Source organism: Otolemur garnettii, unplaced genomic scaffold (assembly GCF_000181295.1).
Source record: "Otolemur garnettii isolate 467f Iridium unplaced genomic scaffold, OtoGar3 scaffold00008, whole genome shotgun sequence".
Taxonomy (NCBI): Eukaryota; Metazoa; Chordata; class Mammalia; order Primates; family Galagidae; genus Otolemur; species Otolemur garnettii.
Window position 1 is genome coordinate 35,896,448 of NW_003852403.1, and position 72,089 is coordinate 35,968,536.

Genomic DNA, 72,089 nt, shown 5'->3' on the forward strand with positions numbered 1-72,089 from the left:
GGAGTTGTCTGTGACAAGTCTCTGGCCTGCAACGCCAGACCTCAAATTGGAATGTTGTGTTCCCTCAAACACAGTGAGCTCCTCCTGCCTATTGGAGGAAGTTTGGCAGTACAGCTTCTTACAGAGAATAGTTTTGCTGTAGCCCAAAGGTTCATATAGGTGTGGTTGCAATTCATTCTTTATTAAAGTCTTCAAACACATTGTCTTAGTTAGGGAAAGAAAGATACTCTTCCAAGAGGACATGGAATTAAAGATGGTTTTCCTCCCAGAATTAGTCATTGTTGTACACAGCAAGTTACCAACATTGTCAGGATGCTTTTGTAGATTTCACCAGGCTATTGGGACGTGGCTATCTCTGGTATGTGAATGAAATGTAACCACAGTCAATTGCTAAGAGCACACAATGTTTTAGACATTATGCTAAGTGTCTTGCATGTATCATATCATTCAATCCTCTCAACACTCTTATTATGTGGTCTTGATGATCTTTTGTAGATGAGAAAACTGAGTCTTAGAACGGTTAAGCAACCTGGGAGCTCACACAGTTGCTAAATTGTAGCTTACATGGAACTTAAGGGGCAGACAGACAACTAATACACAGTAAAATATGTCAGGTAGTAATACTAAGGATCAAATGAGTCAGAGATAGAGGGGTGTTTCTTATTTGTTATAGGGTAGTCACTATTAAGATAACACCTGAGTAACCATAGCAACAAGCCTTGAAGCTATCTGGGGAAATTATAAACGTAGGCAAAATGATGATGAAAACAAAGGCTTCTGGGGTAGGGTGTGAGGGTCTCTGGCTGACGTGTTGACACAAAGCATAGAAGCCAATGTGGTTAGAATGGAGTAAGTAAGAAAGAAAGGTTAGGAGAGGAGTTTAGAGCTGAAATGGGATCAGGTGTGTAAGAACTTATAAATTACAGAAACATATTTTATTTCGCTCTAAATAATTAGGGAAACCATTGGATGATTTTTTTTGTTTTTTTCTTATTTCAGATTAATATGGGGGTGCAAACAATTAGGATTTGCATTTGTTAGGCAAAGTCCAAGTTGCAGTTGAGCCCTTCAGCTTGGGGGTGTGCTGTCCACCCTTACGTTCTGCCTGTTAGATGAGAGCTCACCAATCTCCCTCCCTCCTCCTCTCTGCCTTCTCCTCCTTCTTCTTTCCCTCTCACTTGAATTTAATTGTATTTCTCTTTTGTATGGGCCTGTGGTTGTTTTTCTATTGGTTTCATATTAGTATTGGGTACATTAGAAACTTACTTCTCCATTCTTGTGTTACTTTACTGAGAATGTTCTTCAACTCCATCCAGGTTAACATAAAAGATGTAACATCACCATCTTTTATGGCTAAATAGTATTCTATGGTATACATATACCATAATTTGTTAATACAGTTATGTGTTGATGGACACTTAGGTTGATTCCACATCTTGGCAATTGTGCATTGAGCTATGATAAACATTCTAGTGCAAATGTCCTCATGGTAAGATAATTTTTTTTTTCTTCTGTATAGATACCTAGTAATGGGATTGCAGGAGCAAATGGAAGGTCTACTTTTAGCTCTTTGAGGATTCTCCATACTTCTTTCCAAAGAGACTGTATTTGTTTGTGCTCCCACCAATAGTGTTAAAGTGTTCCCTTCTCTCCACATCCATGCCCTTATTGGTTTTCGAGCAAAGAAATATTATGATCTTACTGTGACTATTATGTTAGGCATAGGTTACAAAGAAGAAACAGGATGAACAGAGAGGAGGCCATTGTAATCCAGAGGAGAAATGATAGTGGCTGCTATAGCCCAAATGTTTGCATTCCTCTCATATTCATAGATTAAAAGCTAACCCCCAATATGATAATATCAGGAGGTTGGGCCTTTGGAAGATGACTGTGTCCTGAGAGTGGAGCCCCATGAATCGGACTAGAGCCCTGAGAGAAGAAGCCCTGGAGAAGAATAACTGGTCTCTTCCACTAGGTGAGGACTGAGAGAAGTAGGTGCCGTGTACCATGCAGGGAGCAGCCCTGGACTTCCCGGCTTCTAGAACTATGAGAAATAAACTTCTGTGTATAAGCCACACATGCTATGGCAATCTGTTATAACAACCAGAACATACTAAGATGGTGGTACAGACCAAGGTAGCAGCAGCAGAGATAGCAAAAGTGGGCCATATTCTGAATATATTAGGAAGGTAGAAATTGAAAGATCTGATGGTTGTTCAGAAGGCATTTGTGAAGACTGCCAGGATCAAGGCTGATTTTAAGATTTTTTTTTTTTTTTTTTTTTTTTGGCCGGGGCCGGGTTTGAACCCACCACCTCTGGCATATGGGGCTGGTGCCCTATTCCTTTGAGCCACAGGTGCCACCCTGACTTTAAGATTTTTGACAGAAAGCTAGAAATTTGTGGGGGAAAGGGAAGTTGCTGGGAGGAGTAAGGGAAGGCCTTGGGAAATCAGAAGTTTGATTTTGTACATCATTAGCTTGGCAAGTCTCTAAGTCAATTAGGCAGATGGAAATGGGATGTTGGGATTTGGGTAAATGTATGGAGAGATATAAATTGTAAGATCTTCTGTACATAGATAGATAATATATCAAATTATGTGGCTGGATGAGTACAGTAAGTACAAATTAAGAAAACAGATCTGAGAACTGAGTTCACTAGCTAAGATTGTATTAACAAGTTTATTATCAGGCCTATCTCTTCAGACATGTGAGTTCTACTTCCCAAATGTACAAGTAACTTCTTTGTCCAGCTGGAAAAACCAGAAAGAAAAGTTGCCAACTATACTTTGCCTATGAGATTCCTCACTTAACATTTTACAATGTCCACATGCAGACACGCACGCACACACCCACACACACACATCATCATCATCATCATCATCATCTAATAAGAACTATTAGAGCTTATTTCACTTACTCTTTATTCAGGCAAGGTCAGGGAGATAGGGAAGAATCAGTGGAGGAGACTTAAACAGAGTGAGTCTGGAGAACTAAGAGAGTGTGTTTCAGAAGCCCACAAGTGAAGGTGTTTAAAAAGGAGAGAATGTACCACTGTATCAAATATTGCTGAGGCACCGTTAAAAAGGGAGTAAGAAAATCTGCCTGGAATGTGTCCAAGAGAGAACAGGAAGAACAGAAGAGAGCCAAAATGATTTCACCAGCTTTATTCCCACCAAAAGTGACTTCTTGTCACTCATAGTGAAAGAAAAATCTTTTCCTGTAAGACAGCCCTGGATATGGTTCATCTGAAAAATGACCACCCACGCCTGGATTCTGACTCCTCAACACCACCTCTGCCTGGAACACAAGCTTCAGCTTTAAATATTGTCCTGCTTTCCTATTCTTCAGCCATTAATTACATGCACCCAATTATTCCATAGAAGTAATCAAATCTCTCTGAATCATTTATCTTATAAGCGTTAACCATTTTGTATATGCTGATCAATTTTATGTTCAACAAAACAAAACTCCTTCACTCTGAGATTCTCCAGGTTAAAATGTTACTTACTTCATCTTTCAGTGTTGCCTAGTTAGACACAGTTATATCAATCCTATCATACTCATTTGTTGACAGTGAGGGCATATTTCTTCTTATATTTTTATGGCAAGTCATAATTCTCAAACATATCCCTGGCAACACACAATCCTAAGGTGTGTTTGAATGCCTGATAGCATTTTAGTCTATTAGATGGTTGATTCTTTTAGTAGCAATGGAATCTTTTTGTAATGTCACCTGGTACATATTGATTTTAAAAACATAGTTTTAGCTCTCATTTTCCCTGAAAACTTTAGTGCCTGTTGAAAATATTCTTTCCTGCTCACACAGCAGAGAATTAATAACGAGTACTAGATTTCCATTATTTAGCACTGACTTTGGTTTATAAAAGAGGAAACAGAGGCCGGGTGTGGTGTCTCACACATGTAATCCCAGCACTCTGGGAGGGTGAGGCAGGTGGACTGCCTGAGCTCAGGAGTTCAAGATCAGCCTGAGCAAGAGTGAGTTCCTGTCTCTAAAAATAGCCAGGCATTGTTGTGGGTGCCTATAATCCCAGCTTACTCAGGAGGCTGAGGCAAGAGGATTACGTGAGCCCAAGAGTTTGAGGTTGTTGTGAGCTATGATGCCACAGCACTCTACCAAGGGCAACAAAGTGAGACTTTATCTCAAAAAAGAAAAAAAAAAAAGAGAGAGAGAGAGAAAACAAAGGCCCAAACTGTGTAGCAATGCATACAAGGTTAAACAGTTAAGTTCTAGAAAAAGGGCTTTGAAGGGTGGACGAGGCACTGGCATCAGTGCATAGCTTCCCAAGAGGAGTGCTTTGAAGGTGACCATAGTGATATTAAGCAATGAGGTATGTAGCACTTTTTCTGGGATGAATTTACAGACTTAATTGTAAGGCCTTGTACAATGGTAGGTAAGAGTATGACTTCGGAGGTAAATTGCCTGAATTAGAAAATTAGAACTCTGCCTCCACACTTCCTAGCTGTGTGACTTAGATCAATTTGCTTCTCATGAGATAAATGGGCAGAGAAATAACGCTTAGCTTGGAGAGTTGTTGTGCAATCAAATGAATAACAAATGCAAAGCCCTTCATGTGCTGCTTGGAACTAGTAGGTATTTAATAAATATCATCTATTCCTCAGTAGCCTCTGTAAAAGTAGAATCGCTTTACCATACTTTCCTTTGCTGCTCTTCCCCGGGGTCTGGACATCTCTTAAACCTTACATCATAGCAGAGTTTGTACCACACAGGTCAAATCATGTCAGAGGGTGAAAATACAAATGAGAATGTGTGTAAACTCTACGCTTAACACACCGATGGTTTCATTTCAATCAGTGGAATTTTGCCTTCACCCCTGGTCATTTACTCATCAAGCAGCCCTGGTGGGACCTTCACAGATCAAATGTCCCAGTGAGTTGAGAATCTTGAAAAGTGCAGCTACATGGAAGGAAGCAGCTGAGCCTGTCCCCGCTGACTGCAGCATTTCTCCTGGACAATGGAGACTTTGGGTACACATCAGCAAAGTGGCAAGTAAAGGGCAGAGTGAACTGGGAGAGCTTAAACGCTCAGATTGTCACTAATGGGGCCGGCCAGTGGCCGCCCCCTCTGGCCACCTGGCAAGGCGTCTTCCCGCTGGGCATCCTTCCTAGAGAGAGCCTCAGATTTGCTTCTGCAGAGTTTGTCCTGTCCTTAACTATTTTTAATTCACAAAAAAGCACTTCCGTTGGGGTGGTATGCCAGCCAGAGCTGCAAGACTTTACTGTAAATACTTGTTTTATCCTAGTTTTATTTCATTTATTTTTAGCTACTTCATCTTTCACTTTATATATGGAAAGGAGGAAGTACCAGAATAAGGGAAATGGCTTAGAGCAGAGTTCTTGACATAAATATAGAAGAGAAAAATGCTTTTTATGTCTGCAGTTATCACTGCATGGGTCATTCTTATTTGGGAACACAGATGTTCCAGACTTAACTTTGATGGCATCTTAAAGAGAGCCAGAAGAGCCGAAGGCCATACATTTCCAAAACACATTCCCCTGAAGAGCCACGGAGCAAGCACTGCCTTAGCACAGCTATCTCCGACAAATCTTGCAGTAATAAAACCCATTTTTACTTTATGTACAATTTTTCATAGACTACTTTTTAGAACAGTTTTAGAATTCAGAAAAATCAAGGCGCTAATACAGAGAATTCCACATATCCCATACCCCCAGATCACCTAGATTTACTCATATGTTATCTTCTAAGAGTTTTATAGTTTTTCAATTAATGTTTAGGCCTAAGGCCATTTTTAGTTAATGTTTTGAAAGGTGTTAAGGCCTGAGTTTAGGTCATATCTTAATGATATTGAGTCTTACAATCTCCGAAGGTATGACTTATTATTGCTTTAAAACGTTTTGCTTCTTTTTCTGCATATTTTGTTATATTTGTAGATAGGTATTTCTTTTGGTTTTGCTATTGTAAAGGCTACTTTAAAATTTTAAATTTAAATCTAGTTGTTCATTTGGTTTTGCTATTGTAAAGGATACTTTAAAAATTTAAATTTAAATCTAGTTGTTCATCACTAGTACCCAGGAAAGCAATTTACTTTTGCACATTAACCTCATAATCTATGACATTGCTATTCTTACTTAATTTTTCCAAGAGATATTTGACTTGTTGACTTGTTGGGTTTTCTACATAGGCAATTATGCCATCTGCAATCAAAGAGAGTTTTATTTTTACTCCCCAATACGTGTATTTTTATTTCTTTTTGTTGTCTTGTTGTACTAGCTAGCACTTCCAACACAAAAATCAGAATGGTGAGAGGGAACATCTTGTCTTGTTCCCATTTGTAGGAGGAACACATCCAGTTTCTTACCACGAAGTATGATGTTAGCTGTAGATGTTTTTAGATCATATTCACTTTTTAAATGCTATGTTTTCCAAATTTATTTGACCATGAGACGCTGTGTTTGAAGTACATCTATTGATATTTCATGGAATGATGGTACTCCATGAAGCACAGGAAAAAACATCATGGTAATAGTTGTTCATGAATACCAGGTCACATTTTCCCTCAAGAGAAAATGAGATTAATTCTAGAGAGACATGAAAGAAAACATTGAAATGATGCTATTACCTGGTTGCCAAAACAATTTGAGCTGGTACATGGATATCTGGGGGTTTATACTCATGGTTTCTGATTTTTATATTTGTTCACCTGATCCATGCATGAATAAAATATTTATTTCTGTTGTCAGGATTGGTAGTGAGTTACAGGGATACAAAGATAAATAGAGAACAATTCTTACAATGGAGGACTGCACAGTCTAGTGGAGAAATGGAAAATGATTAATCCTCAAGCAGTTCCATATCCTTGTGTGAAAAAGGAAGGACCTCAAAATTTCCCCCTCAAAGAGGAATCTTCAGGATAAGTAACTCTAATTCCAGAAAGAATTAGCTTTTGCTAGAGCTTTCTTGGTCATGAAACATTTTAGACATTCTAGAAGGATCTTTTAATAAAGCTCCCCTTAACTGCCATGACTGATACTGTTGAAACTCATGTGCATACCCCCACAATTGTATTCAAATTCATCTTCCTTACTGCAAGTAACTACTGTTTTGAGTTAGATATTTGTCTTTTCCATGAATGTCTGTGTACTAGCCTGTTATATGTGATGACATGTTCCTAAATAATATATACGATTTAGGAACATTTTAAACTTATATAAATGGTGTCATAAGGGATACAGCTTCTACTACTTGCTTTCTTCACTCTACATGTGTGAGCAATGTCTATATTGACATAGTTCTAACACCTCACTACTGAATGATGTTCCATTGTATGGAGTATTAATATAACACAATACATGTATTCATTTTTCCCTCAGTGCTATTTAGGTTGGTGCTAATTCCAAAAGTGCTGCCATGAACATCATTACCCATATGTCTCCTGGGCATATGGTCCAGAATTCCACTCAGGGATACGCCTGGAAGCAGCACTGCTGCCTGGAAGAGGACATATAGCTTCATCTGTACTAATTTCTGCTACATTGCTCCTCAGAGTGGTTGCTTGTTTTTTATTTCCATTAGCATTGGATGAGTTCCCTTTGTTCATGTTTTTGCCAACACATTGCAAGCTAATAGATCCAAAGTGGTACACATTGTGTTCCTATTAGCATCTTTAGCTATATGTGAAGCTAAATGAGCATCTTTTCCTATATGTGTAAACCACATGGTTTTACTCTTCTGTGAACTTCCAATTCACAATCTTTGACAATTTCTCTTTTAGAGTTATTTATCCCAAAATCCTAGATCCTATGGATAAATAGACTCTAACTATTTTTCTCAGTCCATACTTAACATTTTGCTTTATTTCTTTGTATGTTATGATACACAGAAGTTTTGAATTGCAGGTAATCAAATGCATTCCTCTTTTCCTAATGGTTTATTCTTTGTCTGGTTCAAGAAGTCCTTTCCTGCACTTAGTCATAAAAAATATAATCCCACATTTTCATTCAAAGCTTTTAAATGTTGCTGTTTACTCTACCTCAAACTGATTTTTTCAAATGAATTTTTTGAGATACAATTATATTTCTTTGTAGGGGCTAACTTCATTAAAATGCCCATCCTTTCCCAACCAATTTACCAAAAGAACTAGGTCATATATCAATTTTTATATACATGTGTATTTATTTTTGAGCTCTTTTCATAGTCAGTGGACCTCTTTTTTCTTTTAATTTTGTTTTTCTAAACCACATTATCCTATTAAAACTAAAGTCTTTTTTAGTTCTCTAAGTGTTCTCCAGATATCTTTCCAAAAGGAGCATATTAATTTGCAATCCCACCAGCAGTGTAGAAGGGTTCCTTTTTCTCCACAACCACGCCAGCATCTGTAATTTTGGGATTTTGTGATATGGGGTAATCTTACTGGTGTTAGATGATATCTCAAAGTAGTTTTGATTTGCATTTCTCTGATGATTTATCTAGAAGACCAAAATTCACACTACAACAAAGATACTTGTACCAGAATGTTTATTGCAGCTCAATTCATAATTGCTAGGTCATGGAAGAAGCCTAAGTGCCCAGTGACCCATGAATGGATTAATAAATTGTTGTATATGTACGCCATGGAATACTATGCAGCCCTAAAGAAAGATGGAGACTTTACCTCCTTCACGTTTACATGGATGGAGCTGGAAAATATTCTTCTTAGCAATGTATCTCAAGAATGGAAGAAAAAGTATCCAATGTACTCAGCCCTACTATGAAACTTTCATAGGAAAACTATAACCCAATTATAGCCCAAGAATATGGGGAAAGGGAAGAGGGAGGGGAGGGGGAGGATAGATGGAGGGAGGGTGATTGGTGGGATCACACCTATGGTTCATCTTATATGGGTACATGTGAATCGTTCTAAATGTAGAACATAAATGTCTTAACACAATAACTAAGAAAATGACATGAAGGCTATGTTAACCAGTTTGATGAAAATATTTTGAACTGTATATAAAAACAGCACACTGTACCCCATGACAGTATTAATGTACACAGCTATGATTTAATAAAAAATAAAAATAAAAATAAAGTCTTACTCTATGGAAGGATAAATTCCCCCCACTAATTTGCTCCTCTCCAAATTGTCTTAGCTACTCTTGGTCCTTTTCTTTCAAATATTTTTAAAATATTGACAAAGTTTTGTTAGGTGAGTTTTATTTTTAATTGCACAAAACTTATAGATTAATCTTGGAAAAAACTGACATTAATTATATTAACTCTTACTATCCGTGAACATGGAATAAATTCCTATGCAAATGGGCCTTTTTAAATATTGGTCAGTAAAATTTTTAATTCTCTCACTATTGTTCTCACACTTCACATTTGATGATACATACATATATTTGTGACTATAATATATATAATATTATGTTTAATTGAATTTTTGCTACTATATATAGGAAACCAATTTATTTTTATTTTTAATCTATATTCAGCAGCCTTGCTAGATGCTTATTAATGCTAATAATGTATAGATTCTCTTGTGTTTTCTATGGAGACAATCATCTCCAACTGCACATAATGCCAGTGTGTTTGTTCCTTTCCATCTCTCCTCTCATTATTTTGTTTTCTTTCTCTTACTATACTGGTAAGACCTCCATTATAATGTAGACTAGAAGTGAAATAATGAGCAATTTCACTTTGACTGATTTTAAAGAAAATGTCCCTAAAGTTTTGCCATTAAATATGGGGCTCTTGGTATATGTTATTGCTCAGGTTAAGAAAGCTATTACAATTTCTAATTTGTTAAGAGTTTAAAAGTTTCTTTTGCTAATTAATAGGGGGGTGTTTACTTTTATTAATATTTCCTATGTTTATCTAGATGAGGTAAATTATTTTCATAGAATTTTAAAAATTGAATCAAACTGGCAATCTTGTAAAAAAAAATCTACTTTTATCATGACGTACTATCAATTAGTATTATTGCATAATAATGCTGCTTTAACAAACCACCCTAAGCTTGAGTGCTTAGATCAGCAGTCATTGACACTCATGGTGTGGGTAGGATGGCAAAGGAAGCTCTGTCTAACAACAGCACTTAAATAGCTCTATTCTATTTAACTAAGTTTATGAATGTGTCTGCAGGTCTCTTGATCAAAGCTGGGCAGCTCCAACAAGTGCCAGTCTGATTATTGGCCAAAGGGCTCTGCTTTTCAGACTTACTCTCTTTAGACAGCAAATTGCCTCATGTATAATCTTCTTGTGATGATAGCAGAGGTACAAGAAACAGCTTCATCATACAAGTTCATTCTAAGCCCTTGTGCCTTATCTCTACCAAATTATCATTGGACAAAAAATAGCACATGACAGAACCCCAAGTCCAAAGGTAAGGAGTACACCCGACCTTTCATTAGAGGCATTGCAGTTATATAGCAAACAGTATAGATATAGGAAGGAGTAAGGAATTTAAGCTATTACTGCAATTTGCCATTCATCCAATACATAGCTTGCCTTTGTAAGATGCAAAAATCTTATTTATTAAGTTCATAATTTAAGAATTACCCTTTAATGGCTTAGTAATGAACAAAAGTTCAATAACATTATCATTCTCTTTTTTTTTCCCTCTTATCAAGACAAATTTGAACAAATGGGCTACTGCGTATATATGCAGAGATTTCCCCAAACTGGGAAATTAACTTTACTTCTTTATTAGTCTCTATATTTTTTAAAGAAATGTTCTACGTTTCAAGAATTTCTTCATAGAAATGAAGAAATTAGACATTCTGAGTTTCGTCAGAAAAATAGAGATACTGTATAAAGAATAAGGAAGTTGATATAGGAATTGAGAACTTGTGGAGATTTGAGCATTACTAAGGGAGCAAATGTCTTCAATGGAATGGTAGCTCTAGAACAGGTAAAAAGGCCCATCATTGAGCTGTTAAAGTGAAAATGCAGTATGAAAGTGTGTGGAGAGATCAGCAAAGCTGCCAGGTTTGTCAAAGCTACTGAGTCTGACTGCCATACCACACAACTGCTATGACTTGTTAAGAATAATGGGGTCTGCCTCCCTCATCTCATGTCAATCACCCTCATTCAGAGGAGATGTAGGGAAACATGGTCCCTAACAGTAATAAGGGTAGGTGGTGCTAGGTGATAATCCAGCAAAATGAACATGATGAATCTTTGCAGCACTGTCACACGAGTAAAGCATCTCCATCTACACATACAACCAATCCAGCATCTACAAGGTATGACAACTAAGTTTGTGAACTCATCCTAGATAAGTGGTACATGTCTCATTGCTGAATATCAGTATAGTCACCTTTGAAGTACTCCCCATGGCCATCTGGTAATTGTATGATATTCAACAATGAGATATTTAGCACTTTTTCTAAGATGAGTTTGTTAATTGCCAGAATTCATATTCTTGCCAGGACATTTCCCACATATGAGATCCTTTGACTTACCTAACTCATTTCACAAAATGTGCTTAGCCTCTGAGTATCATTAACCATGGCAATAAGTAATGTAAAGTGTACAGAAATAAGCCCGACAATGAATACATAAAACCTTTCAGAGAAAATGTCCTAACTATATTAAAGGACATGAAAGAAAATTTGAATAAATTGAGCAATATGCCATGTTTATGCATGGGATAGTTAATATGGAATAGAAGTCAGTTCTCTCCCAAATTAATCTGTAAATTCAACACAATAGCAATAGAAAGTACAGCTGGAGGAATTAGAAATCTAATTCTAATGTTTAAATAGAAAAAAGGCCAAATTATAGCTAAGTCAACTTTGAAAAAGAAAATGAGATGAAGGACTAGCCGCAGAAGACATTAGCTTATGTAACCAAGACACAGAGATTTTAAAAAATGATACACAGACACAGAAAACAAATGTAGACTAATGGAACACAATAGAAGAACTAGAAATAGGCCCCTACATGTATGAAAATTTGATAGTATGTGTATGATAAAGATAGTCCCAAAAAGCAATGATGAAGGATGGACCACAAGTTGATGATGTTATGAAATACCAGAGTTTTTCTTCTTGCCAAATGAAGAAAAAAAAACAGAGCTGGACCCTTACTTTTAAGCTGTACACCAACTGGGCACTAAATGAACTGAAAAACCCAAATGTAAAGATAAAATCACAATCATACAGAAGAAGTGTGAAAGAATATATTTTTGACCAAATTTGTAGGGAAATTCTATGAAACAAGTATTCAAAACATCTTAAGATTTAAAAATAAATGAATTTGACTACATTAAAATTGAGGATTTCCTAAAGGGTAGTATAAAATAATGAGAAGATGGGAAGAGTGGAAGAAGATATATTCAACTTTTAATACTGATAAGAAACCAATATTTAAAAAAAAAAAAACTCTTAGGCTGTGTGAGGTAGCTCACACCTATAATCCTAGCACTCTGGGAGGCCAAGGCAGGTTGATTGCTTGATCTCAGGAGTTCAAGACCAGCCTGAGCAAGAGTGAGACCCCATATGTACTTTAAAAAAAACAGAAAAAACTAGCTGTACGTCATGGTGGGAACCTGTAGTCTCAGCTACTCAAAAGGCTGAGGCAAGGATTGCTTGAGCCTAAGAGTTTGAGGTTGCTGTGAGCTATGATGCTACAGCACTCTACCCAGGGTGGCAACAGAGTGAGACTCCATCTCAATAATAATAATAATAATAAAATTAAATTAAAAATTAAAAGAGAACTCTTAAAAATAAGAAAAAAAGAGAGAAACCATCGTAAAAACCTAAAGAAAGCTCACTTGACTCACAAGGCCGGAAAAGATGCTCAAAAATCACGATTAGTAGAAAAATGCTGAATAGAATAATGAAAGGTCAATATATACCCTTCAGAAAGAGAAACATTAGGAAGATGTACTCCAATGTCAGGGAGCTACGGATCTGAACACTGGTGCACTGCAAATGTGAACAATAATTAACGGACATAGTCACATGGGAAAGGAGTATAGCAGTGCTCAGAAAAAATTGAGTATATGTCTGTTTCATGACTCAGTGATCCCAGTCCTGAATATCTGAGCACCAGCAAACCTCTCAAAGAGTCGTAAAGCTACACACTCAAGCATGTTCATTGTGACATATTTTATAATGATGGCAATAAGAGGTAGAATCAATGTAAATTCTTAGGATAAAGAATTCGTAAAATGGGGTAGTTGTATATAATGGAATATTCTTGTCACCCTAAGATGCAACAAAGTTGATGTATATACACTAATGTTGATGGACCTTAAAAACATTGTAAGAAGGGAGCAAATGATTAAAGTAGATTTTATAGTACAATACCATTTGTAAACCACTATCATGTATTTTATAAGAATATATATAAATAAAAATACATAAACGACATACATTTAATATGACAGAAAACCCATTAGACAGAAAAATAAAGCATGAGGCCTTGCATAAATAAATTATTATGATAATGTGGTATGTCCTGAAGACTGTAATGAACTCCACTCTCCTTGAGTTCCAATAGTCAAAAGAAAAAGAGAAAAAAAAATTAAATGTTCATACATATGACTTAATCTTGAGTGTTCTCTGAAACAATCAATGACAAACATCTCTGGTACAAGGTTAGAGACTAGAACACAAGAAATTGAATCTAATCTATTAACCTTTCTCTGGTATTGGTATGATTTATTATCCACAACAAACCAAGCTTTTAGAGAATTCATTGCCCCATGTTCAAGATTTTAGGTTCTTTTAATACATTCACAATCCTTTGTAGCATGGTAGGGCAAAGATAGGTTTGCTGACTTAACCTCAGTCAGTACTACTCACGAGAGTTCAGTGAAGACTGTCTGCGGTGAGGAATATAACAGTTATTTAACCTATAATGTTGTTAATAAGACAGCTGATTGGTGCCTTTCCTTATTCTGATGTTCGAGCATATCCTGACAATATTTTCAGTCTTTCCTGGTGTACTGTACCATGACTGACTGCTGAAGACCTGAGGAAATTAGTCAATAGTGCCATCCTAAAAAAATTCATCACTGACAGCTCCCTATCAGTCCCTCTTATTCACTTCTTAAAAAGAAAACAGGGGCAGAAAAATGGCAACGATTTGTTATAAGACTGCCTTAGAAATTTGCAATTGCTTTAAACGCTTTTGTGCTGAATGAAGAGCATCTCTTCCAAAAATAAATGCCACTAAAACTAATAGAATATTGGTCCACTCAAAAAAGAAAGAGTCAAGAAAGTCCTGTTCTATCATCTACCAGTCTAAAGTCACCTGAAACTGTGCTCAGCAATATAGGCCAATTTTTAGGAAGGAATTATGCAAAATGACTTCTATACATATGAAGATGAACATGATGGTATTGGGTCTGGAAACCAAATCAGATGCTAAGGGTGTTGGTATCAGAGAAGAAGAAGTCTAATACATATTTGGAGGGTGCACACTTTTAAAATGCAGATGTTTGTATTCTACCCCTATCAGGGTCTTCAAAGTTCTGCCCTGTTTACAAATCCAGTATGGGCTTGGCACCCATAGCACAGTGGTTACAGTGCCAGCCACACACACTGAGGCTGGTGGGTTTAAACCTGGCCTGGGCCTGCTAAACAACAACGACAACTGCAACAAAAAATAACTAGACATTGTGGCCGGTACCTGTAGTCCCAGCTACTTGGGAGGCTGAGGCATGAGAATCGCTTAAGCCCAAGAGTTTGAGGTTGCTATGAGCTGTGACATGATAGCACTCTACCGAGTGGTGACATGGTGAGACTCTGTCTCAAAAAAAGGAAAAAAATCTAGTATGTTCTCAAATAACAAGGATTATTTTTAGTCTGATGGCAACTTGCAAGGAAGACTTAAATATCAGATTAGATGTTGCACTAAGCAACACATTATGGACCCTTCCAGCCTTGACTTTCAATGTATCTGTGAAAATGTTTTTAATGCATGAAGGGAAATTAGGATGCTCTCCTCAGTAACTGGCATATGTACCGCATTTTCAAATCTGCACTTTTCCTTCCAGATGGGATGAAAGAAAGGGAGTTTTTACTATTATTCTGGATCACTTTATTGCTAGCTTGACTCTGTTGGACACATTTTACTAAGACCTTAATATCTGCAAAAAAACTCCAAGAACATAATCTCAGAATGAGTCACCATTTCTTATGACAGAGCCTGCTGATGAAGGCTCCAATCAGAAGGGGTATTTTCAAAGTGGGGGCTGTATTTGGAACGATGTATAGTGCAGTGTATTTCTGGAATTGTCTGCTTTCTCCTTTTTATTCTCAAAACCATCTGAGGGACTGTCCACGGTCACTGAAGTTGGAGCATGTTTTGCCTTCTCCAAAGCATGAAGGCAACTATGTGCCTAGTGAAAAGACCATGCTGTTTTTCAACCGGCATATCTGTTAGTCTAAATCCATTTTCTGTTTCCATGTCAGTATCATTTTTTTAAAATCACTATACCCTTGTAATATACTGAATAAACATGAGACAGAAAACATGAAGTTTATGTTAGTAAAAGCCACAAAGAGACAAAAGGAGCACTGTTTCTGGATCCTTCTCAAGAAGAGGTTGCTCTGGAAAGCAAAGCCTGTGTGGAGCCATGACCAAAGACAGATGCTCCGGGGCATCTTTCCAATCAAGGTGGAGAGCAGAAACTCCGGGCACTGTTAACTTGAAGCCTAGCAGGACTCATAGATCTAGCCTGAGGGGTCTTTTCATCTATGCCTGGTATTTTCAGGGTCCAGCTTTTAATCTGGCATCTCTCTAAAAACATTTCATTTACTGTCAAGGTTGAAAGTATTCAATTTGTCAGCTTTTGTGGGCAACCAGCCAAGGAAGCAGCTGCTGGCTTCTTTCTACGTGCCAGGCAGCAATTCAGCAAAGGTGGTTGCCATCGATTTACTAATAAAATAACCTTATGTCAAAAATGAATAAATATTTTAAAACATAGAAACTCCTGGACCTTTATTTTACCATTTGTCTACAGGAGGAAACAAGGCAATGGGAATAGACAAGAAGGTATTGCCCGAGACAGAAAAAGATGTTTTTTTCTTGGTCACAGAAAGGAACTGTAGTTCCCTTCATAGACAGAACTACCCCTTAGGAAAAACTTTAGAAATTTGTACGGGAAGTGTTTTGATTGTTACAATGATTAAGGAAACCTGAGAGTGTTTATTAGTCTGGGGCTCCAATGAGTTAATCTCACACATCTAATAATTGTAGCCTGCTCAACTTTGGAATGTGCCATAAGACTTTCTTGCTAGCGAAAAACTTGATACTGATTACACAAGCGAGAACCTAATTGTGTGTAACACATAAAAACAGTGTAGTTTGCATAATTTTAATATACATTGAAATTTCCAGGAATTCAACTACCATGAAAATAAAAAGAAGAGAGTACTATACTTGTATATTGTATGTAAAATTATTTATTGTATTTCTCTGTATGTTACAGTAAAGGCATTATATTAATTTCTTTTTGATAAAAAATCTTTTGTCAGATATATGTTGCAACTATTTTCTCCCCCCAGTTCATGCCTTGGCTTTTTGTTTTCTTAACAATTCCTTTTGAAGAGCAGGTGATTTTAATTTTAATAAGTGTAATTTTTAAAATATTTAGTGGTTTTTATATCCTGTCAAAAAGTTTGCCTATCCAACGTTCATAAGGATAGTTTCCTTTTTCTTTTTGAGAAGTTTTATGGTGGTATTTCTTATAGGTCTGTAATACAGTTCAAATTAATTTATATGTAAGGCACGAAGTAAAGATTGTGGTTCATTTTTTTATTTGGTTGTTTTAGTACCATTTATTAAAACTACAAAGCTTTTTGCCACTGCATAACCTTGAAGCTTGTTAAAAATCGATCAATCCCACATGTATCTTTATTTATGGGCTTTATATGTTATGTTGTTCTGTTCCTCTCCACGCAAATACCATGCTATCTACTTAACAGTAGGTGGTGAAATTCATCTAACTTTATTCCTTTTCAAAATTATTTTCTCTATTCTAGGACCTTTTCATTTCCATATAAAGTTAAGGATCTTAGCAATTTCAGCCGTTAAGCACATTAGGATTTTGATTAGGCTGAGAAAGACAGGAAACCTACATAGTGAGGAACATGGCTCTGGACTCAGGGTAACTGGATGCCTGTGGCTTCTCTACGATTACAATTTATTGTGTTCTTGAACACATGTAATCAGGATGATTACATTATACACATGTAATCAAAATAATAATAAAATCTAAGGTTGTTTTATTAAGTCTGCCCAGATTATCACCCATTTAAGGACACCTAGGGATGCAAACTTGATACCCTTCTGCTTATTCTCCAGTCTCGAATGAGAAGCCACTTTCAAATCCTATTGGCACCTCCAAAATCCTTCCTGACCTCCCTTAACTCTATGATCCCCACATACCCATGTTAATATGATGCTTTCTGTGAGCTGATTTTCTCAAGAATATCTGTTTTACAAATGGGTACAGACAGAACCCAAGCTATGCCTCTGAAACAAGTACTTTCTGAAGCAGTAGTTGCGCAACAGCCTTCCAAAGGCCTGTCAGTAACAGAAAGTCAACTGAGAAGCAGAAAGTGAACTGATGAAATAGATAGACTCTTCATCCAGCCAAAAATTGTGTGGAATGGAGTTAAACCAAATAGAGTCCCACGCCTTTCCACTACCAATCTCTTATTTACATTCATCCGTGAAAATTGTAAACAAGACTAATCGTATATATCTTCCTTAATATAAATCTATCTAAATCTAGATCTAAATACATAAATTATTTGTGGACAGTTATGCTACCTCCAGAACTCAAAGCTACAGAAATTCAGACTTAATGATTAACAAAATTCAAAATATAGTTCTCACAGATCATGTGAAAGGAACTAAGCTCCTACAGTGCAATTGCAGACCTATAAAATGTTAGATTCAGATCACCAATGCTGGATCCTCTCATTTTACATAAGAGGGAACTAAGTCTTCAAGCAGACTTCCCTATGTCACAGAAAGAGCCAGGGGACAAGGGAAGTGAGGAGTGGGGGCTTTCAGCTTTGTGTCTGCACTATTTCCTTACGACCCAGCACGCCCTCAGCTTCAGGTACTGGCCTCACTATGAGTCCTGAATATGGAGCACTGTAATAGTTGTACAAGGATATCTGAGTTCACACAGATTCAAAGACCTAAGCAATTTAATTCAATGTGATGAAAGAGTTGCAATGAATTTCCAGTCTGTCCAATGCCAGAGGGAGAGAAATATCAAAAATCATGCTTTGGATTTGGTTGAAAGTGCTTCACAAATCTGAAGATGTGCAACATTACTCAGATTAACATTACTAGCTATAGCAAAAGAAGTGTCTTCTTTTGATTATGTCAAGAGAGCAGGACCTAATTCACATTGCCTCTGTGATGATAAAGCACCTATTCAGATAAAGGGAGAATAGCACTTCACGGCACATTCATTTTACCAGGACAGAATGCGAAATAAATCCACAGAACTTGACACACAGTTCTCATTACGTTAACCTAAGGACTCGCAATATAAAAATATTTTAAACTATAAAATCGTTATTACATACTATATATTATATGCCTCCTTCATAATGGAGAGTTGTCTAGTACCTAATAACAATTTGAGAGGGCTTTGAGATTTCAGGCAGCAAGGTCATAATGCAGAGACCATACACAAACAATAAGAATTTCACATGCTCTCCCTCAAGAGCTCTTAAAAGCATCCTCTCCTCCACCTGAATTTTGAAAAGCAGGTCAAGAATGGCTATTCTAGCCCAGGCAAAAGTTAACACCAAGCAGCAATTCAAAGCTACAACACAACTGAGTTTCAATAGCACATATCATCAAGTTCCATTTTATTTCAAGAAATTTTAAATTTCTTTCCTAATATGTTCATGACCCATTGGCTGTTCAGGAGCATGCTGCTAAATTTCTGTATAATCACAGTTTCTACAGTTCCTCTTATTATTTCTAGTTTTATTCCAGTATGATCAAAAGATACTGCATATAATTTTGATTTTCAAAAATTTATTTAGTCTCATTTTATGTCCTAACATATGGTCTGTCCAAGAGAATGCTTCATGTGCTCATAAGAAGAATGTGTATTCAGTAGCTGTTGGATAAAATGCTCTTTGACCACACCTATGGAGCATATGACAAGGGTACAAGTCAAATCTGTGAAATGTAGAACATAGATGTTTTGGCACAATAATCAAGTAAATGAAGTGAAAACTATGATGATTGGTTTGATGTAACCATGTTAGATTGTACAAAAAAAGAATCAGCACATTGTACCCCACATATGCATGAATGTATTCATGATCTATGTGTATTTGACTTAATAAAATTTTTTAAAAATGCCAGTTAGATCCATTTGATCTTGAGTGTAGTTTTAACTTTGATTTTTCTTTGTTGATTTTTTGGTCTGGATGATCAGTCCATTGCTGAAAATCGGATGTGAAAGTCCCCTACTATTATTGTTTTGCAGTCTATCTCTCCCTTCGGAGATATTAATACTTGTTTTATATGTTCAGATCCTCCAGTATTATGTGCATGTAGGTTTACAAATGCTATATTCTTTTGCTGAATTGACATCTGTATCATTGTGTAATGACTCTATCTCTTTTACAGTTTTTGACTTAAACCTGTTTTACTGATATTAGTATAGCTAGCTACTCCTCCCTTTTGGTTTGTAGCTATATGGAATATCTTTTCCCATCTCTTTGCCTTTAGTCTATGTGTGTCCTAAATGGTAAGGTGGGTCTATTGTAAGTAGCATATGATTGAGTCTTGTTTTTATTTTTTAACCCATTCAGCCCCCACTCTATATATTTTAAGTACAGAATTTAATGCATTTACATTCAAGCTTATTATTAATGCGTATGAACTTACTCTTTTCACTTTGTTTACTGTTTTCCAGCTGTTTTGTAGATTCTTTTTTCCTTTTTCTTCTTTCATTTTCTTCCTTTGTGATTTAATGGTTTCTGTACTGGCATGCTTTAGTTTTCTTTTTATCTTTTGTGTATCTATTATTGGCTTTTTCTTGTGGTTATCCTCAGGCTAATATAAAATTTCTTAACTTAGAACAGGCTAATTTAAGCTGACAATATCTTAATTGTGACTGCATATATCAATTTCCCACTTTTATTTCACTTCTTTTCATGTTTTGCTTTTGATGTCACACTTTATATATTTTTATAATATTTATGTCTTTGCAAATTCTTTCAGTTATCCTTAATGGTTTTGCTTTTAACCTTTATCTACAGATTTAATTGATTTAAGAATTAGAGTGTTCTGAATTTGACAGTATACTTACTTTAACCAGTGAGTTGCCTGCTTTTAAATAATTTTATGTTACTAATTATCATCCTCTTATTTCAGCTAAGAACTTTCTTTAGCAATTTTTTGTAATAAAGTCTAGTGGCAATAAGCTCAGCTTTTGTTTTTCTGAGAAAGTCTTCACCCTTTCATTTTTAAAAGTCAGAGTTGCTTGGTTTAGTATTCTTGGTTGGTACTCTTTTTCTTTTGGAATTTTGAATGTATCATCCTGCTCCTTTTTGACTTTAGGTTTTTGCTGAAAACTCTGCAGTCATCTTATGGAAATTTCCCTTTACATGACAATTCACTTTTTCCTTGCTACTTTCAACACTCTCTGTCTTTTGTATGGATCTCTTTGGATTCATCTCATTTGGCATTTTATGGTCTTCCTGGATCTGGCTTTCAATCCTTCCCCATAGTTGGAAAGTTTTATGCCATTAATTCTTTGAATGTATTTTCCGTCTCTTTCTCTTTTTCTCCTCTTTCAGGCATGCCAATAATTTTTAAGCTGTTCCACATTTTTATCACATAGATATCTTAAGCTATCTTTACACTTTTTCATTTTTTTCTTTTTTCTCCTCATATTGAATGATTTCAAGTCTTCTGTCTTCAAACTCACTGATTCTTTCTTCTGCTGATCAAGTTTATTATTATACCTTCTATTAAGGTTTTCAGTTTGGTTATAGCATATTTCAGATCAATAATTTTTATTTGGTACTTTCAATACTATCTCTTTGTTCAAGTTCTCAAGTTGTTCTTGCATTGCTATCTTGACCTCTGAAAGCACTTTATAACTATTATTTTGAATTATTGTCAAGTAAATAAAAAACCCTGCTTGACTCAAGTTGAATTTGGAGATTTACCCTGTTTTTCTGTTTGCAATATATTCTCACGTGCTCATTTTTCTTGACTCTAGGGGAAACTGAAGAGAGGTCTCATGGAGTGCCAAACTCTGACTCTGGGTACCCAAAAGTTATTGTTTGTTTGCCCTAATGGCTTCTTGATGAAAGTTCATTAAAGACCGGCCCATCAATAGCCACTAAAAGTGTGTCACATAAGCTCTTTCTGGAGATAATTTGAGAGCTGCATGTTCTTCTTCTACACTGCTCCAAGGCAGTTTACCTCTCAGAAGTGTATGAGCATTTATAAAACCATCTCTTTGTTCTTGGATGAAGGGAGTTCCCTAGTCCCTTTTATTCCCAAAGCTACTAGATTTAGAATATAGTCCTTTCGGAGGCATTTTCTTTAAACTGGGGCTCTTGATTTGGGACCTAAACCCATTCTGATAAAGAACAGGTAGTTGCATTTTTGAGGTACCTTCTCTATATTACTCCAGGGGAGCAAATTGAGATGGTTTCCAGTGAAGTCCCTGGAAGGAGTTTGCATGCCTGTTGAAATATTCCTCTTTTTTCATGTGGTGTAGGCAGATATAGTATATCCTGGTCCCTACTGCTCCCATATCTAGGATATTTAGGACACAGTCCTCTAGAAGGGGCACATGGTGTGAGTGCAAATTCCTGGTGGTGTTAACAACTGTCTCTTTAACTCCCCAATTCAAGTTAGAAGCCAGGCTACCTGGCAGCCTCTGGAAGTGTAGGGTTCGGGGTAAACAGAGGGCTATAATTTAAACCCCTTCTATTATTGCTTGCACACTCCTCTCAACTTCCAACCATTTTTCCTATAGTCCAGAGGAACACAAAGGAAATCCCCTACATGTCTCATCCCTACCACTCTTATGGTTAGTGAGTTGAGAGTAAACCCATGTGTAAACTTAGGATTTGGCCTTTATATTTGAGGTTCAAGCCCTCTTGTTCACAGTGGCCAACTGGATGTTGGATATTCCTTTCTCAGTTTTGTAGCATAGTGCCTGGGATGAGGTTTATGCCTCAGATTTCCCTACCCATTTTTAGGGGGTATTTTCTCAGTTGCCTGGTGGGTGACAATCTTCCTACTATTCTTGAATTTTCTCAAAGGGAATTGATCTGTGGATAGATGTTTATTTGGTGCACATGTGGATGAAAGGAAACTTTGGAGCTGTCTATCCTGCCACATTGGTGATGTCACCTATTCTTAGGGTTAAAGGTTTGGGCCAACGTGAAGGTTTCTGTGTGTGGGAATGAGTTAAGTGGTTTGCATCTCCCACCAGTACCAAAAAAGGAGCATTCGAGCTTTCTTATTAGTTTGTCCAGATGTGAAGCAGAAAGGGATGATAGACAGGTAAGACTTAAAAGTCGCCAGCAGACAAACATCAACATATAGAGTCAGAGTTTTAATACAAAGGATCCTTTTGAAACTGTTAATGAACCAATGTTAATATACATATGAACTAAAGTCAGCACCTTATTTAGATTGTTTTAGTTATCACCTAATGTCCTTTTCCTATTGTAGGAGCCCAACAACAATACACCACATTATGTGTGGTTGTCATATTTCCTCTGGTTCCTCTTAGTTGCACCAATGTCTCACACTTCCTTTGTTATTGACAACTTTGACAATTTTGAGAAATGCTAGCTGGGTATTTTGTAAAATGTCTCTCAATTGAGATTTTTTTCTGATGTTTTCCTCATGATTAAAATAGGAGTATAGGTTGGGGGAAGAAACGCCTCAAAGGTATAGTGCCATATTCATTATATCCCACCCAAGGATGTTTTGGACTGTAATTCAATACTACTTAATTGTGCTGCTAAAAATCAAATTATTTCATCTTTGGCTATTGTGAGGTCATTCAGTTAGTTTCTGTGTCTCTTTGATATACTCCTATCATCATGGTATTTTATTTTGAAAACATCCTTACTTTCTGGCATTACAAGATACTCTAAGTTCATCTTATGTATTTTCTGCCCCAATACTAGAATCACTCATTTCACCAAGGGTCCCTCACTTTATTAGAGAATGAAATTATAGTAGTAACTAAGATCTGAGTAGTAAGATCATTACTGTTAGGGTGGTGTTGCTTCTACACTCTCTCAACTGGCAGAGCAAAAGATATATAGGATGTATACTAACCCATTAATATACATTTCAAAGACTTTTTAAAAGATAGAATCAGTACAAAAGACCAAAAACTTAGTAAAAATGTCCATGCCTCTAATGCAGAGTTTGTCCAACATCAGTACTATTAGCAATTTTGCCCAGATAAATCATTATTGTAGAAGATGGAATGTATTCTATAGATGTCTAACAGTGGCCTCTACATACTATATGCTACTAGCATTGTCATCTCTCCCAGTTGTGACAACTTCCAGATATTGCCAAGGTTCCCTAGTGGAAAAATTTGTGCCCAGTCCAAATTCTAGAGCAAGCTCTTTGCTTTCTAGATGTTTAATGGGAAATTAAAAACATCTTATCTTTAGAAGTTACTTTTCAAATAAGATATAAATTAAAATAGGATACCACTGACCACTGAAACAAACCATATCAAGAGATTCTCTTTTCTATTGTTATGTCTATTTTTTAATTTATCCTCAGTTATTTTGTAATTTCCCTTTTCTGTCTATCTTATATTTTTGTTTAATAAAAATGTATGACATTGGGTGACACATGTAGCTCAGTGAGTAGTGTACTGGCCACATACACTGAGGCTGGTAGGTTGCAACCTGGTCCAGGCCAGCTAAAACAACAATGACAACTGCAACAATAACAACAACAAAAAAAATAGCTGGGCATTATGGTGGGCACCTGTACTACCAGGTACTTGGGAAACTGAGGCAAGAGAATTGCTTACCCCCAAGAGTTTGAGGTTACTGTGAGCTGTGTTGCCATGGCACTCTACCCAGGGTGACAGCTTAAGACATTATTTGTCTGTTTTAGTTTAACTTTGCTAGTAACTTGCATTCGGATGTTTGATTTATCACTTTCCAAGCAATTGGGAGTTGGCTGTCTAAGGAAGACGTTTTTCCCATATATATATTTTACTGATATTACATATAAGTGTATCCACCAAAGCACTTAGCAGTATGTCTTGTAACTGCATTTTACACCAGCTAACTCAGATTTCTTGCCTTTTCCCGAACACAACACCACATAAATACACACTTCCTGTTTCCTCTGATTAGAATGTCCCCTTTTGTCACTTTTTGTACCTTATGAAATTTATTGCATCCTTTAACATTCAGCTGAAATTTTACCTCTTTGTTATGGTCTTCCACAACTGTCCTTCCTAAAAAGAATTAATCGTCCCTTCTGTTACAAACTGAATTATTTCCCCTCACCCCAAGTTTTTATGTAAAACTCTAGTCCAACCCCAACTGGGAGTGTATGCAGAGATAGGACATTTAAAGAAGTAATTAAGATTGACTAAGGCCATAAGGGTGGGATCTTAATCTAATAACTTGTCCCTTTATAAGAAGAGGAAGAGACACTAAGGATGTGCGCACACAAAGGAAAGGCCATGTAAAGACACAGCAAGAGGTGACCAAGGAGAGAAACCTCAGGAGAAATTAAACTTATTAACACCTTCATCGTGAACTTCTAGTCTCCAGACCTGTGAGAGGTTGATTCCTGTTGTCTAAGCCACACATTCTGTGTTATCTTCTCATGGCAACAGAGAATACAGATTAATACACCCTCCTTAATGCTTTTAAAGTTCTATAATAGCTCCACACAATATGTTCCAGGACAATGTGTAACGTATTGGTCTACCATCCTAGATGAACTGAGGAGATGTTTAAAGACAAAGACTTCATAGATAATGTATCCAGTGATCCTTTGATTTTCTCAATTGGATTATACACTAAGAACAATTAACATAGATCTTGTCTTTCACCTACAAATTCTAAAAGAACATAGTCAATTAGAAATGATTATTAGTTAAATCTGGGTCGCCTCATTTTACCAAAATCCTCACAATCCTCAGAATAAAAGTCATTACCCTACTTTCTAATTCAAAAAACAATATTAACAACAACTAGTATTGATCATTCCTATGTGTCAGACACAGGTCTCTATGCGTAGGTGTTGGCAAGGGCATCTGTAACAGTAGGCTTACATCCAAAAGCAACACCTTTAATCTTGCTGTTGAGTTGGTTCCCACTGTCTGGCAAAAAAATACTTAATGGGAAATTTGTAAGAAGGCTGAGATTTTATCTCTTATAATCTAAAGTAGAAGCAATTGGCCTCTCCAACCTGAGGGGCCCCCAAATACTGGGCTATCAGTCAATATTCATTGTAGGCGATAACCAGGAAAAGCCGTCCATAGCTGAGTTGTGTTCTTTTCAACTCTGCTTGCAAACAAGATAATTTTTTCTTCAGTTTATCTCTTTTTAATACTGCTTAAAAGCAGCAAGTAGCATTTATCACCTATCCACATTCTGACTGTTTCTAATTTATTATCTTAGAGCTTCAGATTCAGCCGTTCACACCTGTTTTCAAGGAACCGCAGTATTAGTTTTATCAAATGCTTGTGGTGGCATGATAAGAATCTCCAGCTTCCCTGCCTACAATATCTTCTTGACTACTAAACTAAACCAGCTCTATTTTAAGTTAACAAATCCTGCAGTGGTCATAGCTCAATGTAAGAAAAAGAAACCACACTAGGGATTTTAAAATAAAAAGGATTTTATATAAGATGCTTTAAATAAAACCATCAGTTGACCTGGAACAGCAGTGCCAGGATCAGGATTGGAAAGCAGAGCTACCCATTGTTGGAGTAGCTGATCGAAGTGACAGGCCAAGACGGAAGGCACAGTCAAGCCGTTAATCACTTACTGCTATAGTAGAAGCGGGAGGCTGCAACTAGAAAAAGCACCGACAACCCCCCTACCTCCCAACGCCACTCCAGTGTCCCCACGGAAGGTGCACTGCACTGGTGAAAGAGACGTGAGCCCACACTAGTGAGGAAACCCCAAATAAAAAAAAAAGTTTTATGGACCTTGGAGCAGGAAGCTATAGTCAGAGAGGAGAATTAGGAATAGGAAAGTATCAAATCAGTGGGGTGTGGGCAGTGTCTTCAAGTTTCCTTCTACTCCAGGAATAAGGAGGCCTCAGCAATGCAAGTCTTGCCCTTTGTGGACAGTTGTCCTGTTCCTTTAGCCCTTTCTTGGAAGAATCACAAGCAGAGCCCAAGCAATGGAGTGATCACAGACAAAAAGCAACTCCACATAAATAGCTTTTACTGCCAAAAAGAAGGAAGCTATGCAAAGCGAAGATGCATTCCAGAGAGAAGAACAGTCAGTCTCCAAGACGGAAACGCTGAGGACGCCCAGCCGGTTTCCGTTATTGGCCTGACCCGAGGGTGGGCTTATGGGGTTGAGGGATGTTACCAAATAATTGACAGGTGTACTGCCTTTTCCTTCCGTCCCTTCCCGCTGACTAGCGTCTCTGGTTTCTGTGTCCCAACCCTGGGAACCACTCTTCAGACCTGTACCTGCACCTGCAGATTTGGTCCCTGTTTAACAGCAGGGGCACCTGAGGAGGAAAGTCCCAGCAGGAAGGCCCCAGGGAAGAACCTTCTGAATGAACTGTGTTTAAGAGCACGAGGAAGGGGTTCTTGAGTTCTTCATTGCAATTCTCCTTAGACTACAAGGCACTGGCCTGCTATTCAGCAAGTCAGGGCTGGGGAGGAAGAGTTCCCCTATGAGGTCTTCCAGGTAAAGCTTTTGTCCTCATCTATAGCTGAGCTTGAAATATCACACATAGGTTTTTGGCCAGGACTCCTCAGCAGAATCTAGTCAGAGCCTTCAAAAGAACACACAAAACAATTCAGAACCGACCTACCAGGAAAGCCACTACTGCCAAGGCCCCTACTTAGTGTTCTGAATGAAGGAGCACCCCAATGTGTCTGCTGCCCAGGGAGTTGGGGTGCTGCTACCACCACTGCCACTATTGTCACCACCACAGCTGTCTCTAGACACTCAGGAGAAGGGAGAATGGGCCCAGGGGATTGGTAGACAAACCTCATTTCTCCACAGCCTTAGTCCTGAGAGAGCTAAGAAAATTTAACCCCCAAATATGACTACTTGGCATAAAGAATATTTTGAATTAAAGGCCATTCACAATTAGAAAGCATTGGAAGGGGATTTCCCTCTATCTACATTAAAAACCAGACTGACCCTACAAAAGATCGAATGGAGATAACTGACTTCCTTTCCTCACCTTAAAAGCTAGCAGACCTGGCCCAAATCACTTAAAACACAGTACTGATGACTCCATACTGAACCTCAGAGTCAAATCATTCTATGATAGACATACTCTTATTTGACAATGTGAATGTTACTTTTTTGCGTTATTATTATTATTGCTTAATACTTCGTCACAGCAATCGTCTGATTTCTTTTCTGAATGTGTTTATCTTCGTTCGTTCTTTACAAGGTTTTTGTTTCTGGTCCTTATCATAAACATTGTTATTGTTGTTAAATTTTAAAGCCTTTTTAATTTTGTGAAGGCAAAAAGTGGAAACCAAATAAACACATGTGTATGTAAAAAAAAATTAAACAACAACACAATACCTGTCTCTTAGGTTAAATTACAAGGCAATCTGTTTCCCCATCTATTCATCCTCCCCAGCAACCACTTGCTGCACCCATATTTCACATTCTCCCCCTCCCTCCTAAAAGGCATCTACAAAGACATCTGACTATCTCTGAGACGTTAGGTAATCATTCTGTGCTTACCCCCATGCACGTGGTATCTGGAAGTAAATGTTTCTTTTATTAATCTGCCTTAACTGTGAGTTGATCTCTCAGTGAACTTTCAGAGGGAAAAAGGATGAGTTTTGAAATGATCCCTACACTCTACATCAACAACCAGTTCAGGTTGGAGCACATATGAACAACAGGGCAAATTGAGCTTCTTCTGGTTCTTAAAAGTTACAGGTTTCAGTATTTAGTAAGCACTTGTCTTAGTCTTTGAAGGATTAAAAAAAAATACAGGAGGTAGCTTCTACTCATACAGAAACTGAAAATACTTGTAAAGAAACTGGAAAAACTGAAAAAACTATGATGTTAGTAGACTGTCCTCATAGTCACACTGCAGAGTGTGCAATCTGCTACCTCCTGATGACTCCTTTCCTCCTCTGCTCTTTCATTCAAGATTACTCATATAGTTTCAACTGCTTCTCCCACTTTTATGCAGAGTCATTTCAAAACTTGATACCCAACTGAACCATGGCACCCAGGAAAATAAAGACTCTTCCATGTAACAGAAGTCATGTTCCTTTTAATATAATCAGGGCCATAAATAGCATCTTCTTCTATAAGGTAGTATTATAAGCACAGACAGGATTTTAAGAATAATTAAGTGACTGGGGACCAGTTTCTGTTACAATAATTATAAGAAGCAAAGACCTCTAACTGAATCAACCCCTCTGAAATCTTTCAATGAAGTCTGAGAAGTGCTATTTGCCCAGCAAAGAAACACTGACTTAAGGCAAATAGCAGCTTACAATAAAAAGACCAGCAAAGGTCCCCACCTTCATTACCGCAGCCTCTCCCTCCCTAATCACTTAACCTTTTATGCCTTTGCTAAAAGCTCATTAATAAAGAAGAGACTTGCCTACTAAGCATACTGGCAAGGCTTTAACGGACTTTAGAGATCATTTACATTTATCACTCAAAGCACTAAAATGCAAATTTTTATTTGAATATTTGAGAGCATTAATTGAGCATTTTTAATGAATTTCCATTATCGGAATAAAATAAAGTTTTCCAGAGATTCTTAAAATTAACAAATATTAAAAAGGAGGAAAAAATTGAGAAAACGTATTTTGGTAACATGAATTTTGGTTAACTATGTTAATTTTGTAACATTGTTTTTTAAAATCCGCTTAGCTTTAAAACTAACTGGACATCTATTTATGCAGGGAAATTATTTCTTGAAATTATGTTTTCCACTGCCTTTGACAAACACTGCTTTTCTGGTTTTGTTTTTTCTTTGTTTGTTTGTCATTGTTTAGACTTTTTTTTTATTGTTTGCTTTAAGAAAGACCTGAAGAGAGTCTTGGAGGTAAATATTTTTGAGTGGACACATCTTAGTTTAGAATAAAATTGGATTTCACTTGGTGAAAAGAGAGAATGGGTACCAGATAGTTACTTAGCAGCATCAAGGTTCACCACGTGAAAAATCCACCTGTTCCCTCTGGTCAGGACGGTGTGCTCCCACCTCTTCACCTCTAATGCCTATTTATCCTTCATTTATTGTCAGGTTTTACTTTCTCTGGAAGCTTCCTTAATGCCCCCCAAACACTGTCAAAGGCTCCATCCACATTCTTCCTTGCACTCTACCTCTGGCCTCAACATGTTATTTCTGTCTTTCATTTACTTCCTTATCTCCTCCACTAGAATGTATGTATACTCTGTGTGTAGAGACTAAGTCTTGGTAAACTGTTGAATACCACTAATATGCTGCTGGTACAGAATAAAGCAATCAGCAAATGATGAATGAATGAATGAATGAACCCAGAGTTAACCATTTGCTTTGATAGCTGGGTTAGCTTCGGGTAGAAAGTCCATAAACTGACATCAACTGGGATGGTATCTGTAGGAAAGGAACTATAAGATACACAGAGGTCCCTCTCTATAAGTGGGCAAGAGATTTGAACATAAACTTCTCGGAGGATGACAGACAAATGGCCAATGAACATATGAAAAAGTGCTCATCATCTTTAATCATAAGAGAAATCTAAATCAAAACCACTCTAAGATATCACCTAAACCCAGCAAGATTAACCCACATCACAAAGTCCCAAAGCACCAAATGCCAGTGTAGATGTGGAGAGAAGGGAACACTTCTACACTGCTGGTAGAATTGCAAACTAATACAGACCTTTTGGCGAGAAGTATGGAGAATCCTCAAAGATCTAAAAGTAGACCTTCCATTTGACCCTGCAAGTCCATTACTAGGTGTCTACCCAGAAGAACAAAAATAATTTTACCATAAATACATGTGCACTAGAATGTTTATTGCAGCTCAATTCATAATTGCCAAGTCATGGAAGCAACCTAAGTGCCCATTAACCCATGAGTGGATCAACAAACTGGTATATGTATACCAAGGAATAATATTATTCAGCCATTAAAAAAGATGGAGACTTTAGTTAGTTAAAGACAGAGAAGATAGTTCTGGGTGTGAGGAGCAGAATGGAGCTCATTTTAGTAGTCATTCATTTGTTGCCTTCTCAGTATACATTATCTATTTTCTTTTTCCCAGAAATACTCCCAAATTGCCAAGCCATTCAGGATAAGAAATTCATACCTACCCCAGCCCCAATTCCATCTACCCTTTCACTACCACTTGCTTTCCCTGGCCATGGTGACTGATTCAAGGATGGACACATAATACAAAGCAGACCAATAAGACCTCTGGAGGCTCAATACCTGGACATTCTCCAGCTACTGGAAAAGGTAAATATTCTATCTGAATGTAAATGAGAAAGTACGCAGCCCCAGGAGCTACTAGAATCCATCTTGAACTTAAAAAGTCTTCTTTCAAATGAAACCAATAACAAAACAAGGAAGCAGGATCAAATATTAAATATGAGGAAGGATAAGATCTTGATGATATTGTTTGAATCTTGGAGAAAGATTCATTTGAATTTAGTATATACCCCTGTAAGCCTCTGTAAACATTTGGACACATGAAACTAAGTGTTACCTCTCAAAAGGACCCCTGTAGCCAGGATCTCTCTCTCTCTCTGCCAGGTCCTTGGTCTTTGGAGTTCAAAGAATTAATCCACAGACTACCACGAGTAAGTGACAAGATAGATTTCATTGACAGATAGGAAGGAAGGTCAGACCTCTGGCACAGCATAGGGGGACCCTGAGTGGGCAGCTGGCTTGGGCCTTTGTCTAGGGGGTTATGCACTGCTGTTCTATCCTACAGGCAGGGGGGAGTTAAGGGAGTTGAAATGTATGTCTGAAATATATCACAATCAGCCAGGGAACTATGGGCAGAAGCTTATTTTAAAACTGTCCCTGTGTAGAAATGCAATCTTGGTTCAGGGTGTGTTCTCTGCTCCAGAAGTGGCAGCATAGATAAAATGCTGATCAGACTGATTTTTATAAGCCTGTTTTGATCCAGAGAAGGTGGTCTGTGTTCAAGTTGGTTATATGATCCTGCTTGTACCTACTAATGTTGTTCCCTGCCCAGCCCTAATTGGGGAACTCTGTATCACTCCCACAATAGTCTTCACAAACTTCTACCATAGCATCAGGAAACTAGATTGAAATAATTTGTTTGTATGTATATATGTGCATTCCCCTCCACCATGAGCCCTCTGGGCATCAGGCTGTGTCATCACCTAGGATGATGCCTGGAAAATATTTAGTGCTCTGTCAATCCTTGTAGAGTTAATAAGGGGTGAATAAATATGAATTACAATAGAGTTTAACTGGATTTCTAAATGTTTTTATTTATATTAGATACATTTAAGTAATCATGTTCCTCTTTTAGCTTTATATATTTCAAAGGCAATTAGATCTCAACCCTTTCTTACCTTCATTTTTGTGAAGGTTTTATAAAGAACCTATGTGCAAGATATAAATTTATTGAAGAATGACTCCTAGCTTATTTCTGCAGGGATAAGGAAGTGAATATGCAGACTAACATTCCTAAAACAAAGCAAATAATTTCAATTTGATGAGATTCCTTAATTTACTTTAGAATAAGAAGATCTTATCACCTTTCCTCTAGAGGTGATGGCTGCTATGAGCCTTCCCTGTGGGTATATATAATTGGAAAATTAAAAAGCATATTTAAAGGCAATATTATGCTACCAAAAAAAAAAATGCTGGCAATGCCCCAGGGTTAACTGTGTATGTTATTAGATATTTCTGAGAATTTACTCTGCTTGTGCTAAAGAATTTTCAATAATGTGCTTCTTAGGTAAAATTAGGGCAGCAGCAGAAGAGTAAACTCCCTAATAAAAGCAGCAAGTTCTCATTTTTCACCATAAGGTGTTCCTAGAAACCACGTTGGGAAGCAAAAGGATTACAAATAGACCCTTTTTGCTTTTATATAATTTTTTAAAGTTTAAAATTGCAGTTACCTATTCATACAAGTAATATAAATATAATATAAAATATACTGGTTAGGCGGAATATTTACTGTGGCTCTCTCCTGCAGCCATGATAGGAAAAAAAAAAACCACTGGACTGAGTAACATAGGTCTGCCTCTTGGTAATTAATGTAGTAGAAAGCTTAGTTCAAAGTGAGAAACCCAGGGCATATATGACACCACTCTTCATTCCAGGGGCCATGGATGGTCGGGATATTTGCTCACGCCATTCTTTCCTGATTTATTTAGAGTTAACCATAAAATCTTCCTTAAGATTGAACTCCAAGCAGTCATTAGCATTCATTTAGATTGCTACCAACATTCATATGCCCTAGACTTAAGGTGGTTGATTTATATGCCTCCAGCCAAGGAACCATCTTCACCTGGTGGCAACACCCTGTTTTACAGCCATAACCTCAGGAAAAAGAATGCAACATCTTAAGCCTAATTCCTCAGAGCCAGGTTAAAAATAGAAAGCATAACTTAAGGTATTATCTTAAAAATGGTGGCTTATTACTATACTTCTTAAATTTCTAGAAATCTCAGGCCATCATGGGATATTTTCATAATACTTTATCAAATTGTTATGTTGCTATACCTAATAGTTCAGTTTAGCCAGATCCAATTACATGAGCAGATATTTATGGATATTCTGTTGTACACATAGTTCATTAGTGAATTCTTTTAGGACTCCAAAACTATATACATGCCTCATTATCTGTGCTCAAAAAATTGATATAATTTTAATATTAATGGAGTTCTGCTTCTAGGAGTTGTGGAGTAGCTTATATTATACTGAGTTTACTAAAGACTATAAATCAAGTCAAAATATTAAAATAAAGCATAACTATTTAAAGATATAAGACAGGAATCAAAGGCAGGCAAAAAATGGAGACATCAACATTTGAAATAAGGAAACTAAAGTATATGAGACTTGTGTTCATGTGATATTTTGCCCATGGACACTGCTATGTAGAACAATATCTAGAGCTCAAGCAACAAGCTATAGTCTCACTAGTTTTAAAGTCAGTAGAAAGATTTCAGGAATGCAAAATTCTCTGAAAAGAGAAGTTACATTAGTAATTCATTCATTTACACATATAAGTATATATGTGTACACACACACACACGCACACACAAGGTCTGATTATTAAGTTCACAAATTCATCCTAGAGAAAGTACTACATACATCATTGCTGAATATCACTATGGTCACCTCCAAAGCACTCCCACTGGGGAGCTATGCACTACTAATGCCAGTGCCTAGTCCATTCTTTAAAGTAATTTTGGAACTCTTTTTGGAATGACCATCAATTACCTTTGATATTCTGAGAGTCATTAAATTTCCTTCCTTTCAATATTTCCTTTATCTTTGGGTAAAGAAAAAAGTTATGGTGGACCAGATCAAATGAGATGGGAGGGTATTCCAATACGGTTATCTGTTTACTGGCTTAAAACTCCCTCACAGTGCTGTGTTAGCTGGTGCACTGTCTTGATACAACAGCCATTAGTTGTTGACAAAAAGTTCAGGTCATTTTCATCTCACTTTTTCATGCATCTTTTGGCACTTCCAAATAGTAAACTAGGTTAATTGTTTGTTCAGTTAGTACAAATTCATACGGAACAATACTTTGGATAATAAAAAGATTAGCAACATGGTTTTGTTTTTGTTTTTGTTTTTGTGACAGAGCCTCAAGCTGTCCCCCTGGGTAGAGTGCTATGGCATCACAGCTCATAGCAACCTCCAACTCCTGGGCTCAAGTGAGTCTCCTTCCTCCACCTCCCAAGTAGCTGGGATTATAGGCACCCACCACAACACTCAGCTATTTTTTGGTTGCAGCCATCATTGTTGTTTGGTGGACCGGGCTGGATTCAAACTCGCCAGCTCAGGTGTATGGTGGCTGGCGCCTTAGTCGCTTGAGCCACAGGCGCCAAGCCAGCAACATGGTTTTGACGCTTGATTTGGACTGACAGAAATATTTTGGTCCTGGAGAATTGGCTGACTTCTATTGTGCACTTCGACATTTTGTTCCAGGGTTATATTGGTATACCCATGTTTCATCACCAGTGACAACACAACCCAAAACATTATCTTGCCTCTCTAAAATGTCTCGGCAAACTTCGACTGTGCTTTTGTTCATCAGTTAGCTCCTTTGGAGTCATTTTTGCATACACCATTTTCATGCCAGGATTTTCAGTTAAGTCTTTTCCTCCCGGCTCCCCCAAGTCTTGTCCTCTCCTCTTCTGACATCATGTCCCTTACTATTCATTCCACTGCCTTCTCCAGCAATTACCGGTCCCTGGGCTCTGTCCAGGTGCCCAGCTACAGTGTCAGGTCTGCCAGCAGCACAGCCAGCGTCTATGCAGGCACCAGGGGCTTAGGCTTCTCTATCTCCATGTCCCACCCCACCAGCTTCCAGGGCCTCTGGGGGTCCGGGGGCCTGGCCATGGGAATGGCTGGGGGTCTGGCAGGAATAGGAGGCATCCAGACCAAGAAAGAGACCATGCAAGAACTGAACAACCACCTGGCCTCCTACCTGGACAGAGTGAGGAACCTGGAGAACGATAATCAGAGTCTGGAGAGCAAAATCCAGGAACACCTGGAGAAGAAGGGGCCCCAGGTCAGAGACTGGGTGCACTACTTCAAGACCATCAAGGACCAGAGGGCTCAGATCTTTATCAATTCTGTGGACAATGCCTGCATCATTCTGCAGATTGACAATGCCCATCTTGCTGCTGATGACTTTGGAGTCAAGTAAGAGACAGAACTGGCCATGTGCCATCTGTGGAGAGTGACATCTATGAGCTTTGCAAGGTCATTGATGACACCAATATCACTCTATTGCAGTTGGAGTCAGAGATTGAGGCTCTCAAGAAGGAGCTGCTCTTCAGAAGAAGAACCACGAGGAGGAAGTAAAAGTCCTATAAGCTCAGGTTGCCCACTCTGGGTTGACTGTGGAGGGAGATGCTCCCAAATCTCAGGACCTGAACAAGATCATGGCAGACATGAGGACCCAGTATGATGAGCTGGCCGAGACCTGGTCCCAGCAGATTGAGGAGAGCACCTCAGTGGTGCTGAGGTCGGAGCTGCTAAGACAATGCTCACAGAGCTGACACGTAAAGTCCAGTCCTTTGAGATCGAACTGGACTCCATGAGAAATCAGAAGTCCAGGTTGGAGGACAGCCTGAGGGAGGTGGAAGCCTGCTACGCCATGCAGATGGAGCAACTCAATGGGGTCCTGCTGCATTTGGAGTCAGAGCTGGCACAGACCCAGGCAGAGGGGTAGTGCCAGGCCCAGGAGTATGAGGCACTGCTGAACATCAAGGTCAAGCTAGCGGCTCAGATCGCCACCTACTGCTGGCTGCTGGAAGATGGGAAGGACTTCAACCTTGGTGATGCCCTGGACAGCAGCAACTCCATACAAACCATCCAAAAGACCACCACCCACAGGATAGTGGACGGCAAAGTGGTGTCTGAGACCAACGACACCAAAGTTCTGACACACTGAGGCAGTAGAGCAGCATGTACTTATGCCAATAAAGAGTTCAGAGGTCACTGGAAAAAATAAAAAAGACTTTTCCTAACTGTTATTCTATTGATGTTTACTTGGTGTGCTATACTTTTCAGAGTCAGCCAACAATTTTGATACACAATTCAATGAATTTTTGCAATATTTTCATTAATTCTTCTCATTACTGGCCGCCCTGACCTCTCTTCATCAGTAACACTTTCTCTCCCCTCAGAACAATATTTAATACATTTGTACACTGTCATCTTCTTCATGGCATTATCACCATAAATTCAGACATGTCCCTGATTTCACTTCTACTCTTGCCAATTTTAACAAGAAATTTAATATATGTTCATTGCTGTAATTCAAACTCTGACGTTCTTGTGATGGCACACAAAAACATACAATAACAATAATGAATGCCACTCAACAATACATATTGACATAAATACAGCTATGAAACACCAATATACCAAGGTTATTAACCCTCACTGATTAGTTCATACAGTGCTGCCAACATACTCACACAGTGGGAAATTCGTGAACTTAATTGTCAAATATTGTATATATATACACACACATCCCACCACCACTGCCACCAAAATTCTTGCCTGGCTTTGAATAGCACATGTGTTGAAAAACACAAGGAACCTGAGAGAAAGCTATACATGCAAGCCTAAAGAGAGGGAGCAAAAATTTCATATTCTATCTACCTCAGGACATGGAGTTTGGAATTTAACTAAATAAACAGCTTTATGATACCAAAGTCAACACTCTTAAGATGACTATAACAAAATTCAGAGTCTCTACAGTATATTACCCACAATTTCATTATACAATCAAAGATTACTAGACATGTGAATAAAGATAGAAATTTTACTTATAGAAATCAGGATAAGAAACTAACCTTAAAATGACTCAAATGTTGGAGTTAGCAGACTATAACTTTTATAAGCACTTATTATAAATATGTTCCCAGATGTAAAAGAAATTGTAGTTAGGTGAAATTAAGAGATATGGAAAATAAACAGAAAAATTAAAACTATCAAATAACTAAATCAAAAGTTTAGAACTAAAAATTATATTATTTGCAATGAAAATTTTACTGAATGAGCTTAGAAAGATTGGAAATAATAATATCTGGATAAATAAGTATTTCCAAGTATTTACCACAAATGGGAAAAATATAAACTTTAAGTCCTTGAAGTTCAATGACCAAAATGGAAATAAATTTACAGAAACCCACATTTAGGCACATCAGAATCAAATGGACAAAAACAAAGGATGAAAAGGAAATGTCATGGAAGCCAGACAACACATTACATAGAAGAAAAACAAATATAGATAGTTCCTGACTTATGATGGTTCAACTTACCACGGCAACTTTATAATGGTGCAAAATCAATGCACATTCAGTAGAAACCATACTCATAGCCATTCTAGCCTGGCTAGTCTTTCTATTTTCAGTAAAGATGGGGTCTTGCTCTTGCTCAGGCTGGTCGTGAACTCCTGAGCTCTGGCAATCCACCCGCCATGGCCCCCTGGGTACTAGGATAATAGGCCTGGATATCTGTCATTTTTAAAGGTGAAATTTAGAAAAAGACACACAAACGGGACAAAGCCATGTGAACATGGAGATGGCCATCTACAAAGCAAAAAGTGTAGATTGAAACAGATTCCTCCCTCATAGCCCTCAGAAGAAACCAACTATGCCAACATCTTGATTTTTAGACTTTTAGCCTTTAGAATTCTGAGACAACTTCTGTTGTTTAAATCACTTAGTGTGTGGTACTTTCTTGTAGAGGTAGCAAACTAATACAATAAGATTTAAAATAAAATTTTAACAAATAATTAACAGAAAAGGAGGGAGGAAATTAAAAACAGAAAAAAACACCACCAATAAAAGCAACAAAAACAACATATTACAATATTAGCTGTGAGTAGGAGGGGTTTTCAGGTTCTTGATGATCTTGGAGAAAAGAATTTTAGTACATATCATATAAACCAAGCAAGCAGCTTTTTTATTGAATGATCAAAGGAAAAAGTGTACTCCTTCAAGAGTAAGAGAGGAGGGAGGCTTGAAAAGAGCAGCTGCCCAGGAAGAAGTGTTTTTTGATTTTTTTAAAGTCTTATTAATTGAGGGGAGGAATATTTTAAGGCTTGGGGGTACATTTATGTAAAGTGACAGATATAGTTGACAAGGTGATGGAAGCCTGTTCTTGTCTGTGGTTATGAAACCTTTTAGTTAGCTTTTGCTTAAGGGTTGTTTGCTTTAACACCTGCACCTGACCTGCAAGCCCCCTGCATCCAGTCTCAGTTCTATCTCCTACTCTCTCATTCTAATAACAAGAAACCTCGGGAGGGATAATGGAAAAAAAAATAATAAGAAGGGTAATATCAATTAAATGTAAAGTTATATAAAACACTTTATGTAAAAAACAGAGAATGTCAGACCAAATTTAAGAAAATAAAGCCTAATAATATGCTATTTGCAAAAATGCCTATTAAATATAAAGATGCAGAAAAATACCAGCAAAAGGATAGTAAAAGACATTCCATGCAAGGGCTAAGCATAAGAAAGTTGAGCAAATATAAAATATGTGAACATATGTAATTTTATATATTAATATCAAATTATTGTTGTAAATATTAACATAAAATTATTTGTGATAAGAAGCTTCCCCAGAAATAATGAAGGACATTTCATAATGCTAAAATCTTCATATCTAGAAGATAGAACAATCATAAGCATGTATCACCTAATAACAACTTTAAAAAACATAGGTGAAAAACTTACAAAACTATAGAGACTAAAAAACAAATCACAAAGATAAATGGAAATCTTAACATCCATCTCAAAATAATTAAAATAATGAGATAAAAATTATAAACTATGAAATAGCAAAACAACTGTCTTGATCAAAATGATATTTATAGGAAAACATGCACAGCAACTGTAATATATGTGTTCTTTTCAAATGCCAATAGATAATCACCAAGGTACACCATATGGTACACCATATACTGTGTCATAGGACAAATCTTAATAACTTTCTAAAAACTGATACCCCACAAAGCCTGTTCTTAGATAACAATGGTGTTAAGTTAGATACTAATAAAATTAAAATACTTAGAAAGCTCCAAATATTTGAATGTTAAACAAATTTTTCTAAAAGCCCATAGATAAAGACAAAAACCACAAGAAAAATCTGAAAGTGTTCTGAACCTAAATAATAAAGTACAAGAAATTAAAATTTTGTTATGCATTTAAAGCACTGAATAGGACATCTGTAGTTTTAATACTTACATAAGAAAAGAATTGCTGAATATAAACTTTTACCTTTAACCAATTGGGCAAAGAAGAAGAAATTAATCTCATAAAAAGTGAAGGGAAAAATTAAAATAATAAAATTAATCAGCAAGTAACAAAAGTAGAAAAACTTACAGAGCAAAAAAATTGGTTCTTTGCAATAATGTTGATTAATCCCCAGCAATGTCACTCAGAAGCAAAGAAATAAAATGTAATGTCACTAAATAGCCTATTAAGCATAAGTTTAAATGAATGGATTCTAGCAAACTAACATAAGAAAAAGTAGAAAATATGAACATGAGCTGTAATCATATGAAGTCTGACAATTAAGTTCACAAACTGGCCACCATGTGCTTATGTTGGCAGGACCATACAGACACCCTGGTAAGGTTTCATAAACCTTGGTATATCAGTGTCTCACGGTTGTGATCATGTCAACACGTGGCAATGTCTTGTGTTCATTATTGTTACATGTTTTGTGTGCTGTTTGATGCCACCTCTCATGGCCCTTCCAGAAAAAGAGTTACAAAATTTCTTTCAAGGATGGACTAAGTGCTGGTGCCAGTGCCTGACTTCCCAAGGGGAGTACTCTGAAGGTGACTATAGTGATATTTGACAATGAGGTATGTAGCTTTTTCTTAGGATTAGTTTTCAAACTTAATTGTCAGACCTTGTATTATCTATTTGTGAAAAGTGAATTAATTCAAAAAACCCTTCCTCACAAAGAAAATGCCAAGCAAAAATAATTTAACTAGCTTATTCTAGTACAAATATTTCCAGAAAATAGAGAAAAAATATTTTCTGACTCATTTTATATGATTAGCATAATTCTTATACCAAAAATCTATTAAAGATATAATAGGCAAAGAATATTGTGGACAAATATTCATCAGAAACATACATGCAACCTGAACAAAAACAAGAGATAAAGGTAATAATCATACCATGGGCTTTACTTAAAAATATTAGGTTTTTTATATCAAAACCAATCATAACATTCACCATGTAATCAGAATAAGTAAGGATCAAAAACAAAATATAAAAAAGTATAAATATCAAAAGATACAAAAACTTATTTGATATAATTCAAGGTGCATTGTTGCTGTAAGGGTGCTACCATTAGGGTCTCACCAAAAAACCATGTGGCGAAGAATAAGCACACTTATTGAAATTGTGTTTTAAATAAAGGTGACCACCTGTTCACTCAGGCAAAATGTCGAGCTTCTTTATTTACTGTTGGTTTATATAACCAATCTTATGCATGTGCACTATACAGCAATGACCTCATTAACATTCAATAAAATCTCTCTGCACATGCGCACTGGACATCAATGACTTCATTAATCCATTTAAACATCTTGTGACTACCCGCCCTATAAGTAGCTCCTCCCTAATAATCTGATAATCTGCCCAACATACACCTTTAAGCATAACCCTTTCAACACAACCCAGTTTAATATAACTTAAGGAAGAGCAGGTTGTCAGTTATTACTTTCTTTGTTCTTATCTGATGAAACCTGAGACTATGGAGGAGCAAGGTAGATTGAATACCTGCCCTTGTTGGCTTTGCCACTTGGAGGCTGTTATTTCGAATCTTTAAGCAAGGCATAAAGAAACTTCTTGGGCATACAGAAATTTGTGTGCAAACCTCCACTCCCATGTGGGCCTTAAGTCAGGGGGGTTTTACACCCACAACTGACCAGGCCAACCTTAGGCTGGGGGTTTTTAGGCCCATAACCAACCTGGCCATATGGGATTCTGCCTCCATTTCTCACAAGTATGCCTGCACAAAGTCTTTTCACTGCTTTCTCTCAAACAGCTTTTTTGGCCAGAAGCATATAGGCCTTTCGCCTATAGTGCATTCAGGTAAAAAACTCTCCACAAACTAAAACCAAAGGGTATTTATAGTTCGGAGAAAGTCATCGGAGAACACTCTACAGAGAACATCATACTTAGTGACGCAATTGAATGGTTTCTTACTAGGATCAGGAACAGAGCAAAGGATATTTGCTTTTACTCCTGCTATTCAATATTGCAATATATGATCTAGCCAGTGCAACAGGGCAAGAAAAAATAGAATAAAGAAATAAATGTTGAAAAGACAGTAGTAAAATGACCTCTATTCACAGATGATATGGTCATCTATACGGAAAAATCCTTAGTAATCTGTGAAGCAACCATTGCAATTAACATTTCCATTTAGCAGGAGTTCAGGATACAAGGTCATTAAACAGAAGTAAACTACATTTCTATATTCTGGCATCAAACAATCTGAAATGGAACTTAAAAGACTATTCCATTTTAAACATGCCATTTTCAGAAACAAATTCAACTGGAAGTGTGCAATATCTCCATATCAAAGACTACATAGCATTGATGAAAAATACCTAAATACACAGAGTTGCAGTATGTTCATGCATCAGAATACTTAATATTTCTGAGATGTCAATTTTCTCCAAAATCTATAATTTTAATTCAATCCCAAACATAATCAAAGGTGAGCTTTTTCCACAAGTTATCATGCTGATTCTATAATGATATAAAAAAATCCAGAAGACATAGAATAACCCAAACATTCTTGGAACAAAGAACAAAACTGATGGACTCCCATCATCTGACTTCAAGTCTTAGCATAAATCTACAGTAATAAGATAGTGTGAAATTAGCCAAACAACAGGCAAATATATCAGTGCAACAGAAGGGCATCCAGGAATGGATCAATTCTTACATAGTTAATTAATTTTCTACAGAACATGAAGGTTATTCAATAGGGGAAAGAGTATTTCCTTAAAAATAATACTATAAGCAAATAATTATATGGAAAAATATAAACCATGAACTTATCTTAGTCTATTCAGTATTGCTATCAAGGAATCTCTGAGATGGGGTAATTTATTAAAAAGAGGGGTTTATTAGATTCATGGTTCTCCAGGTGTACAAGGAGCATGGTGTGGGCCTCTACTTCTGGTGAGGTTCTTGGGTGGCTTAACTCATGGCAGAAGGCAAAGGGGAATCAACATGTTCAGAAGTCACATGGTGAGAGAGCAAGGAGGGAAGTTCTTTGTGGGAACTCAAAGAGTGAGTATTTACTTACTCTTCCTCTCTCAGGGAGGGCATTAATCTATTAATGGAGGATCTGTCCCCACTACCCTAACACCTCCTTGTAGGTTCCACCTCTCATGTTGGGGATCACATTTCAACATGAGATTTGTAGGAGGACAAACATGGAAACTATAGCAACTCCACAATAAATAAAAAAATTATTTTGAGATGAGCCATAAACATAAATGTGAAAGCTAAATCCACAAACCTTCGAGAATAAAACAGAACAGTGTATTTATGGCCTGGAGTTGGGAAGCATTTCTTAAACATGATACAGAAGGCAATAACCATAAAAGAACCAAAGTTGATGCATTAGAATCATCAAAATGTAAAACGTGTGCTTATCCAAAGACATCATTAAGAAAATGAATAGGTAAGCTTCAGACTGGGAGAAACTATTTATAAAACAATATGTCTGACTAAGTATTTATTTTCAGAATATATAAATAACTCCTACTATTCAATAACCAAAGGATAAATAGCTCTACAAAAAGAGCAAAACTTGAACAGAAGCAACAGGAAAAGGAAAGACATGCAAATAGTTATTAGTCCAGGAATAAAGAATTCAACATCATTAGATCTCAGAAAATTGTAAATTAAAACCATCAGACAATACCAGCACATCCTCAGCAGGATGGCAAAAATACAAAACCAAATGTTTGGAGAACGTGGAACAAGCAGACTCTCATACACTAGGATGGAAATTTAAAATACAACAACACTTTGGAAAACTGTTTTTTAATAGTCAAACATATACTATGTATCTAAACTAGGAACCAGCATTTTCATACTTATGTGTTCTCCTCTGAAGGAAGAAAACACATGTCCACAAAAAGAAGAATTTTCAAAGCATATCTATTCATAATAGGAAAAAAACACTTATAAACAACCCAGATACCCCTCCAAAGGAGATTGGATAAATGGTGGTATATTGATAAATTTAGCCCCACTCAGCAATATACAGAAATGTATTCCTGATGCATGCAGCAGTATATGGACGAATCTCACAGGTGTTACAATGAGCAAAAAAAGTCCTACACTAATGAGTACACATACTACATACTTCAATTTATGTGAAATTCTAGAATAAACAAGACTAATCTATGGTTAAAAAAAATCAGAAAACTATTGACTTTGGGTTCAGAAATCACTAACTGAGAAAGAATATTCTGGGTTGGCAAAAATGTTTATGTCTTGATGGATATCATGGTTTGAATGTGGATGCCTCCTTAAAATATTTATATGCTTAAATTTAGCACTCAATGCTTAGCAGTAAGAGGTAGGGCTTTGGAAAGTGACTAGAAGGTGAGAGAAGAGGCCTCATGAATGGATGTAAGGCTCTTATGAGAGAAGCTGAGGAGAAAGCCCTCCGGGCCAGGTAAGGACACAGCAAGAGGTACCACCTGTGAGACAGAAAGTGAGGCTTCACCAGATCCCACTGCTGCTGGTGCCTTGATCTTGGACTTCCCATCCTCTAGAATTATGAGATATAAATTTCTATTATTTATAAATTATGCAGTCTAAGGCATTTTCTTGTAGCAGCCTGAAGGGACTAAGACAATAGGAGTGGTGGTTACATTGCTGTATTTATCTTGAACTCATTGGTTGTACATTTAAGATTTGGGCATTTCACTATATATAAAATTTAAATTAAAAATCAAAAAGAAAGTAATATCAAAAATACAAGCTTCATAGGAAAAAAAAAAGGTATGAAACCATGCCACAGACATACAAGCACCAACTAACAGTACAAGAAAGAATACCAAAGAAATTCTACATATGATTGAAACAAAATCTCTTTCTAGGTAATTCACACTAGATGCCAGTAAACTTCTAAATTCTGTCTTCATGGAACAGTAGGGTACTCTGAACAGCTGTAAGGTAGTGCATCAGGAAAATACAATGTTATACCTTTGTCTCAAGTCAAAGAAATAAAATAAGGAGATAGTATTTCACAAATTTAGTTCTTTTCCTAAGATATATTTAAATATAGTTATTTTTAACAGCTTACTTGAAAATGCTAACAAATAACACAGTCACATAAGCCTCAAGAAGACATTAGTGGAAACATTTAGAAGTATGATTTTGTAAGTCTATTTCATGGTTTGCTGGGGATATTATAAGGAAACCTACATTCATATGAAATTAAAAGAGTCATATTTTATGCTTACAAAGGTGAATCTAACTGTTGTGTTGGAATTAGTCATAGTAATATTTCCTGGTGTTAACAAAGAGCATCAGAAACTCCAATGTGTTGTACCGTGAGGAAAAATTGGGAGATCCGCTGTCATTTTTGTTCAGAAAAGTGAGCGCATGATATTAATTGATTTTATAGAAGAAAGTACCTTGAATAAATTAGGGTTTGAGTTGAGCCTTAAAAGTGGGATTGCAATACATGACAGCAGAATGGGGAAACTCTAGCTGAGATTACATAGCATTGAGGTTAAAAGCTCAGGCATAACCTCTGAGTTTGATGTTAGCCCAAGTCCTGGCATTGATTCTTATTAGCTATATGCCACCAAGCATGATTTTTAACCTACATCTCACTTTCTGCATCTATAAGATAGGAAATAATACTTTTTAAGTGACTTTCTCCATCCATAAAATGGGGAAAATACCTATTTTCTAGGGTTGCTGAGATGAGATAATATCTATATATGAATATATATGCTTATATGTATATGAATAATATGAATATAATGCCTGGCAAATAAGCAACTAAACCCAGTAGTTATTAAAAAGTGTAAACCAAACAACAGATAGTATAAATAATAAAATCATTGAAGGATTCTTTGAGACAACGAGTTTCCCTTTTTCAAGGAGATTTTTCTTGCAACGACTGGGAGGTAAGACAATTTCACTTTATATACAGTATGTAGGTAATTTCTGAAAGGCATTGAACGCTATGGTGAGGACTTAGACACACACATAAGTGCCTAAAGACAAGCTCAAATGTCATTTATGACAAAAGACCCCAGGCCATTTTAATTAGAGAAATATGTATCCTTTCATAGGTATAGGACTGGAACAAATTCTAGATATTCACAGATAGGTAGTCATTGCACTAAGATTTGCAAGGAAGCAATTTATTCCAATTATATCTTGCTAATTTGCTGACAAAGATGACTAATTTTCCAACCCGGTGCTTCCCAAGGGAGGTCTAACTTGGCTACAAATTTTAAAACGTATTTTATTACTCTGTTGACTGTATGTGCCTGGACTTCATTGTGAAAGGTGTTTGCTTGCGAAAACATTACAGTATAAGAAAAGTCCAGAGACTAGCCTAAAGAATTTTCACACATTTATCTATTATCTCAAGAAACAGCATCTGCTTCAGTTACACTAATAAAATCTTTCTGTAACTCATAACGAACCCTGGTATGCTATTTCTTGCATATTGAAAATAAAAACAACAATTATGCTAATTTCAAACAAATTCGCCTCCAATAGCTCTAATTTGTGAAAAAGAACAGCTAGTGAGCTTGTTCCATGACAGAGGCAATATCTTCCTCATTTGGTCCCATCGTTTTCTAATGATTTCAGGCCAGGGAAATGATTCTAACACTACCAAGAAAACAGCCATTCAGATATTGTTACACATAATGCATCTTGAATTGGTAAGTGACCAAAATTATCTATCTTATTAATAGAATGACCTACTTCCACATGACCAAACTGCTACTTGGCCTTGTTTTATGTGTATCAGATGGCCTTCTGACAGGCTATTTCCTTCACTTTTTTCCTACTAGACATCTGGCCAATGCAAAAGCTTGAAACCATTCTCTTTTGCCATAAGAAATAGTTCAGAAATGTCTCTCTGTGCTAGCCATCTTTCAGTGTTAGTATAAATATATGGGTCTTTTCTATGAACCAACCCACGCATAAATCTAAAACCACGGATACCATCATAGATTTCATATTCCCTATGCTAATTCTCTAATGGCCATTGGGAATAGCATCAAAACTAATATGTCTAAATAGACTTTCTCTCTCAGGAAAAGCATATTTGCATTTGATGCAACAGGGCTTCCAGGCCACTTTGAGTTTAAATCAGTTCAATTACTGAGTCCTCAGCTCCAGAGAGATCTGTGGCCCCGATAATAGGTCTCTCAGGTTATCTTATGCCCCAACCCCCATTGTCTTCTTTGCTCCCAATTACATAAAACTTGTGTTGTTATATAAAATCACCAACAGCCTTGAGCAAAAGAAATAAATTAGAGGAACATTCTTGGGATGGAGAAGAATAGTGAGCCTTAGAGAGAAGAGAAATGGATGGGTCCCTTACTGCCTCTGGTTCAAACTAAAATTCATTACAGTGCTGGAGATCCTTCCCTTTCTGGTGCCTGCCTACCTCTGCAAGGTCACCTCTTCAGGATTATTTTTTTCAAACAAACTCCAGCCACGCTGAACATCTTAGGATTCTTCTAAAGTGTAGTGTCCTTTCTGGAATCTGGGTCTTTGTTCACACTACTCTCTTAGAACTCTCTATCCCTATACCCCACATACACATGCACCTTTCCCCATTTTGCTGAACCAATTCCTACCTATCCCTACCCTTCAGGTCTCATCTTAGTTGCATTTTTCAAAGGTTCATTCCTTGATGCCCCAAATTTCCCTTAATTGACATTCCTAGGGTCTCCCCCAAACACTCTCTAATCCCCCAATAACTAATAAATAAATAAGGTCATAGGAAGGAAAAATGAGAATTCATAAAGTATTGTATATCTGTAGTAAACATGAAATAGAAGAATTATCAACTCAGGTCACTTTGTAATATTATAAACATAAGCTGAATTCATTCTAGAAAATTTGAATATGGTCTGCAGTGTTAAAAAATTGAGAGATATGAAATAAAAATACAGATTTCTGGCTTCTCTAAAAAATCAGAATGTCTGGCAATATAACACCTATGCTTTGGCATGTCAACTTGCAACTCCAAATAGACCAAGATTAGGATTTTAAAGATATCTCCATGATTACATTGATAAGAACAGAGGAAACAAAAAAGAAAAAAACTTATATTATGAGATTTTAAAAGAAGAAATAAAAGGAGAAAGTGGAAGGAGTATAAATCCAGTTTTTCTGTTTCAGTACTTTTGGTTCAAACTAGTTTGCATATGTCTTTGTGACAATCAGGAGGCAAATGTAGAATGCTTGATAACGTGCATTAAATGAAAGTACTCTCTGATTATCTAGACAGCTTGGTACCTGGATACAGGTGGTAACTGGACCACAGTGGCATATTTCCAGTGCAAAGCCATCATTCACGGATGTGCTTCAGATGCTGCAGTACCATGGCCTACACTGCCCTGCTAATAGCTTGTGTGGTTCATCAAAATGGGTGCTTCATTTCTTTTCAAGCAAACAGGAAGGCGTGAGCCCTGTGGGGAAATCCACAAGGTATTACCTACAAGAAACAACGCCTGTACTTCATCAAGGACTCTTGTTCCTTTCAAAGCCATCCTTCAGGATGTGCTCTCATCTCTGAAGATTAGTTAAAATGTAGTATGTCTAAGAGATGTAAATTTTTACTTTAGTATTGTGGGAAAATACGGACAATTTAGACCGTAAAATATGGACACTTTAGACCATTTTATGCTTTAGGGGGAAAGACTTTTAAACATATCCTATCATCCAAAAAATAAATAACTTCATAAAACTTCCCCAGAGAAGATGAAAAGGTTTTAATTATAAGAACACTATCTTCTGAGACATTAAATGGCCTACAAAATGCCATTATTGAATATAATATTTTGTTCTTCACGATATCTACAGAACCTTTAAAACATCCTATTCGACATAGGAACAAAGGTACTACCCAGTCATACTAATTTCTTATTGCTTCTGTAGCAAATTACCAGAAACTTTGTGGCTTAAAACAACACAAATTTATCTTCTAAATGCTGATAAGGTTCAGCATTCCTGGAGGAATGCTCTAGAGGTCAGCATTTCTAAAATCCTAGAGTTTGCAAGGCTGTGTTCCTTCTAGGTGCTGCAGAGGAAAGTCCATTATCTTCTTTTATCCAGATTCCAGGGGTCACTTGAATGCCTTAGCTTATGGCCCCTTCCTCCATCTTCAAAGCCAAGCATGCAGCATCTTCCAATCTCAACTCTACCCCCCCACTTCATCTTATGAACCCTCATAGATACGTTGGTCCCACCCAAGTAGTGATAAAGAACCTCCTATCTCAAGGCTCTCAATTTAAATCTTATCTAAAAGGTCCCTTTTGCCACATAAGGTAACACATTCACAGATTCTGGGGATTAGGTGAAGATCCATTATTCTACAAGACACATTGATTGGAGATGGCAGATACCACCATGTCAGCAAGGAAGGTCAAGAGAGAAAACAAAATGCATTCAGGTAGTTCTCCAGGTTGTTTCAGACAAAACTCATTCATGTAAAGAGAAACATTCTATTTTGTAATTATCAAATATAATATTCAATAACTTCATGCCTTTAATCTACTAATATACACTATTTGGAAATAACTGTTCTTAGAAACATCTTTCTTTCAACCTTGCAGATATTTGAATAAGATGAAACATAAAGAACAAATAAAGATTTACTGAACATTGTCCTAAACTCTTTGACCAACACAAGCTCTCTAAACACTTACGTATTTTAAATAATATTCAAAACATGGATATTTACCCATGAAAAGGTAGTGATTGTACATAATAGTACACTAGGTGGTTAAATGACACCATGGCCTTGCAATTGCTAATGAGGGAAGAGGACCTTCAGATATAACCAAAATAGCCGCGTGTGTGTGTCATTCCTCTTTCCTCTGTGTTTCATCTGCAAACATAGTATTTCTTATTATCATTACTACTACTTTATCTGCTCGTGGCCAACTCTACCAATTCCAAAGAACATCTCCAAATCCAGATAATAGTGCTTATTTGGGGGTTAATATGAAGAACATTAGCACGTGTCCGTGTATGTTTTTGAAGTGCATAGACGAACCTCCACAATGTAGTCTTTTCTTTAGCTCTTCCCTGAAATTTATTTCCTAAAGACAGGTAGGAGAAGCTTTTAGACTTTGCTAACTTTTGGCTCTGGATGCAGAACATCTAGGTTCAAATCCCAGCCTTATTACTTACGAGACTTACAATTCGGGGCAGGTCACCTCTCTGTGCCTAGGCTTCTTCCTCTGTAAAATAAAGACAAGTGTAGAAATCTCCCCAAAGGTTATTGTGAGCATTAAACAAGTACTACATGCAGAGTGCCAAGGAGAGTTCTTCTAATAAAGTAAGCACTCACTGACTATTATTACTACACACACACACACACACACACACACACACGCAGAGCAATCTTGATTGTATCTGAAAGCCCCATTCTCTCATTAGAGACTTCAAGGCAATGGTAGCATTTAACCACATGGTATATTAAATACAGTCACTACCTTTTCTTGGATAAAGTCTACATATTTTTATATTATTTAAAAATATTTAAGTATTTAATGAGATTGTGTCAAAGAGCTTAGGACAACAATCAGTGTTTTTTCATACTTCTCATTTTCTCTCATTCATATCTACAAGGTTCGAAGAAAGATGTTTCTAAATACACTTATTAAATATTTAAAAAAGTAAAAGTGAAACAAAACAACTCATTGTTGAGGGAAAAAAATCACCTAAGTAATGCTTCCCAACTTGAACATTTTTTTCAATTCTTATATTCACCTCAAAGATCTCATGACCAAGACACCCTAAAGCTGAAGGCGAAAGCTCACAAGTCTGAGTGGGAAATGTTAGATGCACATGTACCGGGGCTGCGACCAACCTCCTTGGCCTGCACCTGCTGCTGGTCATGGTGCCCATCTATCACTTTCCACACGAACTTTGCTTTCTGATACTTTGCATTCAAAACCTTTACCTTTTTCATTTTCTGAAATAATAAGAAACTATTACATTTCCAATATGGTGGCTCCTTCAGACAACTTTTCATGATTAAAATCAACATGATGCAATTGGCTTTTGATAGCTCCATAGTTTTCTCTCTGAAACAGAGGCTGAACATGTGCAGACACACACAAACGCACACAGTCAAGAAGAAACAAATAATACAGAGAGAAGGCTCGCCTCCAACAGGCCCATGTGCCAATAATATGAAGCTCAGCTAACAAAATTGATGTAAAAAAAATCATAAAACATTCCTTAAGCCATAGGGCAACATTTGAAACTGCAACATGTATTAAAGGCTATCTTGATCAAACCCTGGATTTTCTTAGTGAGAAAATGGATTTAAAAGGAGAAAAAAAATGCAAAAGACTCCTTGGGATAATCTGTGTCAGTGCTGAAGCAGAAGTCAGATGCTGGCGCTGGCCATGCTCTCGCCTTAATAATAACGACCATTTCATAACAAGGGAATACTAACTAATAGTTTTGAATATTTTCCATTTGCTAAGCCCTTCATGTGCATTTGTTTATTTATACTCCCCAAATCTCTTGAAAGGTAGATTTTATTAGCAACCCTGCTTTACAAGAACTGCAGCTCAGAAAGTTAAACTTCACTAAGGTCATATGTTTATTAGATGACAAAGCTGAAATTAAAAGCCAAATGTACCCTGCAAGTTGGGCTCTTAACTACTCTGCTGTAGACAAACACCCTGGCTAGAACCACTGTATCTTTTTAATTAGCATAGGTTGCAAACCAGATTATAACGCTCACTAGCAACAGCTTATTATCTTTGCTTTGGTGCATTTTTATTGCAGTTTAGCTCTTTTAAAACCTCAGAATTGCTGTCTAACCTGTTTTATCTAAGGCATATGACAGTTATCACATCCACATCACCAGGACAAATCTTTGAAAGTTTTTGTAACTGGTATACTCTCATAAAGAGGAAAATCAAATGCTTTAGGGGTAGATCCTGAATGACAAGACAATTTTCTACAAAAAAGTATTTGTCCTGAAGAAAATGTACACCTTAATGTCCTTATATGTCTTCTGAGTCATCTTTGTTACAATAGGAAGGAAACTTCTATGAGACAGAGGCTTTGTACATTTATTTTCATTCTTCCAATAGTATTACCAGGGAACAATAATTACCTGCATTTTCCAGGTAATTTGGGGAAAACAGGAACTCTGATGAAGTAATTTGCCAATTTAGTAAATGGAAAATCTAGATTTGAGTCCAGGCTTGTTCTCTGTGGCCCAAGATTGATTTTACTGAAACACACCATAGTCAGGAAGGCACACATGTCAATAACAACAGCTCAAGTCTGTTCAAAGCAGAGTCCACACTAGCAGGCACATCTTGTATTGCATCTGTTTAAATCCCACTACCCCAACATCTCCAGAGGAACAGTTGAACTCCTGAAAGCTTCATAAGTGGCAGAGGTGGGGAGGCGGTGAAGGAGGTCATGAGAAATGCCAGAAAACCTTTAATCTAAGGCAATTCTACAGATAAGCCTCAGACAAAGCTAAAAGCATCTTTAATCTTAAAGGCACTTACAGAAAGGTCATTTTCAAGATGATCATTTCACTTTGTCGGTTTCCTGTTTGTGAGTCCCTCAGAAATAGGAATTCATCAGTGGTGACCATGACAACGAATCTTCTCCCTAGTAAAGTCTCCCCTTACCTCGGCCAGATGGTGCCAGAGATGGTAGGTAGGCCCCCTGTATCTCTGAAAGGGACTCTTTCAGTGTGAATTGTTTATAATAAACTTCCTAAGCCAGTCACTCTTGAGGCTTAACAGACCCAATTCCCTCACATCTTTATGGCAAAGGAATTGCCAAACAACAAATCATTTTCAAAAGATGTCGTAAAGTATATTTAAATTAAATTTGTTCAAGGAAAACAATTTAATTCAATGAGGGATTTTAACATGGAGAGTTTGTCCTTTGGGTATGTGCACCTGTATGTATAAATTTATAAATCAGCCGCAAAAATCATCATGTCCATCTCCTAAAATGGTGCAAAGCTTCCATGGAAGCAAACATGACTTACAGCGAGAAAGTGAAAGAGGAACTATATGTTCCTCCTTAATTCCAATCATTTGCCTGAGTCCCTTTCACTCCCTCAGTGTGAAATGAGAACACTGAGGGCTCCTCTTCACTTTGAAGGGGGGCCCAGACCTGCCGCCGCAGTGGCTCCTGCTGTATGTGTCTGTCTCTTTGCATCTGTCCCTAAACTTCATCCTCTAACTCTAGGCTCTTTTTCATCTTGGGAAGAGCACCACCTTTAATAGTACACATCAGCCATTGGTTTCAACAATTCTATCTAGTAATTTCTCCTAATATTTAGTTATGAGTATATTCAAAGACTTAGTTACAATGCAGGCTGCTCCTCTGAGGATTATTTGTGAAGTCCGATAAGAGAGAATTGTTTGATTCGAAATGAGGGGTCAGATGGCATGGTGTGCATGAAAACCACGAGTTAAAAAGCAAGAGTACACGTGACCCCATTTTTGTAAATGTGCACACAAACACGACATATACCAAGGTACAAGTGTAGGTGTTGTCAATATTTTTTTACATGTACTTTCTATTATTTTCTACAATAAGCTTTCATAATAAGCAATGATTTTTTATGATTCTTTTACCATCTTTTATGTATAAAAGATGAAAGAGCACAGAAGCAAGAATGAAGTGAGAAGATGAAATACTTGACCACCTCCACGCCATCCTCAAATATCACCTAGTCGATGTTCTCTGTTTAAAATTGCAACCCCCACCTGACACTTCTATTCCCCTTCCTACTTTAGTTTATCTCCATAGCACTTTCTGCCATCATTTGGTGTTGCCTTTTCTCATAGCATGTCAGCTCTCCAAGGGCAAGAACTGGGTTTTGCTGCATCTGCAGTGCTTTCTAGAACAGTGACTGGGCCTACGTGTCTGATGCTCAGAGAAAATCTGTTGAAAGTCTGACTATAAAGAAACGGCTCAGACAGGTACCAAGCCTCAAGAATGTTAGATTCTGTAAGGATCACGGCTTATAAACATGCTTAAAAAAACAAAAAAGAAAGAATGGGGAGAGCTGAACTATACTCAGAGCAAGAAGATAAAAACTTGACAGGCTACTCCCTAATGAAGAGAGCATAGATGAGATGATGGGAAAAAATAAAGCTTCGCATTTGTTGCTTTTCCTTTGTCTTCTTTAAAGCCTGATATTTGAGGAAAAAGGCAGAACTAGTGCTGCAGGAAGGATATTGGAGTTTGAAGCAAGTGAGAAGGACATAGACCTCCCAGTGGCTCTGCCTGGGGTCTGGCCTAGACAACCATCACCGCTTCTGAGCGGACTTCCATCTGCTGCAGACATCTACAACAGTCTGCGCTGCTTTGCTGTAACATCATGATTTGTTGTAATTAATTACTGCTCCGTGAGGTCAAACCGTTGAGCATAAGCATTATATTCTGCTCACTGATGAAGCCCCAGTGCTTATCCTAGCAAAAAAATCCTCAATGCATAATGTTTTATTAAGTACTTAGCTACAAATCAAGGAACTGAGAAAACTCGCAAATTAGATTATTTAGCCACAATAAAGAAACTTGAAAAACCACCAAGGATTAGACAAGTAACGAAAGATAGAATATAGACAATGGTCTGATTTTAATGGAAGTGGAACAAATACTTGGCAAATGGTTCATTGATATTTTGTTGTTGATCTTAGGCCAAATTCTTTACTGAATAATTGAATGGAGACCTTGTAAGAACTTCAGAAAATAAAATGTGATCAGTAGGGGCTGCCATGGATTCACCTAGAAATATTTTTGCTGGTAAGCCAGATTTTCCTCTTGGCTCCAGTTAGATATTTTAGAGAATTGCCAGAAATTTTTGATTCCTATAAGACATTGAACAAGGGCTCACATAATACCTTTGTTTTAGTATCATGCACATAACAGATACTTGATAAAAATAGGTTGGGCAAGGACTTGTAAAAAGTATTAATGGAATATTCCTTACAACATTTTTTGGTGATTCTTTCATTAGCACGTGTTTCTCCTCTACCCCAGGGTATTCATTTTTTCTGACCTGTCAAGTCTGCCAAAACTTTCTTGAAAGTTATCCCATGTGTCCCACATAATTCTACTTAATTACAGGATTTGAGAGTTAATTCCACCTATCAATGTTGCCCTGGGAGGACTTAGGCAGGTTGAGGAAAGTGATGACACAGATGCTAGAGGCCATTGGTGGCTTTGTAACTCCTTAATTATCCTCTTGCATTCCTTCAGAAGCAAACTCCACTTGCATTACCATCATCCTCTTGATGCATCTGCCTAAAAAGGATATCAGTATGACAAATGCATTATCCTAAGGTGTTGAGAGTTGACTAGTCTACTGCTATGGGATTTTTATATTACAGGAAGTTGACAGTGGATAATTATTTACATATAGTAACTGACCTATCAAGGCATTAAGCCCTGATGTGCATTCACACAATCTCAAACTCACTTCCTTAAACTTCCTGATACCTACACATGCTCTACAAGTCTACACACATGCATGCACACATACACACACACAACTTTCACACCCACAAAGTGGTATAGTAAATTTTTTTTTCTTTTTTTCTTTTCCTTTTTTTTTTTAATTGTTTGGGGTTCATTGAGGGTACAAAGAATTAGGTTACACTGATTGTGGTTGTTAGGTAAAGTTCCTCATGCAATTCTGTCCTACCCCCAAGAGGTAACATACATCATAACCCCCCATCCCACTCCCTCATCCACTCTCCCCAATCCCTCATTTCCCTCCCTTGTATCAGATCATCCATTGCCTTCATATTAGAATTGAATACATTAGATTCTAGCTTCTCCATTCTTATGATGCTTTACTAAGTAGAATGTGTTCCACCCTCATCCAGATTAACACAAAAGATGTAAAGTCTCCATCTTTCTAATGGTTGAATAGTATTCCATGGTATACAGATACCACAGCTTGTTAATCTATTCCTGGGTTGGTGGGCATTTAGGCTGTTTCTACATTTTGGCAATTGAAAATTGAGCTGCAATAAATAGTGCACTAGCAAATTTTATAGTTCTGAGCACATCATTTCCTAGACCCTGGTTTCCTTATAAAATAAAAGGGATTTAGCAGAAGGAATTAAACATTTACAAAGCTGTTGGAAGGGCTGAGGGAACAGATACTAGGCCAGACTTTTGCAATGACTCTGGAACAGAGAACAGCTTCCCCTGAGGACACCACTGGGGTTTTGCTGGCCTAGTACAGGAGCTATCAACTCACTGTGCCATAGTGTGTGCATACTGAGAATGTTCACTCAGGTCAGCAATCCAGAGGTTGAAGTCAGGTTAAGAAACTGCCACCACCCCCACAATTGATATGCAAAAGACTGGAAAATGAACACTAGCATCCTTACTGGCCAGCACTGCCAATCAAGACCCCAGGCAGGAGGCTTCTTCTTTAATTCTCCCTTCAAACCTTGCGCTAATGATCTTGTTGGTAAAATTTGTGTTGCATGCAGGTCCTTAGTTACAAGGAAATCTTGGGCACATAGTTTTAACACTTTCTAACCTCTGTGATACAGATGAAAATACAGAAGAGATTAGGAGGGAATGCTGAGTGCCAAGAAGTAGGATCTAAAGCGAAGATCCCCTGAAAATGGAACAAGCTCCTTTAGGAGCTAGTGAGTTCCCACAACTGGAGATAAGTGAACAGAAACCAAAAAATCTATTGTCAGGACTACTGTAGGTGAAACTGATTCTTACCAGTTAATCTTCAGACCTTGCTACGTGTTTCTGTTCCCTGAACCTATTCCTAAGATTTTGGTTGATGGGGTCTGTGGTAGGTCCTAGGAATCCATGTTGTTAAAATTCCCCCAAGTTACTGTGAGATATAGCTTCATGGAAGAACCACTTGACTACAATGTCCAAGATCACCTCCAGCCTCATTAAGTTAGGACTCCTTCATTCTAGACCTTCAGGGCTACACAATTGTATGTGCCACACACATTTCTAATAAGAGAAGCTAAATCTTATCTCCAGTTGAACACAGATCTTAGATAAACTGCAGTGTATCAACTGGTCCATTATTCTGTTTATTACCTTATTTTTAAAGAAATCTCTTTAGCAGCTATTCTGCAGTACCAGAAATAAGTTCCAAGGATATTCTAACTGAACATATTCTTTCACATAAAGAATTTGTGACTGTTGTACCCTGAAGTAATTTATTTTTTCCTGGGGAGGATTTCCAGGCCAATACAATAAAGACAAGAATGCTCAGTTCTGCTATGTGAAAGGCATTTTAATGTTTTGTTTTGTATTGTGAACTTAATTCATCTTAAAGATGTCTGCAGACTGCATAGGTATCAAATGCAATGCTTTCCCTAGAAGGGTTGGTAAATGTTTAACTGAGTAAAACACCACTTACAAACAGGTTTTATTACTAGAATTAGTCAGTGACTCAAAATAATATATTCTGTCCAACTTATATCTAAAATTCAGATTTGTTATACTGTGATAAATGTCAAGGCTTTTGCTGGGATTGCAGGTCCTGGCATAGAAGATATAGCTTGAAGGCCCTGGTTATACCAGAGAGGTTTCAGTTTTAAAAGATAAACATGCAGTTGGCCCCAGATTAGGGACTAAAGATCTTGGAAGTACTGAGAAATGGAAAATTTGGCGTTGGCTTCAAGAGCATGTTTATATATAGTTTGGATGGGATACTAAGAGCGACAACCCTATGATTGCATTTTTGTAATTTTCATATCTTTAATTTTCTTAATCATATTTCTACCAAAGCCAAGTTTTGAATTCTTAAAGTAAACTACATTTCAAACCACAAAAAGCCTTGATTGATGCTAGGCTTTTAGGTGCTAGACAGTATAAAGGTATATACTAAAATTTATAACTACACCAAATTTATAACTACACCTAAGTATAAAGGTATATACTAAAATTTATAACTACACCTAAAGTCTGGATTCAGATACTAACATTTTGCTTCTTTCTAGTTTCTTTATGCTAAAATCATATTCTAATGAGAATGTCTTATTGCCTTACCTGTCCTGTTAATTTTTCAAAATATATGAACGATCTAGTATACTTCTTCATATCAAATTTTAGATCACAACTATTAGGATGTAAAGAAAAGAGTTTATCCAATGCAATCAGCAGATTAATAGCCCTGAAAATGCCTACACCCTAATCTCTGGAATATGAATGAATATATCTCAGATAGCAAAGGGACTGGGAAGTTGTGATTAAAGGTATGATCCTACGATGGAGGAATTATCTAACTTATACAGCAATCTTCTCATATGAGTCTTTAAATTCCATAACCTTCCCTAGTTGCATTGATCAGAAATGTGTTTCATGAGAAGTGCTCAACCTGCCTTTGCTGGTTTTGGAGTTGGGGAGAAGGAGCCATGATCCTGGAAAGAACGTAGGCCACCACGAGAAAATGGGAAAGGAAAGGAAATGGATTTTCCATGACAGCCTCCAGAAAGAAAATGCAGTCCTGCCAACATCTCGATTTTAGGTGAGTGAGACCACTGTTGGATTTCTGCTCTACAAAACTGCATAATAATAAATTTGTACTGTTAAACTTCAATTTTTGAGGTAATTTGTTCCAGCATCTCTGGAAAACTAACATATCAAATTTCTTTCCTACTGGTAATTGTTCCCAGTCTCATCAGTATACTAGAGGCTGGTAACTTCCCAAATAGCAGTTGATAACAATAGTTTAACAATGCAAAGGACATTCTGATGGAGTAGGAAGGGCACAGAGTTTGCAGGTGAACGCATGAATAACTCAACAAATAGCAATATAACCTTCAGGAAAACCTCAACGTTTCTGAGGTCTAATTTCATCTTTTATATGCTGAAAATAATCTTACAGAATAGTTGAATATGTAAGATTTTTAAAAGAATATGAACATGCTTTGTGTATTATAGGTTGAACATCCACCCTGAATCTGATAATTTGAAATCTAAAATGCTCCAAAATCCAGAAGTTTGGGGCACTTGACATGATGTCATAAGTGGAAAATTCCACACCTAACTTCCTGTAATGGGTCATGGTCAAAACACTGTAAAAACTGTTTCATGCACAAAATTATTAAAAATATTATGTAAAATTACTCTCTGTCTAGATGTATAAGCTACATATGAAACACAAGAGAATTTTACATTTAGACTTGGATCCCATCCCCGAGATATGGTCTTATATACTACCTTATGCAAATATTCAAAAATCTGAAAAAATGTGAAATCTGAAATACTTCTTGTCCCAAGAATTTCAAACAAGGGATATTCAATCTGTATACTGTATAAAGAACCAGACCTTCCATTACTTTTATCTCTAAGAAAATATGTATTTGTCTTATACATTTATAAAACTGTTTTATTTTAGGATATTTAAGATGAAGAACACCTCTCCACTGATTAGCAGAGACATAAATGAAAATGAAGATTTTACTACTTACAGGTCCCCAGGGGTATACACGGCACATCTGCAAACTACACATATGGAAGTCAAGAAATGCAGGCAAGGAGGGAGACGCATCTGTGAGTCAATGCTTTTACAGCTCTAGGGCATTATCCAAACAGGGGAGTTTTAATTGGTGGGTTTAAAGCAAGCAGGCACAAGTTCCAGAAGGTCACACTGTGACTAGGAGGCAGTCACTGTGGCATGTCTGCACAGTCCACAGCAGGTAGGGGGTGTGAGGGCCAGTAGGCCTACTCAAGCAGGAGTTATCTAGCTGTCCCACAGAGAAGTGGTCAGCAGAAGGCAGTTGTATAAGGCAGATACCTGGATTGGTCACATGGAGGAAGTGGGAGGAGGTGCAGTCCTGCTTTTGGTATGAGCAAAGCTGCCTTATATTTTGAATGGACACCAAAGCAACTAAATTATAAGAATTCACTATGCAAACATACAGCAGAAACCATGAACTATCTGCCAAATATCCATTCTTCCTTTCTACTCTTATTGAAGTATCCCCCAAGTTTTATGTGGGAACACAGTAATCCAGACACAGACCCCACTTTTGAGGTTCTCTTGTGCCAGGGCTAAATTCTAACCAATGGAAATCAGTGGCAATTAAAGTGTACAAGTTCCAGAGGACACTCTCCAAAAGAAGGTGTTGCTCCCCACTTCTTTTTGTCCTGTCCCCACAGGCCAGAACGGCTGTGGTGGCAGAACCAGCACTCACACTCTTCACCTAAGGGAGAGCATTATGCTGGGGCAAGGTCAGCAACACAGCTTCACCTGTTCATCTACACATTTCTATGGCAAGAGAAGAGCTGGGTAATTGGGACAAAAACCATATAACTTTCCAAGATACGATATTCACTATTAGCCCTTTATGAAGAAGTTTATTTGCCTCTGTCCTGGGCAATAGAAGATCAACAAAAGAGATAAAATCCGGATCTCTGGACAACCTCTTGGAACAGAGCTTGGATTTTCACGTGAGCCAGAAAAACTCTTTCTACATTGCACAATCCCCTATTATTTTGTCTCTTACAGTGAGCATCATAAAGTAGAAATGTAAAATAGAAATGAGGATGACAGGGATACCACTTAACACTTTTACAGTGTTTATTACAGGACTCTCCTATGGGTATGTAAGATTTATACACACACATGCATACTTAAGGCTCATGATAATTCTATGACATATGTACTATTTGTTATTCCCATTTGACAAATGAGAAAACTGAGGCTCAGTGATTAACTTTTCTAAGGTCATACCAAATAGAGGCTAGACCCAGGATTTGGATCCTAGCCATTTGGCATCAGTATCTCTGCTCTTAAACATATATCACATTGCTGCTTAGTAGATCACATGTTTCATTTTGACTAAGAACAAACGAGTCAACCCTCCTCAAATTTATTTTAACAGGAGACATTGAAAACAATAGCTTAATTCAAAAACATTGACAAATGGTGGGTTAGAGTTAGGAATATAATTAGCAATTTGTCTTCTTTTAAATAAGGTGTCTTTTATGTATCTCCAGGCTTAGAAATTGCCTAAAATAAATATTTTAATTAAGCATAGCAATCTTCTTGGTGTAAATAGGGTAACAGAGAATCTATTTGGAAATAATGACAAATGCAAAGTAAGGTAAAATTTCAAAGGGGTTAAATGAAGTCTTAGAATTCATGACAAAAGGCAAGATGTGGGGAGAGGCTCCAAGGAATGTGGTACCTGAAATTGTCACATCCTTAATAGGCCATAGAAACCAAGCAGAATACTAGACATATGTTATTTTGTTTAGCTTTCACAGCTACCTGCAAGATTGTTTTAAAGTTAGCATCTAAGATTCAGGAGAAATGAGTTAGTTGCTCAAGGTCATAGAACTAGTCAATGAAAAATAAATTTTTCTTACCCCCAAACAAGCTTGTTTACATTGAGCATTTCAAAGAGAACAAAAACAAAACAACAACCACGCCCCAATCCTAATGGTATTAGTCAAGAGAACATTTAAGAATGAGATGGATGCTCACTTAAAACTTCCGCAGATGATGAGACAGGCATTGCACAAGGCCATGATGCATAGTACTGTTCAAGGGTAATCAAATGTCAGAAAGAAAAGGAAGGAAGGAGGGAAGGAGGGAAGGAAGGAAGGAAAGAAAGGAAAGAGGAAGGAAGGAAGGAAGGAAGGAAAAGGGGAAGGAAAGGAGGGGAAAGTCACAAGTTTTGATACAAGGAAAAAGCAAAGTCAGTTAAAGGTCAGAGCCCTACAGTAGGTACCAACTAGATCATGAAAAAAAGAAGTTACATCTGCGGAGAAATTATTAAGCATTCAAGAAACTCACTCTCTCCCACTGGCATATCAGTTTTCACTCCCAAGTGGGAGATCAGGTGCTGATAAGCTTTTTATTATTGATTTCTCTAAGTCTTAAAGTTCCCGTAAAGATAGAGAATATTGACAGGATAAGCCCCATTACAATTGTGAGGTTAAATGAAAGGCATTGTGGTTGTTTCTGTCAACTCATTAAAAAGAAACAACCTGTAGAAGTAACTCACAGTTGAATGTTTTCCCCTAGTTCCACGCAGCCTGTAATCAGTAAGGAGAGATAAAACATTATTACCTCTCACAAACAAATTTGAATCGTGCATTCAAAGTTGAAAGACACTTCTGAAAATCATCTATTCATTTTATAGATCAGAAACCAAATTATTCAAAGAAGATACGAGTGACATACTTTCCTAAACTTAAAGCATGAAATAAGTTTAAGTCTCTGTCGCCAAAAACATTTCAAACCTCATGACATGGCTATAGTTCTGTCTAGAAATGATTTTTGTCTGAGCCATGCATCGTCATTCTGAGATAGTCAGGAGAAAAGGCTTACTATGTATATGATGCACACAAAAGTCATCTTCCCCACCAGTGAACAGAATGGACATTCTCAGTATCTTCTTGGTGTGGCCACAAAGCAGAAAGAGGTGTGGAGGGAAATGGAGCACAAACTGCCAAGATGTGGCTGGAATAATACGCAAGACCTGGTCACAAGCAGCTTTGTAGACCTGGATGTAGAGGTTGGAAGTTTTTCCTAAGTGCAGTTCAGATCACTGGCGATGTTGACAGGGCTATGGCTGACAGACTTCAATCATTCATTCATTTTGTATCAAGCCTAGTTCTAGGCCCTAGGATACAATAAGATGCATTCCCACCCTACACCAACCTCATAGTCTGTTGGAATAGACAAGAGCTATAAAATTTAATTGTAATACAAACGAATAAGGGAAGAGTAACAAAGTAACAACAAAGCCTGGAGCAGCAGAAGCAGTCTCAAGAGAAGGAATAGTTAAATGTATTGTTCTACAGCCAAAGAAGTCTTTGCAGTATGCAGAATGATTTCACAAATGGACTCTCCTTTGATCCTCATGGGGATATACAGGGTTATCCTCACCACTTAGAGAACTGATATTCCAGGAAACTGAATGAATGAGTGAGACCATATGTCAAGGATGGCAGTTTTAATCCTGAGCCCAAACTTTGATTGACAGCAGCAGCTGCTTCCAGTTGTGTAGTAAGAATAATTGTAAAGCATTATGGAAATGCAATAGGAAAGAATTTGGGGGTTATTAAGATATGGTCTGGAACAGAATGATGGCATTTATTTTTTGAGTTGAAAGTTCTCCTAGAGGAGATTTACAAACAACCAACTGAATTATTAATGACAAAAATGTTTCTAATAGAGGTATTGTAGAGATTAAACAAGAAAACACTCTTCCTTTATTATAGGGGAATTGTAGAGGCTTAAAGAGTCCCAGCCACTCTCCTAAGACAACTCCAGTGACTTGCTTCTCCCAAGGCTGGAGTTAAAAATTAGTATTACCTGGAGGGAGTGAACAAAGTTCAGGATTCAGACATAAAGAACCACGTGGCATTTTTCTACTCCTGTGCTGACTGAGAGAGCCTGGGCCCTAGTGGAAGAGGACCATGGGGGATCAGCAAGGGTTTCCTAGAGAGAACTTGTCCTATGAGATCTAAGAACTCTGAAGAGGAAGGGCGGAGCTAGCCAACATGTATATCTATGGAAGAATGCTGGCCTGTGAGGCCTTCAGAACAACTGGAGAGAGAACCAAAGTCCTCTATACCCATACAGGTAGAAGAATGTAAGCTTTTACACCTGATGAGAATGGGAGCCGGAAGCATATTTCCAATGATTTGAGAGGAAACTGACAGAACACCTGCTCGGCCGACTGGTAGAGTCCAGCAGGCAGGCAGCACAGAGATGCAGCAAGTACTGGGCAGGGTGTGCACCCTGGGGTGGAGGACAGACCTGTGTCCACCTGAGCCTCAATGAGTTACTCAAAGAAAAATGACCCAACTAGAGCAACGAGCCAGAAAGCAGCAGCACATAGAGGAAATTCAGAACAAAAAACTCCTAGAAAAACAACAGATGCTAAAATAGATGGAAATTGGTTAAAATAAAATTAATGAATAAAATGCAACCACAGCAAAAATAACACTTTCTGAACCTAAAACTCATGATCATCAGAAAAATTTGGTAGGTAAACTAAACAATTAGGTTCACAACATTTTCAGATGATAATGGCACATCAACCTTTATCATCACATTTATGTAAAATTTGTGTGTGAGATAAACACAAAGCTCCTCATCTAAATGTTAGTGATGGTGGTTACCGCAGGGCAACCTAGAAGGAGATTTAGTCTTCCTTCAAACTTTTGTGTACCAAATGAATTATATCAACACATATAAGAAAATCTATATAATCCAAAGTTTCATCTTTGACTGATAAAAACTCAAATATTTTTAAACTTACATGTATTCTTTGTAGCCTACAGAAGACACGAAAGGATAAGCTCTAAGAAACCTTGGCTGCTGACAACTTACCTTGGAGGATATGAATATAAGATTAATCATTTGATAAAAGGATTGATTGGGCTCAGCGCCTGTGGCTCAGCGGCTAGAGTGTCAGCCACATATGCTGGAGCTAACAGGTTTGAATCCAGCCCGGGCCTGCCAGACAACAATGACAACTACAACCCAAAAATAGCTGGCTGTTGTGGCGGGCACCTGTAGTCCCAGCTATTTGGGAGGCTGAGGCAAGAGAATCACCTAAGCCCAAGAGTTTGCGGTTGCTGTGAGCTATGATGCCACAGGACTCTCCCCAGGGCAACAGCTTGAGACTTGGTCTCAAAAAAAAGATTGATTGGATTTTATACCATGCATTGTTGAGCAGCTGAACTAGAGACTGAAGTAGCAATACAGGAAGTAGTAGTATCAATGGGCTGAGATGGGCATCCTAGGCCACTTGTCTCAACACTGAAATATAGAACACTGAATATAAACTTGTTTCTACTGATTCACGCAAGTGTTGCACACATATTTTCCAGCCTTCCTAAAAGAGAAGCCACTGTGTTTTGGTTCCTAACTTTGTTGGATATTAAAGATATGAATCATTGTCTAAATAATTAAAGGAATTAAACTTTATTTCATTTTTAAGAAAGGTTGTTAAAATTTACAGCTGGTGCATGTATATTACTGCTTGAGTTATGGACTAGAAAGGAATATAACCAATCAGAAATTAACCATGTCCTCATTATCACGCGCTGCTCATGCACAGAGATGCTTGTTTATGCCAACTCTCGGAATTGGGAAACCGAACTGTAGTGATACTTAATGAAATACTTTACAAGCAATAGAAATTAATTTAAAAAGTGAAACTTCCATTAATTATTGCAATACTAATTAAAAATGTCTCTAAATGGAGACAGGAAAAGGGTATACAATTTGAAATCAGATTATGCAAAAAGCCAAGCGTGGACAACTGGGAAAGATCGGCACTTCCCTTGGGTCATTTGAGCAAAAAGCCCACTGGCCCTCAAGCTGTTTCTGTCTTAAATCAGTTGCCAGAGAACACCTAAACTAAAGAAGCACCCAGAAAATGGAAACACCCACAACTGGAGAGAGATGCCATTCATAGTACATGCAAGGTACAGTATAGTAGAAATGCCCTTTTTAACTTCTGTGCAGGCAAGATGTGTCTGGAGAACTTTATACTGAAACTATTAAGGACTGCTTTATGAAGACAATATTTAAAATCTGAACCAAAATGCTGACAACTACCTACATATTTCTTAAGGGCCCTGATATAAAGATTATTCCAGCACAGATAAGTACAGGACATACAGAATTATGTAGAATATTTTTATTACTTGCTTTTGATCTACCATGATTTACCTTCTTTTTATAAAAGAGCTCCACTTGGCTACTGGGTTCACCTAACTTGTGGTTTGAGTGGGGTTGACCTTGCCTTCACGCCTTCCCACAATGATAGTCATGAGTCTTACTCTGGCCAAAAAGAGCTCTTCACACATCTGACCACAGTGATTAGATCACAGAGGCTCAGTGAAATCATCTCTAAGGTCTGACACGTGAATAATTAGAAAGAGCATCACTTTTGTGGAGTCAAGAGCTGTGATAAGTACCATCTAAATCTTGAGTTTCTGGACACTAGCATTCCTGCTGGAGGGGGCTATAAAAGTTCATGAAAATGAAGTCAATCCTGAGGAATAGAGAGTCAAGATATGAAAGAGAGAGGGAGAAAAAGAAAGAGTGGAGAAAATAGAAGAAGAAAGACAAACGCAGAGAGAGGAATGCTGGGGATACCTGAGCACCTAGATCCAGCCATACCTAAGTCCATTTGCTCATGAACTTTCCACCTGCATAACCCCAAACAGCAAACAGCTCCTTTACAAATTGGTCTAATGTGAGGTTCATTGAATTTGTTTGAAACTGAGATGATACAGCACACAGTACAAATATTAGCCCACACAACAGAGCCTGAACAGCAATAGGGAAAAAAAAATAAATAAACCACATCAGAAAATAAAAATTCACTTACCCATACTGCTCTGGTTTCACCAATTATTTACATGTGAGACTTAAAGTCAATCCCAGAGTACCGTAGAAAAGTACAGAACTACATTGTATTTTATTTACAGTAGTTAGGTCTTATGTAATTATAGTTAAAAATAACTATATAGAATGTTAAAGCTCTGTAGCCCTTCCCATAGGTGAAAGATTACCATAAGACTGCATTAAATTTCCAGATTATTTAGCTGACAATACAAAAACATATTCAGTATAGGGTGGCAACACAGGAAGGGAGCCAATGCGGGATTTTAATTGTGTGTGGCTTTAGCCCTCCTAAGGCAGCAGTCACTAGGTGTATTGTCATTACAACTCAGATGTTCCCAAATGTAAGAAATTCAATTCTTGCTATCTCCCTGGCATCTTACACTCTGGACTTACTTCACTTTTCAGAAAGAACTAACACCAACTATCTATGCATTTCTGTCTCAGAGAATTATAACAGGCTTTTTGTCCTTAAATCTCAACATCATCAAGCTGTGCCCTCCTCTGAGCATAGAGATTAGAGTCATTCTCCAAATGTCATTGATTAATGTCTCTGCCTTCAGATTTCCAGTGTTCTGGAAAGCCCATTCACCCCCGTCCATGCCATGATTCTGATTTAATACCCTTTTAATACAGAGTTTGGTCTGAAGGTGAAGATTACAAATCAATTTCCACATAATTTTAATTCTAAAATGCAATTTCCATCATTCCAAGTCAATCTTTTATTTTTGTGGCTTTTAAAGTCTCAAAACTAAGGCAGAAATTTCTTGATATTATTAAAGATGGCGATCTGAAACAAGCATACTTAAAATAATAGTTTCGATTAAGTTTTTAGTTCCCAAAGAAGCCAGACTAATTTTAAAACTCTCCACACAAAATATAGTCTTTAATGCAATTCTCATTGGAGTATGTCATGTATCACCACTAAACAGAGTTATATATTTATAAATCCGGTGTGAAAGCAGAGGAAAGAATGATTAATTCAGCTATCTTGGGGAAACCATAAGTTAGAATCATCATCGGAATCATCTTTGTCATCATTGTAATATTTTTGAATGTTTATAATCCTATTATGTGGGGACTATTATAATGTTCATTTGACAGATTTTAAAGGAAACTGAGTCATAAGCAATTTATTTTAGAAACTCTCTTCTGTTACCCACCTCTAGAAATTCTTGATGAGACACAGCTGAAAAACAGAAGAGCGAAGTGGGTGTGGGATTGCCAGGCTACTTAGAATTATCAGCTGGCATAAAAAAATTAAATACAGTAGAACTTCTGTAAGTTGACCACCCAAGGGACTGTAAGAAACTAGTCAACATATGGAGGTGGCCAACATATGGACGTACACATCGTGTATGTCTGTACAATAATCCTATCTTCCTCAACTTAAGGAGGTGGTCAACTATGGAGGTTCTACTCTATTTGGGTTTAACAGTGGCAAGGAATGAGAGACAAATCTTGTATCTCACAAGGTAGGTAGTTGTACTGAAACTTCTTCAGGCATACAAGACTATCAGGAAAGGAATGGCAAGAATATTTGTCATCCCAGACCTCCGTTTGGTTTAGAAAGTAAAAGTCTGGCAGAGAACTGGTAAATGTAGACTAACAGTATTTTACTCTCATAATAATTGCCTCATACTTAGTGGCTTAAACAACACAAATTTATTTTCTTAGAATTCCGTATGTCAGAAGTCCAAAAGGCTTCAGGGCAAGCTTGGACTTGTCTGCACAACAATCCTATCTTCTTCCAGGCTAAGCTTGGACTTTGTTCCTTCCAGAGTCTCCAGGGGAGAGTCCATTCCCTGCCTCTTCCAGCTTTCAGATACTGCTCAGGACCCTTTTTCTTTAATTCAGCTATGAGGCATATTCCCTTCCTTGCTTTTTAAAAAACAACTTTATTGGGGCCAGGCGGGGTGGCTCATATACTTGTAATCCTAGCACTCTGGGGAAGTAAGGTGGGTGGATTGCTTGAGCTCAGAAGTTCAAGACCAGCCTGAGCAAGACTCAGACCCTGTCTCCAAAAACTAGCTGGGTGTTGTGGTGGGCATCTGCAGTCCTAGCTAACTTGGGAGGCTGAGGCAAGAGGATCGCTTATGACCAAGAGTTTGAGGTTGTTGTGAGCTATGATGCCATGGCACTGTACCAAGGGTGAAAGAGACTCTGTCTCAAAAAAAAAAAAAAAAAAAAAAAAAGGAAAGAAAAAAATCCCAACTTTATTGGGGTATAATTGATATATAAAATGTATACATACAAGTATATAATTTGATGAGTTTGGACATACAACTGTGAAACCATGATGACTGCAAACATGTCTGCTATATCCAGTAATTCCCTCCTGCCTTGTTGTGGGGTTTGTGGTTTGTTTTTTTATTTTGTTTTGTTTTGATGATAAGAACACATAATAGAAGATCTGCCCTTTGACCAATTTTTTTAAGTGTGCAATATAGTATTATTGACTGCAGGCACTGTGCTGTACAGAGATCTCTAGAACGTATTCATCATGCATGTCTGAAACTTTATATCTATTGAACAACAACTCTTCATTGTCCTCTCCCTCCAGTCCCTGAGAATCACTGCTGTTATCTGTTTCTGTGAGTTTGACTCTTAGCTACCTCACGTAAGTGTAATTGTCCAGCATTTGCTTCCCCATGACTGGATTATTTCACTAAGTGTATTATCTTCCAAGTTCATCCATGTTATCACATATGGCAAGATTTTCTCCTTTTTAAAAGCTGAATAATACTCCATTGAAAATATATACCACTTTTTTTCTGAGTTTGGGCCTGATGAGGGAAAAACTAGACGAGCTTTCAGTTTTAGAGTCTGTAAAAATAAAATCAACACCTCAGACACAATTGGTTTTCCTCTCAAGGCTTTTGACAAAATCCAGAGGCAGGAAAGCATAGTCTTCATCAGGAGAACGACCCTGGGAATGTAAAAACTGTGTTTTTATACAGTTGAAAATACTGAAGGGCTATATCCAAAGAATGGGAGGTTGAACAGAGGCAGATTAAGCCTTACCAAAAGTCTAACCCAAGGTCAACTCAACCCAGACCTTAACAGCATTACAGTCATCTGTTTCCATTCTCTCTGTCTAGAACAGTGGTTCTCAACCTGTCTAGAAGAAGAAAGATGTTTCAAAACTACTAAGAGTATAGTATGTCTTAGAACAAATAAGTGAGATGATGGCTATATTAATCAGTTTGATTTAAGCATTCCACATTGTATATCAAATCAGCACACTGTACCCCATGAATGTACACATTTATGATTTAATAAAAAAAATCTTTTAAAAGAAAATTAATGAAAGATAAATTTAAAAAAAATTTAAAAAGAAATATCAAACCCTCTTTTGTAGAACTTATCATGTTTGCAATTTTTAGACACACTGTACTACTTTCAATAAAATGTTTAGGACTGCCAAGGGACAGAACCATATAACCAGAAGAAGAAAGTATAAGCAGAGCCTCAGTGACTGATGCATTGGAGTTAGCAGGCAAGGCTGGGCAAGACAGCTTCCACTTCACACTGAAGCCTCTACCTGCCAAGTAAGTGATCCAGCTACCCCAGTGCTGTGACTCTGTGGTAAGACCCAAAGAAGCTCCCAAAGGGGCATCAGAGAGAACAATTCTAATGAAACAAGAAAAATGCCAGTGCTAGCCACCATCCCACAGCAAATATACGAGAGACTTGGAACCAGAGCACTCAGTATAGCCCTTCAAAAATTCCTAACCCATAGAAGCCAGGGAGATAATAAAATGTTACTGTTATAAGTCACTAAATTATGGTATGCTCCTTACACAGTCCTAGACACTGGGACAAAATTGAAAACTGCCTTTTATCAAAAATGTAGCAAAGAATTGGAAGACAGCCCACCGATGATGAGATGATGCTTACAGCTACACAAGCAATGCTACATTGTTTGTGGTTCATGCAAATAACTCCTCCAATGAATGAAAGGCAAACCAGCACATTAATAATAGGCAAACAGGCTCAGTGCCTGTAGCTCAGCCACTAGGGCACCAGCCACATACACTGGAGCTGGTGGGTTTGAATCCAGCCCCAGCCTGCCAAGCGACAATGACAACTACAACCAAAAATTAGCCAGGCATTGTGGTGGGTGCCTATAGTTCCAAGTACTTGGGAGGCTGAGGCAAGAGAATCGCTTAAGCCCAAGAGTTGGAGGTTGCTGTGATCTGTGATGGCACAGCACTCTACCCAGGGTGACATAGAGTGACTCTGTCTCAGAAAAGAAAAACAGGCAAACAATAAGAGCAGCCAATTCAAGTGACTAATCCATGAGTGACAAAAACCATGTGAAAATTGTCTAATTTTACAGCAAATAGGAAATAGGAAAATGAAAGTATATATGAAATACAGCAAGTAGGAAAACATAAATGAAGACAAAAATTATACCATTTCACCTCATCATATCACAAAAATGTTAAAGTCTGATAATAACAAACATTAGAAGAATGTGGAGATTGGAAAACTTTCCTGTACTGCTGGTGGGTGGGTAAATTGCTGTGATCAGCTTAGAGAATTAAAGCTGGAGACACATACTCTATGACTCAGAAATTTCACTCCTACAAATAAATCCTAGAGAACTTCACCCACCTGTACTACAGGAAATGTGTCTGACAATATTCATAGCAATATTTTTTTGCAACAATAACTAAAAAGTACTCAAACAATTCTTAATGTTCAACATGGGAAAATCTGTATTGCACTGGAGTATATTCATAAAAAGAACTGGTAGCTAACAAGGAAAATGAATTAAGAGCTATGTGTATCAACATTGGGGAATCTCACAGACATGATGAACAAAAGATGTAAGTTGAAGAATATTTATGAAGCTCTTCATATAAAATTTAAAACCATTCAAACCAGCACAATACATTGCTTTGTGATTCTATATATATTCCCAATATAAATAAATATATGAGAAAGAGAAACCACATTCAGGATACTGGTTACTTCAGTAAGACAGAGGTAAGGTGATGGGGGGGCTATAGAAGGGAAATCTGGGTTGTCAACCTTTAATTTTTTTAAGTCAAATAGGAGGCATATTAATATTTGTTATATTTTTCCTTAGAATTTTGTGTGTCTTAAAAATTATATACTAAGTTTGATGGTTTGAAAGATATAAGACTTGGCATAGAGGGGGAAAGGTCACCACTAAAAATGGCATTCCAGAAACAGAAGTACACCTAGCTACAGGCTAACAGTCATCCATGGAGACGCAGACCCCGAAGGCTCCACACAGGTGGAGGGCAGACCAGAAGTCAGTAGGCAAAATGAAACAAACAGCTCTGTGCCTGAATTCTTACTAAGGATCCTCTCCTAGCCTGACATCTGATAGTAACACTTTCAGCAAAGTTAGTGTTCTATGTTCTGTAGGGTAAAGTTTTTGTAGGGAATTTTGTAAATTTCAGCCCCACTCTGGCTCATCTCTAAGTGAAAGTCTCACCTAGAAGATTCCAGAGAGGTGATTCACCTTTATATGTGATTACTAAACAGAAGATTTTAAAATGCCTCAAGGCACAAAAATACTTTTTATATGCTCTCTCATTTGGTCTGTGATACACTGAAACAAAACTTCCTAACTTTGTCTAACACAGATAAACACAAAGTAACTATACATCCCATAAAATACCAAACATGCCCCTTTCATGGCTGACATGAGTGACTACTGATTCTTTACCAACTCTAACTTCATCTTTACTTGAGCCTGATAGAGAAGACTGAGATTCCCAATTGGGTGTTACTCTACTCTTCTATAGCATCCAATATAGAGTAAACCTCCAATTTTTCAGATCCTCTTACAATCGCCCAACCAAAGCCCACATCTCATATCACATTCTTTCTAGCACCTAAAGGCCCAAGCTTCATTGGGATGAGTGTTCTTCCTCTCTACAAATAAGTAGTAAAACCAACTTATTCAACTGCAGGTGTGCTCCCAGTGGTCTTTGTCTGGAGAGTATTGACACTCACTATGGCTGTCTATAAGGGAAGCCAATTACAACTGGCCTGTTAGGGAAACTGCATTTCTCAAGTCCTTCTGATAGTTGTATGACTTCTATGTTGTAGTATGAAAAAGTTGATAGTAACCTGAATTACAAAATGCTACCCCACATGATAACTCTAAGTTATAGTCTCCAGTTTCAATGAATTTTCTTCTCTTGGATCATGACTATAAACATGTAACTGTTTATCCTTGCTTTTATTTTTCATCTGAACAGAACAGAAAACCTAGTTTTTTGAGCCGGATGGGAAGAAGGATGTAACTTGTACAAAGTGACTCAGCTAGGAAGTAGTGTGCAAATTGACATTCAACCCCAGCACTGTCTAAGCCAGAGTTCACACTTTACCACCCTGCCATCTCAAAGCGGATTGGTAATTGTGATGTAGAAGGAGAGGAAGGAAGGATAGTCCATCTAGAAAATGGGATGTGTGAAAGCAGAGGAGAGATGTCATCTCAGGGTTCATGGCATGGCAAGAATTGAGTGTGGCCTAAAAGTAACATAGGTGGAGACAGCTCCTGGGAGTGAAGGTATACACAAAAGGAATGGTTTGCA

At 37.3% G+C, this 72,089-nt stretch overlaps 1 pseudogene; it reads left to right on the plus strand.

The window, feature by feature from the left end:
* The first annotated feature begins 34,537 nt into the window (after window positions 1-34,537).
* On the plus strand, window positions 34,538-35,794 carry LOC100960119 (annotated as a pseudogene).
* The last annotated feature ends 36,295 nt before the right edge of the window (window positions 35,795-72,089 follow it).